General features: G+C 45.1%; 2 protein-coding genes across 2 annotated transcripts; one reads left to right on the top strand and one right to left on the bottom strand.

Annotated features, from left to right (window-relative positions):
• Positions 1-232: 232 nt before the first annotated feature.
• On the bottom strand, positions 233-2,034 carry LOC131282812 (T-complex protein 1 subunit beta). The gene has a single exon (XM_058312354.1). It carries the CDS (start codon positions 1,975-1,977, stop codon positions 373-375), a length of 1,605 nt encoding a protein of 534 aa, XP_058168337.1. The 5' UTR covers positions 1,978-2,034; the 3' UTR covers positions 233-372.
• A 20,306-nt stretch (positions 2,035-22,340) lies between these two features.
• LOC131281364 (transcription factor mef2A) lies at positions 22,341-68,060 on the top strand. The gene is made up of 8 exons (XM_058310691.1): positions 22,341-22,773; positions 33,628-33,798; positions 42,678-43,140; positions 43,215-43,331; positions 43,413-43,555; positions 43,634-43,730; positions 43,860-44,041; positions 67,867-68,060. Exons 1-8 carry the CDS (start codon positions 22,341-22,343, stop codon positions 68,058-68,060), a joined length of 1,800 nt encoding a protein of 599 aa, XP_058166674.1.
• The last annotated feature ends 4,029 nt before the right edge of the window (positions 68,061-72,089 follow it).

The raw sequence follows: 72,089 nt of genomic DNA, 5'->3' as shown, positions 1-72,089 counted from the left end.
TTCTCTCGAATTCAATAACACAAGCGCCAAACGGTTGTTCGTAAGTATTGGTAAGTTTTATTCTTTTCATTCGCGTTGGAAAGAAACGCTTTCCGACATTCGCGATTGCTCCTTCAAAAGGACAAACGTAGTTTATAATGCGCGCGTGTGTGTGTTAGACGCCCTTGCGTTGAAGGCAACTTCGAGGGATGTCCTCCGCGGAACTCGTAGTAATACAATGGTGCAAAAAGGATGATGTGATTAGTATGGGTAAAGTAATTAATGGTACCTTACTTAGGGCGAAAGAAACTAGGTGCACAAAAAGTGAATCAAAAGAAACGATGCAAATGAGAAATGCACAAAAGGCGACAGCGAGCGTAGGTGCTGTGGTACTTAGCAATAGCCACGGTCCGGGACACGACGACGCGGGGCGCTCTTGAGGATGTTGTCCACGCGGAGAATCATCTCGGCCGCTTCGCTAGCGGACAGCAGCACCTGGCGCTTGACGGCGAACGACTCTGTGATGCCCAGTTCCTTCATGCACGCAATCTTACCGTTGTTCATGTCCAGCCCCATGCCGCCTTTGCCCTGCGAATGAGCCGCCCGCAGCTCCGAAACCAGCTGGGCCGAATCGTACCCGGCATTGTCGGCGATAATCGTCGGCAGCTGCATCAGCGCACGGCCGAACGACTCGATGGCCATCGCTTCCTTGCCGGCGGTCTCCGAGGCCAGCTTGAAGACGGCCGTAGCCATCAGCGTTTCCGAGCAACCGCCACCGTAAACGACGCGCGACTCTTTAACCGTGGCCGCCAGCACGCACAGAGCGTCATGTAGCGAACGTTCGGCTTCGTCGATGATCTGCTGCGTGGCGCCACGGATGACGATCGTACACGCCTCACCGAGCGGCACTCCGGAGAAACGCAGCAGAGTATCTTCACCGATCATGGTCTGCTCAATCAGATCGCACTTGCCGAGCTTCACCAGATCCGGGTTTTCGAACGTGGACACAATCTCACCTCCAGTGACCAACGCCAGCCGCTCGATACCATCGAAGTCCGCATGTTCGATGGCCATCACGCCCGCATCGGCAAACAGCTGTTCCGGGTAGTTGTAGATGAGCTGCCGGTTAATGAACACGTTGATGTTGTGCGCCACGATTTTGTCCACCTTCTCCTTCATCTTTTCCTTTTCGGCCACTTCCAGGTCGGCGATTTTCGACATGGAATCCACCTTGATCGACGATCCGAACACCTTGATCTTGTCCGTGTCCATCGGTGTGTTTGCGATGAGGATTCTAGCGTTCTTCACCACCTTCGGCTGGTGGACACCGGGCTTTTTGTCCAGCAGGAAACCTTCGTCGAGGAACGAATCCTCCAGGCAGCCACCGAGTTTCTTGATGCGCTGAATGGCCGTCAGCGAGCCGGAACCCTTGAGACGCAAAACAGCATCCACGGCGAGCTTGGAAAACTGTTCCTTGTGTTGCGACAGAATCTTCGAGCTGAGCGTCGTACGGGCAATGTTGAGCAGATCCTCCCGGAATCGTTCGGCGTTGGCCGAGTTGTCCGTGGCGGCCGCCTCCAGTGCTGCTCGTGCTGCCGCCGTTGCCTGGCGCCATCCGGCAATGATCGTCTGTGGATGCAGCTTCTGTTCGACCAGCTTCTCCGCCTCCCGGATCAGTTCCGCCGCAAGCACTGTGACTGAGGTGGTGCCGTCGCCCACCTCATCGTCCTGCACGCGGGACATGTCGACCAGGATCTTTGCGGCCGGGTTGTCCACTCCGACCGCTTTCAGGATCGTCGCACCATCGTTTGTCACCTCGATCTGTCCGGCATTGCGGCCATTTGCGACGAGGATCTTGTCCATGCCCTTCGGTCCGAGGGTGCTTTTTACCAGCTCGCCGATCGCGATGGCGCCCACGAACGAGGACAGGCGGGCAATTTCTCCCTTTTCCTCTTCGGCTTCGTGCTTCAAGATGCGAACGGGGTTTAGGGACACCATTTTTACGGACGATTAAATTACAGCCGGAATTTGCTAGAAAACACGCTGCCGCCGGTCACTGAGTCACAAGGGATAATTTGACTTTTCGCTACGTTACCAAGACTACTTGAATGAAGCATGGAGGTTGAATACGCTCAAATATTCAAAATTTGACATTTCTGTTACATGAAGTATTGTGATCGTTTTTGGTTATTGCAGTTTAGAGAACTGAAATGTTGAAAAAGAAAATTAAATTGATCTTTAATAATGCTGCTTGAATTACATTTCACTTTATATCGATAGAAATATGCAACAAATTGAATAAACCGACCTAGAAAACAACACCAACAGCAACCTTGCATCTTATTGGCACCTTGACTTCACAAGGCATCTGCTTTGCGTTCAAGTTATACTAGATAGTTGAATGCTTCAGCGTATGTTAGCCTGCACAAGACACACTTTATACCAGTTGATTTAAAACAGCCGTTAAGAGCACCATCTGCTTGTTTTATTTTAATTTTTGTATTTGTTAAGGGGCTTTATATATGGAACTTTATGCCACTTTTGTTCGTGTTGAAGGAAAATTGAATTGAAATTTGACCCAACAAAGTATGTAAGAAAATATGAAAATGGGTATTACTTAAGTTGACGCTTGGATGGATAAGGCAAAGATAGTGGCTGGATCATTGTTTGTACACTAGTATATTTGAGTCTTCTTCACAATGTCTAACAAAAGTCGATAAAATGTTTCCTTTCTAAATCACACGCACACCTCGCACACCATTCTCACACCACGCGGTGCCGAATGAGCATAGGATTGGGGTGGAAAAGATTACAATTTTTCACCTTCTTTATTGCAACGGATAACGTCCCGGTGTCCTGTAGGTCTCGTTACCTGTTGAAAGGTAAGCATCTCCTCCGGAACGACTCCTTGCGGACGATTTTAGCCATGACATATGCGTGGTGCGAATGGCTCGGCGATGAATACGTCCCAATCACGCAATCGGGCGCCACCCATTTAATTGAGATAAGTTGGTCAATTTCGTGTCCTAATTGGTACTAAATCAATGAAACTCGTCGCAAGGATGCCGACTCGGAATCGAGTGGGCGAATGTGTCGGTTCGTCAAAGTGAAAGTAAGCGAGTAAGCCGTCTTCGAGCCTCGGGCCTCGGACGTTTGGCATAGATTAATTGTGCCACCATTGATCGGCGTTCCTATTTGTTCTGCCCGCCCAAGGCGACTTCAGGGGCTCTATTTTAAAAAAGAAAAAGGGGTTAACGGCCTACAATTCATCACTGTCCGAATGGGGCAGTTCGTGGAGAAATGACGGAAAAGAAAAAAAGTCTGTACGGTCATCTCCCAAGGAAGGATCTAGTTTTTTACACTTGCAGAGGATGCATTGTCCCACATCCCTCGACCCCCTTGCCATTTGCATTTGGGCGCGTTTCCTCACACCACATCGTAGAAGGAATTCGTCTTACCATTTCAAACAAATCATAAAGTACCCCTTCTGCTCAATTTATTATTCCAATCATCCGGACATTGGAGGAGAGTTGGGAAAAAATGCTGTAAAATGTGCCGCCACGATGGAGGGAAGCAAGGACCGGCTACAATGCCGGGGTGTAATAAATAGGAAAAAGAAAAGAACGCACATAACCATTAGACGCAACAAAAAATACAAGCTGTTCTAAACAAATGATAACAACTATGCTGTCCGGAGTTGTTCCATGGGGCGAGTCACATTCACGGGTTTCCATTCCTTCCGGCGTCCACGGATGGCACAAAACAAATAGCTCTCGTACTATTATACATAATTATTCGCCATTAGGGACCTCCATCGCCATCGCCATCGTCGAAATCAGCGGTCACGCGTTGTAATCCTTATCTTGCCAGAGGCACAGCAACCAGAAGGATTTCTCCAACGTCCGAACGGACGGGTTGGGGTGGTGGGTTGGTGAAAAATTTAATAAAATTACAACCCATCCCACCCAAAGCCGATTCTGCCCGTCGCCTTTGGTCCACATTCGTCGTCTTCCACGTGGTCGGTCACGTGGTAGTTCATCATCACATCGCCGTTAGCCGTTAGCGATAAGTCACCGCCCGAAAAAGAACGTACCAAGCTGGCCATAAATCAAAGATTTTGGCAATATTGGATTTAATTGACAAGTTGGGAAATATTTGAAAAATGTTTTTTTCTCCTTTTCTCCCACCTTCTTTGGACACCTCTTCGACATCTTCCTTCGCTGGCTTTCGTTTTCTCAACTGGTGCACCGATCGAACGACCATCTTCGCCAGTCGACTCATTCGTGTTCGGAAAGGGGTTGTAAATCATTTCCCAGTGACTGCGCGTAAAGCAGAGAGGATCTCGGGTTGACAAGCGAGACGCCAAGGATTTCCCGGGCAGCTTCCTAAAGCACGGGCCGCTTGTCAACGGCGGGTGGAAGGACAGTAATGGAGAAAAAACCCAATAGAACAAAAGATAGAAAAAAGCTGGTAGAAAAATGAAGCTCCCTCTAAAGGCAACAGCGCGATACGCAGTGAAAAATATCCTTATTCAAATCACGTGTGTAGAATATGCTAAACGACACGAATAAAGCACAAGTCGAAGGACGGATGTGAAAAAAAAACAACTTAAAAAAGAAAAACAACCAGGAATTCTCAATATTGGAAAGAAATGATGTAAAAAACACCCCCGGAGAAACCGATCGATGCGAAATGGAATCCGGTAGTAGCGTTAAAGGAAACGATTTGCTTCCATTGTCACCATTCGATGATCTTCGTTCAGAAAGTTGGTTCAATTGAATCAACGAAAATCCATTTTTCTTATCGATGTTGAGCAGCAAACTCTTTTTTTCTCATTCGATTCTTCTAACGATGTGTAGGTTTTTTTTTGTTTTTTTATGGTTTATTATCTTTATGTAACATGGGACACAAACCAATACCAACATTGATGAATTCACGTAACGCAAAAGTATTGATTTTAGTACTTTCTACTAACTCATAAATTTCATCATAAAATAAAATAGTTTAACATGAAACATTAGTGTTTGAGCAAATTATTCCAATAACTTCAGTCAGTATTGAGGGGAATAAATTTATATTCAGTCAAATTAGATGTTCACATTAAGAGCTTAAATTTTTTTAACGCTTTTCCAACGTTACGCTAAATATCCTGAATTTAAATATTTTAGTTTGGATCAAATTGATCTAGCTTTTGAAAATTATTATCCGATTCTTTAATAATTAAAGAATTGCACATTAAAAAAGGCAGTGTCTGCGTTCAAACAAAAACAATTCTATCTTCACCATTTCATATTGATATAAATTTAGATTTAATTCAAAACCTCTTCATGAATTCTTTTGGAATCTTAATGAAATAATGAACCGGGTATTGTTTTCTTCAGGTAAGATTTGCTTCTATGTTCTGCTTCCAACATTCAGTTTTTGAAACGTTTTCTAACGTTTGAAACGTTTCTAAAAATATCCATATAAAGCCCTCCTATTGCTAGCTGTTGTTGACACAATTACGTACCAAGCCAAGCACGAGCTCGAGTGTTATTGACTCAACATTCCTGCGTCATGTAAATCAGCCCTCGAGCGCCAGCACCAACCACGGCCAACAAGGGCTTTAGTGGGCACCAAACGGTCATTTCCTTTACTGTCCGTAGGATTTCTCCCCGCCCGAGGAAGCGTAGCCAATCCCGTATTTTATGTGACTTACCATCGCGGCCTCGGTTAGTTTTTCCGGACGACGCCGGACCGATGGAAAGGGAAAAAGGAAACCCTCCAAACAGAAAGAAACGCAGAAAGGGTTATTCATTACTAAATTACTGATTATAACGTCGTTATTCTTGATGATTGCACCGAGGTCCGGTTGGAAAATGTTCTTCGCGGCCCATCGAGGGAGGGAAAAAAAAACTCCTCGTTAACGATAGCGTCATTCAGGGGTTGGGCCACTCCCTGATTTGCTCCGATTACGATCGAATGATGATAGGTTGCCCCCTTGCGAACTGCTGGTCGGTGCCTTTGCCAACGCGAACACCATCACCCTCGTCGAGGTCGAGTTCCAATCCGCAACCCGAACTGATCTTCTGCCCACTGGGGGTTGGAAAAATGGAAATTGGTTCCGATTTTTCGCTTGTTTTGCCCACATTAGCTTATTTTGCGTCCAACACTCCCGGAGGACTTTCGTTCGCCGGTTCCAACGACCGACCGTTGGCCGTTTCCGTCCGCGGCGTCGCCCCGGAGCTGACTAATTTAGAGCCCAGCGCTACTCCACGCACCCTGGAAGTGTGTTATTTATTATGCAAATACGGCGTCCACCCCGCTCCCCACTTTCCTCCGTTCTTGGGACGATGTTTGAGTTGGCTTTGGGACGCACCGCTGGAAAAACAATCGCTGATGGCAATCGGAAATTATCGAACGGTAGATCCTTCCGGAACTATCGATCGAAAAGGGGAAGCGAAGAGACCGGGAGTGGGTTGTTTCATTATGACCACAAATTAAAACATTCTCCATATCGCGCGGCGAGGCAATATACATGCGCCATGCATGGTGTGTCCGGCTCTTGTATCACCGACACACCGCTATTTGTCGAAGGAGGACGGACGGACCATCGGAATCGACGCCCGTGGCCACTATTTGTCCGCGCTCATATCGATGAATAATTAAAATTGATCATTCAGTCCATTTTTAATGCACTACGAGCGAGGCGGCTTCGCTGGCCCGGTACTCCAACGGACACGGAACATCGGCTCTATCCGCGGCCATGGTGGTCATGTTTACTGATGGAATAGTTAATTAAAATTAGTTTCCCACCACCGATGCCACCGATGCCCGCGATGGCCAGCGAAATGAGCCTTCCGGTTTGGCCGGGGAGCAATGTTAACGCACCGTCCGATGCGAATGGAGCACATGGAAATGCATTGATATAATTGCGCGAATGCAAATGTTTGCATTTATATTGGTCAGCGCATTGGTGGACGCGCCGGTTCGTCTTTTATAATGGCAAGAAGATCATTAGGATACACGATACTTCCGGTTTTCGCTGTGTCATGTTGTTTTAGCCACAAGCTACATCGAACATTAGTGACTGCCTAAGTAATGAAGTAATTTTAATGTAGATCACAAAATTACAAATAACTTGCTACTATAAACAAAAGGTGATCCAATTTTCTAACTAATCTGATGCAGGGTTATTTTTATAGATTCTTTTCCAACAGTTCACAATTCATGTTCATTCTAGGAATCAATTAAAACACCTTTCCTTCCTGTTAAATTAGGATATTCGTGTTTCACTAACATTGCTATGAGCAACGCTAAAGATCGTGTAGATCTTTTCAGAGAAATACGGCTATTTAACCAAATTCATCAATGTCACACTAAACTCGTTTTATTTTTATCTTAGTTAAGCTTTACAAATCATCAGAAACCTACAAGAAAATGTTTTTCTCATATTATCTGCGAAATCTTTATAGTACTGTATAATTTTTCAACGAAAGGACGTTGTTAAGAATCCAACTGCTTAGTTTATCCAATACATTACGGTTGAATCTCATACTTGAAAAATTATAACAATAAAAGAAGCAATTACCTAATATAAATCTTATCAGAAAAAGGAATAACCCGCATTCAAACTTGTGTATAAACATTAGTGAGAATAAAAAAGTATGGTTTAATAATAATTAATATGAACAAAGTATAATGCACATTAAGAGATAAACGATATTTTTTCACACATTCATTCTTTGTAGAATTGTTGAAAATGTAGAAATTCTTAGCAGAATGGTTTTTGAAACCATTTTGAACATGAAAAAACCGTGCAAATTTATTGTGTTCAGATAAAAATTTATGAAACACTAACATGTGACATGGTGGTAAACCATCCATTGTAGCAAAACTCCCTTCCCTCGTGGGCGATTGTGTATCCATTTCCTGCAATCAATCGTTTGCGGTTCCCGGACGGATTAAAAATGCAAAAGCAAAATCGTCAGCCACATCAGACGCCGGCACTCGCCAACTCCCGATCCCGATGGCATCAAGCGACCGGGGGCCGATAAATTCCCGTAAACAGTTTGATCATTTCCTAATAAAAGTTAATCGATCCCATTCGCCATTTAATTTCCTGCTTCCGTTCCAGTTCTAATGTCCGGACGCTTTCAGCCTTTTTTTTTTACTCCCTGTGTTGGTGAGGGGTGGGAAGTGCATCGATTCTCTTCTGCTCTGTCTGGGAAAGAGCCCTCGGGAGGGAAGAGAACCGTCGTCCATTGCTCGATCGATCCGGAAAATCCCTTCGCCACCGGATTGACCGGAATGTGTCTCGGCTTCTCGAACCTTTCCTGCACGTGACAGTCGCCATTTGCCCGGTCATCTCAATTCACTCGTTGCTGATCTTATTTACAATTCAGTCAAATTGTTAATGTTTATACAACCTGTCCGCACCCAAACTCCGGTGAATTCCCGGGGCCGAGGGAGGGACGCGACCGAAAACCAGTCGATAAAGTTATATCAAATAGCAACATTTAGATATTGCGACAGGTTTTTGGTCGCTGTGTGAACCCCTTCCCTCCGGTATCGGTCCCCCAGCCTCCGAAAGGACATCCTTTTTCTTTTCTTCTCGGGCGTCGGTGCTGCTGCTGGGAGAGTGGGTGCGTTTATATGTCGTTATTTGCCACTGCATTAGCGACTCCCGGACTTGCTCCGGAATACAAATGGCACCTTAGGGATTGCGATCTCTAATATCAATCCGCTGCGAACCGCCCGGACGCTTTCCCCCGCACCGTTTTTGGCGCTTATTGATTCGGGAAACGCGGGCGGTTCGGGTTCGGAATCGGTTACAATCGGAGAGGATTACACACCAAAACATATTGACCGGTAACCGTTGGCACGCCCGTGACCGCCCTATGAAAACCTCAAAAAGCCATTCAATTCGAGCGGGCGGGTTTTTGGCATGTTGGTGAAAAATCACCTCCGCGTCCGTCGTGTTCCTTCCCCGGCGTCGGGTCGGGGAGGACGGAGCAGGTGGAGTTCGTAATCGCTGTCGAATGTCAAATGGTGGCCACGGTGGGATCGAAATAAAAATCGCTAGTAACCCGTTAGGGAAAGGGAAGGGGGGGGGGGGCGAAAATAAAAACAAAACACCATAACTGCAGTAATAAAATAACATCAAAATTTGTTCGATTTTTACCATCGTGGACCGTGTTTACTAACGGGTCTCTTGAACCTGTCAAATCCCATTTGTGGTCCTCGTTGGTGGATTTCTTGGAGCTCGCTCGAGCGTACCGCTTATTTGTCTCCCTGGACGCATAAAGTCCGTCAGCGACCCGGTGCGAAATGGGACGTCCATCCGTGACGTCGGTAGCCGATATCAGAATTCCGGATTAGGAGTATTTTCGCAGGAGCCTCACGAGTGGGGGAAGACAAATTTATTGATATTATCTCAGCTCAGGTGACACACACACACGGTCGAAGGTGGTTTTCGTCCGACTGTGTTTGGCAGATGAAGGAAAATTGTCACGCGATTTGTGCACACGATCCGTCCGTAAGCCACGACGTACTTAAAAATACCCTCGAGGGACCTACCAACCGGAGATGGCATGACGATTGGTGGATTGAATGGGTTTCGCTCTTGTTGCAGAGTTTATTTTAACCTGGAATCATTGTTTTTGCATTGCGGTTAATGTCAACTTGTTTTGTGACCTTTTTGTCCCTTCCGCTTAAGAGTGAATATATGTTTTCGTTACATCTTGTTCAAAGACGAGTGGATTGACAAATTGGAGATTTATTTGAAACCGTCTCAAAAGTTGCCCAATGGATAGTGTCTTAACACATTGATCTTAAGGATAAACACTTCAATTTGGAAAAAATGAAACTCTAGCAAGTACAAATGATTTAATATCTCTTACGTCATTTACCGAGCATCGTATCATTCTTTGGTTTGTGCATGGTTATGCACCATACCGCAAGCGAAAACCCGGTCAGCAGTCACAGTTTGATTCAGCAATTGATTGAAGCACGATGTTGATACGGTTGGGTGACCTCGCGAGCGGATGTTGATAATTAACTGACCGGTTTCATTTGAGCGAATTCCGCCCAGTTGCCCGCGGAATGGATCAAGGGGACGCCGATGCGCGCCTATCTCATCGCAACGTTTGACGCGAAATAGAGATTAATGAATTGGTGGCGTTATTCGATGAAACGAACCCCCGTGAGAGACTCTTTTGTTGCATGGTAAAGATTAAAAAATCTTTAAAATATTAAAGGCGCCAAAAATGTCACGCTTGCTTCTTTTGATGGGCCATATCATATCAATTTTACGTTTTTGCTCAAGTATAAATTACTTTAATTTTGTTGAATGTTATTTTTAGTAGATTCATGTCTCTTAAAATCTTTAAAGAGGCATTTTTTCAGTGTTTAAAGATGCTTTTCCATATTTATTACGGCGAATATTTAATCATCTTTTGTAGATAAAAATAATTAAAAATTATTAAAAACAGCTTCTTAGTTCTTAAAATATTTAGAAATTTAAAAGCACAACCATCTTGATTCACATCAATTACAATTTATGTCTTGTTACAAATTTTATTATGAAATACACTGCGAAACGGTCGGTGAAATTTATTGTGTTGTAATATGCAAAAATGAGGAAATTGTTTGGTGTTTCAACTGTAACTTTTGGAATGTGGTTCAATCCCCTTCAACTATGCGCTAAAATAAATATGTTGCTTCAACATCTCGTTTGTTTATAGTTAACATAAATGTTGTTTGTTACATATTGTTATATATACGTATTATTTATTCTTTTAGTATGTTTGATATAATTGGCGTGTGTGCTGGAAAGAGTCACCCGGTTAGTCGAAAATCACATCACACGACATTCAGCCAAAAGGTCCCGGCCAGACCAGTGGCGCACAAAACGTCCACATCGATACGTGATTATCTAATGGATTTTTTGCGTTGATTTATGTCATAGTCGTATCACGCTAACAGCAAGAGAATTAGTATTTAATTAATATGATGAGGTGCATAATGTGTTGCTATCAGCCCGACCAAGTCGAACATTCGACCAAAGGCAACCAGCTCACCCTATGACCCCCATACGCTCTAATTGCAGGTTTCGTATGCAATACGACCCGATACGAATCCTTTTCCCTCCGGTGTCCCTTGACGCGCGCGGACGGAACGGAAAGATTCCTATCTTTGATTAAATCCATGAATAATTAAATGGACATCGAGCCACACTTTAATGGGGCGTGAAAAGGGGTTGCCCCCGACGTCGTGGTCGTGGTCGCCGGGGCCACAAGACATGTCGTGACCCCGTGACATTGGTGCTGGGAGGCTAGTGCGCAGTTCGCAGGCAAGGGAATTATCGCGAAAGCAACACAATTTCCATACGTACTATGTGTCTCTTCTTTTTTTCCTGTCATTCCCTTTCGACGTTCATTCAAAAAAATACAAGCTACACATCAAATTGGCCCTCAAATGGCGTGAAATATGACCAACTAACGAGCACGAAGAGTTATGACGGGCCGCCCGTGCCCTCGGAAGCACATAAATCCATTCAAAAATGTTGTCCAATCTGATGTTGCAGCCGAGGTACGCACTGGATGAGAAAATCAAAAATCAATCAATTTGCTTCGGCCCCGCTCCGGAGCGGGCCTTTTGTGGAAAGTGCCGACGCCGAAGTGGTGGAACTGAAGGTTTGTCACAATTTCACTGGCCCCCTGAGGGGGTTCGTTGTTCCAAGGATCGTCAGGTTTTGCGTACGGTTATTTATTTATCTAAGAAGCACTTTCTCGTTGCGCTTCAGATGTAGCAACCCGTCCGAGTGCCTGGCGGGAAAATGCCGGGTTTTCTTTGTCTGCCATCGTTCAGGAGGTTCGGGCACCCCGTTTTTCTCCGGTCGGTTCTTTCCCAGTTGCCTTTGGCAACTTTTTCCAGTGTTGGCAGCGTTGAGGTTAAGCAAAAACCCGGCTCGGCGTGAGAACGAGCAGGGTTGGAAAAACTTATTTAAATTATAGTTCCCAAGTTATTTTACTTTCGCTCGCACTCGATCCCGAGATTCGATTCTTTGTTCTTTTCACCGCAGTTTCAGCAAAAAGCCCCGATGATTTTCCTTCTCGATTGAGGACGTCGGCGAGGGAGGGAGGGTTGGTAATGAAATGGTAAACGGGTTACAGCAATCCTTCCTCAACCCTCTTCCATCCCGGTGGTGGTGGGAGAAAGGGATTCGAGATGAATTCTTTGAAATGTAAATGTAGTGCCCACAAGCGCTACTTTGACTTTGACTCGATTTCTTCGTCACCAGTAATGGACTCGGTCTCGATCCGCAGCGGAAGTGCCCCGGCCGTGCAAGATCTCGGTAGTTTGCTTTAGGATGGGACCGAAGAAATCCAAACTGAATCACTCCCAACCCACCCACACTGAAAACCGACCTCCCCGGCAGAAGTGGGCAACGGCTGACGGCGTAATGAAGAATTATAGAATCTCCGGCCCTTGGTTCGTTTGGCTTGCTTTGGGGCCCATGCTAAATGGTACCAATTTTCTTGGAAACTGTGCCGTCCGCTCGGCCGTTCGAAGCTGCGCTCTTGAACGTGAACTTTGACAGTAGTCTGTTCCGAGCAGCTCTTGGGGCTCCACTTTCCTTTCCACCCGCCTTCATTTAAACGTCAAGATGGAAGCTCCATAACCCCCAAAAATCGCCCGGACCCAGGGTCGGACATCCAAAGGGCCCCGTCCTAAATTGGTAGGGAAGCGAGATTAATTCAATCTCTTGAGCAATCCATGCTCTCGATGAGCAATCCAATCACACGCCCGGCGAAGGAAACCAAGGCTGATGAAGATGATGATCGCGATGATGAGTTTTGTCCAAAGGCTCAATTAGAATGGCGCCAAAGGAACATGAAATCGCACTTGTGGGTGGGGGGGGGGGACTTTCGGTGTATTGGTGTTTATTTCATGCCATGTCGAATTTAGTCTGCTTTACAGCAGTGTAGTATGTTTCTTGGATTCATTATGTTTGATTTGGGAAATTTTGTTTAAGGTTGATACTTGAACAGTGTTATTCCTTTTCGTTTGTGTTCTTTATTAGAGATCATACTTTACCAGCTTTGTACGCTGTTGAAAATGTGGTTATTATGGTTTGAATATGATTTTGGTATTTTTAATTTGATCAATGAAAATGGCTACCCAGAAAATAAACAATTGTTAATGTATGACACCTTCCTGAATAATGGTTTAGGATCGATTCATTTGAAGCTAAAGTTTCAAAAAGAAGATCAGATAAATGAAAGAATTAAAAACAGGGGGCAAAATATGGAGAAGAAAAAAATATTCCTGTATTCAACCTTCCTAGAATGTAATACTTTTGATTGCATATGTTGTTTCGTTAAAATAGAGCAGGTAAAAAAACTTGTAATAAACCAATTCTTAAAACGTACTTATCATCTGGTCAATCATTTGGTTTGTGTCATAATGTAAAATTAAAATATTTTCTAGACAATATAACTCATAACTTTAGTAATTTCAGAGCTAGTTTTAAAGGTAATTTGAAGCTGAAAAAGTAACACTGTGAGCGTTTTTCTAAACTCAACTTGAGAAGTTGGATATTTCTTAAGACAATAGAACAATATTATCATATTTGAAGATATTAGAACAATATAATACATTTAATTAAACGAATAGATCCGTATAATTTAGTCTTTCAAGAAAACAGAACCGTTGATCGAATTTATAGAGGGTAATGTTAATAAAGGTTAATGTTTTGGTCCTTCGTCTCAAAACATTTATGACGATTGTTCTCGAAACGCATACCTTTGCAACCCTTTCCCTAAATTAATCAAAATTTCATGAAATAAACACCGATCACCAACCGCCTTTTCGTCACGCCAGTATTACTCAGCCGTTGTTCGATGACTCAAAAGCCGATGAGGCAACTGATTCGATCCGTTACCCTGCAGTGGCATTTTCGTTTTCTTTTTCCCTTGCGCATGCCAATCCTTCGACCCGACCCCGGCCGCGACCCCGGGGCAGCCGAAAGGCGTGAGAAAGTTTTCACACGCCGTTTGAAGGCGTTGGACGCAACATTTGGTTGCATCTGCACCGCATCGATGCTGGCTCATGCTCGCAGTCGGTCGCAGTCGCAGGCGGTAGCGATGAAAATGTGCGCAAAATTTATGATACCCCCTGATTAATGCTCGGGCTGTGTGTTTGTGTCCGCTTGATCGCGTGAACGGCTTCGGTCGTTGTTGTGTTGTGTGTTCAGCCCGACACTAGGATTGTGATGTTGCTCGTCGAATTGGTGTCTCCTCAATCGACGACAGAGAAAAAAAAACAACCTCCGCACAGTACGGGAAGGCTCCACTGATTCACAGGCGACTAATTTTGATTCATTTGCTAAATTGATTAATTGGTTGTTTTAATTGTTTTCACTTCGAATGCGTCGTCAAATAGTGGAGTCCGGTTTCGGGGGAGGGATGCGTAACCGATCCACGACAGACGGGGGTTGTGACCAGCGGCACAGAAGGGTAGTTTCTGATGCTTTGGGAGCATGAGAACCAACTGGTTTTTCTGTTCGACTTTGTGTGCGTGTTTTTTTTTCTCCTAAAGCGTGAAATACAACGCCACCAATTGAGATTTATTTCGAAAGCTTCCGCTCCGATTCGCACAGACCTTGGGGACTCTGATCCGGGGCCGGGATCCAAGCGTTGTCCATCAACCCGTGTATGTGTGTGTGGGTTCCCTCCCCGATGAGCTCATCGATGGGCGAAGCGTCGCCCTTTCGTCACTGTCATCACCGTTCGGCGACTTGATTCCGATTCCGCCGACTGGGCGGAACATTCTCGCACGCTTTTCTCGTACGGCCACGGCAAGAGACACCCCGCGAGATACGAAAAACTGTTTGTAATCTTAGTTGCAGCTAATTGAAATTTAGATTGAAGCCAGTGATCTTTGGCACCGCGCTAATGGATCCACGATTTATTCTCTCCTACGCCAACGTTTGGTGTTGTCCTCTGTCTAGCATATGTTGACAATTGGAAGATCAACATTTTCCGCCCAACTTTCAGCTCGATCAAACCGTCGTGGGTTTTTAAAACATCCACTCCCTGCGCGTGCGGGCGAGTTTGAAGTTGTGGAAAATGGAAAATAAATCAACAACGGATTGATCGATGACCGGTTTTCCACGGCAAGTGGTTCCCAAGGGGTCCTTTATCGCCCACGCACGACCCACGGAGGAGGTTTGTGTTGACCGCCGGTTGCGTGATCGATTTAATCGAGTTGGGTAAAGCTAATTTCTTTTAAAGCCGCAATCGTCCGCCACGATTATACAATTGTTTCTAAAGCAGGGGAACTCTAGAAGGGTCGGCCGTGGACCACGGATCGGGTGCGGGTGGAACCGCCGGGCCTGGGTCGTTCGCCGAAACGAGTCCGAGGCGAAAGATTTCCACCGTGACCCTGTTGCTTTTAGCCACAGTTAATTCACGATCAATTAATAAAGATTGATGATGGGGGCTGGGGGTTGTTTTTTTTCCGCTGGTTTTTATTTTCATTGGTGCGATATTGTTGTGGGAGTGTTGCATTGCCCTGTGGTGGAATGGTTAGAATTATTAGGAGGTTTGGGATGGTTCTGTAAGTTAATATTTATATTGTGGATCTGTTGCCATCAAATTGGCTGTCGACTGAAATTAAAGCATACTATATTTAATAATCCTTAGACCAATACCTTCGTTGTTTGAAATCTTAAGGCTCATGCTTAATCTAAGAAATTATTTAAAACAACAATCAATTTAACAATTTCTACTTCTATGGTTTCAAAAGAAGAGTTTTTAGAAAAGTGGTTTTGCAATCTTTGAACTCTTCTTAAACTTCCTTATGTTCCTTGTATTAAAACATTAAATCTTCCTTGTATTAACCATCAAATGAGGTTTCTATTGCAATTTGTGTTACTTTTTATTGCTACCTGCACCCCGTCTGTGCCATTGACCCTAACGTCATGCAGTTGCATTTGCTGCAGAAATGTCGAACCGTCTGATTCCGGCAGCAAACCGTACGATTCACTCACACAAGCGCCCCAAGGGTGGCCCCGAAGACAGTCACCATGATCCGGCCAGCCCGCATCGGTCCACATGACATGGCAGTAAATTCGAATTAAAAAGAAATTTTCTGTAAATGTTATTTTATAACACCCTGATTAAACTCGCATGCAACCCCCGGAGAGCGAGCCGAGGGAGGGAGATCGGAGTGCTCGGGAGGGGTGGACTGGAACAGATACCGGATTGCATCAGTCGCGAGGGCAAATCAAGATGTTTCAAGACGGTTGTGTTTTTGTGGCCATACCAACTACCGCAATCCCCGCGTTTGAGCGTTAGTTTAGGTCAGTTCGGGCAAGGCACACCAGGGTTCGGGGAGAACATAAATGAGGGCATGAGTGAAACAAAGGCTCGCGATGAGACAAAGCCAAGAAAAACAACCAGAAATATCAACATCATGTGAACAACGTATCATCATCCTATCGGTTTTAATTGATCTCCCTAGATTCCGTACGGTGGTGAGCCCTTGAAACGCAAAGGATCCGAGCACCAGAGGACGACAGATCGCACCACGATATGAGGGTGGAGGGCTTCATTGGTTCTCGTCGTACTCTTTTTATGTTTTTTAGCAGACAACACTTTCCGTCAACGTCGTAGGAAATCTCTCCGAGGTTCCACATCATGTTGGGTGCCTTGGGGTTCTGGTGTGAGGAAGCCGATTCCGTTGCGAAGATACTCCCAAGGGTTCATCGCGCAGACCAGACAAAGTGTAACCATTGTGGTAGCGCTGTAGCGCTTTTAATTAATCAATACCGAAAGCAGGGTGCGATGATTTCTTTTCGAGCAATTAAGCGTAATTATTCAATTGAAACTCTTGCGTTCGAGAAAATGACCAGCGCGTTGGGAAGAGAGAAACAAACACCAACCGAAACGGGGGAGAAGAGCATGAACGTGGTCTTAATGAATGTTTCAAACTTCAATTTCCCAGCAAATCTCGGGACAGGGAAAACATATCTTTGTGGTTTTCTTTTCTCACAGCAGCCTTGAAGTAGCATGTCGAAGTTTAAAATTTTACATGGGTTTTTCAATCAACATCCGTGTTCGTTTTCCTCTCAGCTATCCTGTTTTCAGGACTCACGTAATTGAAGAAAACGTGTGTCATGGTAAAGACATGGAAACTGAAGAGGTTTTAAAGTAAATTGAATAAAGTAATTTGACAAAGTTATTAGAATACAAAAATCGATAAAATAGCTTGAGAAATTATTACTCGTACATGAAATAAAATAAGTTTTGCATGAAAAACCAACACCACAGAATTTGTTTGTGAAAGTCATTGATATTACTATTTATTTTTTAAATTTTGGATAATCTACTTGATGTCTCTCCTGACTAAAGCCCCAATTAGAATGTATCTATCGATTGCATCCAATCAACTGCAGGTTAATACAGAAGTAAGAATGAATTGTTTTACTTGTTCGTGAAACTGTTTGCTGAAAACCTACGACTTTTCATGTTTAAATCATGACATTATTTGAAAAACCATTCAAGTGGTCTGTGGCATTCAAATCCGATACATTACCAACAATTTGAATACAAATTCAAATGGAACATAAATGTTAAACAAGCAAAACATCGGTGCAGCCGTAATCAGGAGCGTGTTGTACTTATTTCCGTATGATTTATGTCAACTTCCTTCTACCCACGAACGCTCCCTTCGTTGGCAAACAAATTATGTCTTAACTTATGCGACCCCTAGCCAAACGCTTCCCATTAGCGACAGAATAGTGGTGCGTCCAGGCGTGAGACTTTACTCCTCCATGCCGGATGTCCATAAAAAAAGAGTCGTAAAAAAGTCGTATGTCACGTGGCGCACCGTGGCGCAGATCCACTCCTGCGGGATTGGCATCGATTGGTTCCGATCCGGTCTCGAGTGAGTGTTCCGCGGTCACCGGTTAATCTATTCGCTGCCGCTCGTCTTTCTTCGCTTCACAAACGCCCGAACGACAGCAACTTATCAATTGATCACCGAAGAAATAGTGGTGCATATGGTGTACCCTAGGTTCCAGCGGGTTTTCCTTCAATTGGAACCGAGGCCCCTGCTTAATAAAACCCGTGGGTGACTACCGCCAGCGTTTCGGTACCATGCGGACATTTTACGACAATATTTGGTCACGTCTAATTAGTGAGTTATGCCTTTTTAAATGAATACTCAATAAAAAGTAAACAAGACATCAACTCATCAACACATCGATCGTGTCGCCGAATCGAAAGGCGCTGGTGGTCTTTACGATCCTTCCTTCGGCCTGTCTTCGGTATGCGGGATCATTAGAAGGAACTCGGTAGCAACACGGGGTTTCCTTCCTTTCCAATACAATTTCCTCTCATTTCGATGGATAATTAGATGGAAATCGAAAACATGTTTACATCCGGATACACTATAATTAGCGTACAAACGGCAGAGGACAGATTTTTCATCAAAAGGATTGGATCGTTCGAGTGACGAAAAAGAAAAGGGGGAAATATCCATACAACAGGCATCAACCAGGGAGTGATTACAAACACCGGCCTTGCGCCCAACCCCTTTCCGGTCTTCGATATCGAGGGATGCATTTTAGCGGGCCTGCAAAGAATAGACCAAAATTAGGCCACCGAAAGATGGGCGGTTGCGATGCCAGCTGTAGGGGTTTTCGGCGTGATGCTACCGGCGCGATAAGATAAAGGATTAAATCGCGCTCGCTTGCGGTTGCGTTGCTCGGGACAGGCCTAAATTACAAGGTTCCAATATGCTACCGCTGGCGCTAGCGGAAAGCAAAGCCGATAATAGCGCGAAATTACTCCGGCCAGATTCGGCTGCGGAAGGGGTGCCTTTTGCTGCGACACACTTGCCAACACACTTGTTAGCCATTTGTCTGCTGGTGGGAGACCCCGTTTCGCATGAGCACCAAGGAACTTCAATCACATTGCTTGCGGTCTTCCCCGCCGCTGAAGCCGTTCCTTTCGCGGTAGTTTTATTTAAAATAAATTTTGCCTTTTTCTTCGATCACATGGTGGACACATGTGGTCCGCGAACGCTCGTGGGTTTGGCCGAAGGAAAAGGCGACAAGCGCACCACAAGCGGGGTCCGGAAGAACCACCACAAGACCGCTTTGTTGTCAGCGTTGAGTGATTGATTGGGCTGAAATTTAATATAGCGCAGAAAAATTTTTGCACAGCATTTGCAAAATCCGGCCGCTTGCGAAATGTGAAAACGGTGGTGGTTGATTGTGTGAAGATTTTTCACACAAGCACATACCACTTCGTGGACGAGGGCGGAGGCCCCTTGAAGGTGGGAGATCCAGGGGGGATCGGGTAGGGGTCCTGAGAGTTTGATCGATAGTCAATGATGAGCTACCGATCACTGTCTCGGAGGCGGTGCATCAAGCGGACGCCGATTGGAAGCCAATTCAATTAGCCTCTTTTTTATGATATTAGATTTCAAAGGAGAAGCATCGATGGTGATACTGTAAACTATGATTTATGGTAGCGCAGGGTTTGTGTTTTTTTTAAAGAAAATAAATTAAAGCATTTCAAAATTAGTATATAGAATATGTTTTTAGTTTTCATTTTACAGCTTTTTGTTTTTCTTTTTTTTAAATCGCCTTCCATTTCAATACTGATGACAATGAGGCTGTTAATGAGAGTGAAAAGTGAGGCGAGAATATAAATTATAAAGTGATAAAAATGATACATAGAATGATCGTGAATTTGCGCCCATCGTGCAATAAGACACTAGAATTATATAAGTAAGCTAGAATTTTATAGATATAGACTAAATCTCCTAGAGCTGACACATTGCTTTATAAACATGATTATAATAAAAACAAATTAAAATAAAATCGAATCTTTCTGGACATTAAAACTATTTGATAAGAAGATAAAATGAAAAAAAAACAAATAAGTGTTTCTAAAATATCACTTTATGTTAGCTACAAACAAACAAACCACACACAAACCTGTAAACCTGTAGCCAAACAGGTTACATAACATGTTACATTCTTCTTCTATCCCTAATTTGGCATTGAGTTTATTTCCAATAAAGCCTTATCAAAGGGTCATTTTTATTTCTATGATTGGCATGGTCAGAAGGGAGAAAGCGAACCCCTTGCATTAGTCTAGGTCACCGGAGGGTATTTACGACCACTCGCCGAATTCAATTGTTAGCGTTTCTCCGGAACAAACCTCATAACCCATCGTATCTGGTACGATCTCCTGCTCGCTATCTATATTGCACTTCACCGAAAAAATCATTGGGCGTATGCGCACAGCGTGATTTGACAACAATCGCGAGGCGCATGAGAATTGATTGGTCAATAAAAAACAAACTAATAATAAGAAACCCAATCTCGTATCACTGGACATCAGCCCGAAGCGCCAAGGCGTTGGAGCCAGTCTGTTATCGGGAAGCTATTGCTTCTTGAACTAATCACACGGGATGGATTTAAACCGCGTGATGAAATCTTGAAAAGCCATCCCAGTCCGGCCAGGGGCGCGGGTTTATTGGCCCTTCTCGAGCCCCGCATAGGAAAAAAAAACCAAAGGTTTTGCGACTCATTGCCACCCACCAATCTTGCCCAATCAAATCAGTTTCGCTTTGGCTTTAGAGATGGCAGTTGATTGCTTTACACTGTCCCGGCTGTTCGATTGCAGTTGATTAAAATTGTTCAAAATATTGCACAAGTCATGCCATAAACGAACGTTAAGCGGCAATCTTCATAACAGCATTTGTGCGCCAAGAGATAAGTAAAAACTAAGCTATTACGCATGTGTTCGAATCTTTACAAGCCGGGAATGCTTGAAATCCATTTAAAACCATGTTATCTAATCCTCATGATGCGATGAAAGAAATGATAGCACATGGGTTTGTTTTCATTGATTCAGCAACTCTATATATATTTAACCGGATAAGATTAACTTACTAAATTTAGAGTAGGAAGCGTATTTTTGATGGCAAACAAAACCTTATTGTTTTATTATGAATAATGTTATTGGCAAGAAAAGGTTTAATAAAAAGATTATAAATTAAACCTCATCTAAAACGCAAAAGAGTTCGTTAAGACGATAATTTATAAATAAATCTGCTTCAAGTAAGGGTAGCATTGGTTCATAGTTTTGTCGGACCTCACGAAATTGGGATTTGAACCCACAACGCACGAGCCGCTACTGAACCCCTATCGAAGAAAAAGGATGTTTTCAAAATCATCTGATTTCGCAGCAACCCCTATTTATGTGTTTGTGGTAGTGAGATTTAAGGGGTGAGAAGGACAATAGACAATAGAGCACCTAATGCTACTGGTGAGAAAGAGAGCATGAATGCATGCATGAACAATTGGACAGCTGATACACTGACTCCACCTTTGACCGGCGGCGGAAAAGAGCACGCGAGAGTTCCGCTGCGGTGGTGTTTGTGAGAAATAAAATGGAGGAAAGGATGCCCTTCGCGAAGAGGGCGTGGCCGTTGGCGGCGGAAATCTGTTGATTCCCGTTTTGCTGAGGCTACAAGGTTGCTTATCAGTGCTCGATTTTGTCAGTGCTTGACAGGGTTCCGAGGCGGACGCGCGTGTGTGTTTTGCTGCCGGGCTTGTGCATTTCCGGCGCTCCGTTCGATCGGATAACACTTCATTACGTGTTTGTTCGCTAGCGGGATTTTCGGAAGCTTTGCGTCGTATGTTTTATTCGTTTGTGGTCTGTGTGTGTGTGTTTGTGCTTGGAGGATTCAAGGAAGGTCCTTGGAGCGAACGGGACGAATGCGAATCTGGTGGTTAGTCAAAAGTGCTCGAATGGTTGAAGCTTTCGTGCAGCTGGGGAGCTGAAAGGCTTTCTACAGTTGGAGTTTGTTGCCGACACGAGGGTTGATAAAGCGAGACAAAAGTGCTCTCATGTATGTGTGTGTGTCTTTGTGAGGCTGGACCTCCTGGGGCCGGGTTCGAGCGGAAGACGACGGATCAGAACAACAACATTACTCATTCCGCACTGGCCGTTGAATCAGCGGCAATGATTGAATCTTTACCGAGCCCACATGAATGAACGCTCCACCAGTAGCGAACTGAACTTTGACGAGGAAGGCGCGCGTGATTCGAAGAACGTGGAACGTCCGTGTCACGTTCCCCCATTGTTTCGTACCAACAACAAACGTTAGTCGTCGGCCAAAACCAATTGTTTGCAAATGGAGTTGTCAAGCCACTTCTAGCAAATAAACTAAATCATTAAAATATTATTTCTTGCTAAAGTGATGGAACAATTAGTTTTGTGCCATTTAAAAACCAGTTCCGCAAGGTCAGTGTTGTGAAGTGTAATAATATTTTAAGACCAACTGTCCAAATGATGGAAGTAAGTGACGTGCCCCAAACGCACCAACCAACGGTGCCAGCCAGTTCGATGCAATCGCAGTTACCGTTGGACTTTAGCGTAACGATGGTGAACATTAAGGTGAACAATATTAACGTGAACGTCAGCACGGCCGGTCTCGGTGCAAACGGTGGCTCCAGTGGCAACAACAACAACAATAATAGTAACAATCACAACAACAATAATAACAACGGCATGTGTGGTGCGTTGATCGGCGGTAAAGGTGGAGAACGGGAAACGACCGGAAGCTCGCTGAACGGTGGGGCCAACATTTCGATGAGACCCGTGAGTCCGAGCTTGCTCCTGACGTCGCCCAACAATCCGGCGGTGAACGGGAACGGCGGGAGCAACGGTTCGACGGCGACAAGTGCTTTCAAGGTGGTGATGCCGAGAGGAAAAGCCGACGGTAAGTGTGCAAAGTGATAAGCTTTTCGTTTCGATGTGTGGCTATGGAAATTGTTTCGAAAATTTATCGAAATTTACAATCGTAGCAATTAGGTTTGGGTTGCTGAAAATGTAAAGTCACTTAAACCAACTAATTTATTATTTTATTGCGAACAAAGCTTTCACAGAAATTTTAATTTGGCAACGCAATGCGATACTTTAAAACTACATTTATTTTATCAATACTTTTAATAACACCCATACCATAACCTTTCAGCATTTCTAAATGTCATAAGGTTTGTTATGAATCGTTTCAACCACAATTGCAAATACTGTTTCTTGCAAATAAAAAGACCTTCGTTATCGATAATGCGCCGGCGCATTTGTTATTCCGCCATTGCAATCAATTACTATTGAAGTCATGAGCAGATTCGCTGATAACAAAATGAGTTTTTGCACATGATTCGACATAGACGGTTGTTTAAAATTGGTTTGAGCAGGAAACTTACGCAGCAATGATGTAGTAACAGAGTTTAATAGGGTAAGGAATCAGTTAAATTAACGTAAAGGAATTATTTAAACATATTATTTTAAAAGAGAAATTACTTTCGAATTCTTATTATAGTTGACTTCAATGTCTTTGCGTACATATAGTACCATGAATTTGAAGGAATTTATTTAACGTTTCGTCGGTACATAAAATACTATACTTTATTAGGAGAATCAACGTGATGACCAAAGAGTACTTAAACCCAGCTCGACCTATCTTACGTGTGGTCAATTATATGAGCACGAACATCCTTATGTTTACGGCGGTACCCGGATGTTTTTGGAAAAGTAATTCATTGAAATTGGTCGATCCGCGGCAATTTTCCGTCCCTCGCACATTGACTCTGTCATCGTAACCATAATTCATACCCAGCGCCACCGCACCGCTCTAGCTCCTCCGATTCGGGGTCCGAGTTTCGATTCCAATCCGATGGTGGACGGAAAGGAAAAGTTTTCCCCCATGGCCTGTTTTTATTTTACAGAAAAAAAAACCAACCAAAAAATATTTTAACAAAAAATCGAAATGACAGCTCAACAAAGCCGAAAAAAGCCTTAATCCATAAATTTTTCAACTGTAATCCGGTGGAGGATTTTTTCGTCGTGTCCACGGATTGTATCATCTCCCCGGGTCGGTTGTGTGTGTGTATGTATTTTTTTGCTTCTTTTGCTAACGTTCATGCTACAGTTAATTAAAAATGACGAAAAAATAATTACGCAGTGGGCTTTTTGGGGAGAATTTTTGGGCCAGCTCGCGTCGTCGCTCGCGTCAGTGTCGCACAAATGTCGTGGTCCATCCCGGTGGCGAAGGTTGTCGGGAGGCAGGGATGGACGTTGGTCCCCTTCCATCAACAGCTCTGATAGAGGGTAAAGAAGTACAAAATGTTGGGGCGAGTGGCACTTTAGGCACACTTGATCCATTGCAGTCCGGATGTGGTTCACAGAGCTGGATGTCCATGCGTCCGGGGATTTTGGGCATTGGAAAATAATAAAACGAACGAAAAAACTGGCCGGGATTTTCCTCGCAGTAATTGTCTCCCACCTCCCTGTGCCTCCCGGCCCAAAAGGACACAGTTTGCGACTGCAGATTGAACCGGCTGGAAGGATGCAGCTCCAAAATTTCATCGTTCGCTGTTGTCAAATATACTGAACGCTTTTTTCGTTTTTCCCGGGCGTGGACACGCTGCAGGATTCAACCCGTCCTCGCTGACACGGACGCGAATATTTGGGGATTGTTTGCTCTTTTTTTGTTAGCTTTCCCCCCGTTGAAACGTGGTTTTCGCGCTTCCATCACACATGCACATGGTGGTATCCATGGGAATTGTGAGGAGATGAGTTTGTCGACGGACGAAACCAAAAAAAACTCACCCCATCCTCCACCACGGGCTGCTTGGATGTGCGCGAGAGTTTTGCAGGAGAGATTTAATAGTACGCGCCTCTGCGTTGGCGAACCGCGTCGCGTCTTTCCACCGCGAGTTCACTTTTCCGGCGCAAGCATTTCCCACACCTGCTCCGGGCGGAATTTCAACTATGATGATTTTTTGCGAACTGGGCAGAGAGACAGACAGACAAATCCCCATCTGTTATGGGATTTTTTCCACGCTTCCGGGAGTGATTGCCAGCGGAAAAGTCTCTGTTTGATTTTTTGCTTGCCTTCCTGCCGCTCGCAGGACGAGCAGGATCTCCCGGTTGCCTAATTTCGGCGTAACAACCAACGTTGGCATGTGATGATGAAATATTGTTTTTGATAAATTAAATTTCAAACTCTCGTGCTTCATTTTTTTTTTGTTGGCTTTAGGCAGCGTTTTTTTACAGGGAAAGAAGGTTGCGATATCGTGTGAAAATCTTCCTAATATTAACGGTGAGATGATCTAAAAGCTTTTTCAGCAGATTATCTTAAAATAGCCTTGAATTTAATCAAAGAAAATGTTAATGCAACTGAAATTTCACATTACAGGAAAAAGCTAAACAAATTGGTTTTAGGTTCATCCCGCTGGTGATTCTCAGAGCCTCATGTCATCTTCATAGCCCCCCCCCCCCCCCCCCCCCCCCCCCCGGATCCCCTGGATTCTGTTTGTGCTTGCTCATTCCTTGTAATTTTAATCATTTTCCATTCGCCGAAAATGCAACGATTTCGAGATTAAAAGTAAATACAAACAGCACAGACTGTGTATGTGAAAAAGAACGTGTTCACTCCGCGCACGATGGTATGGAATCAATTCTTCGGGTGCCATTTTATTTATATGCAAATATGGCGTCTTGCTGGAGGCATTATGGTACGGTACTTTTACCTATGTTCCCACATTACTGCAGGAAAAATCTTTTCCAAATACACGATCATAAGAATTTAACATGAAGCATTCTTGGTCGAGGGATCAATTGGAAGACTCAATTTATATTGGAATCAAATTGATCTCAACATTTAAACACAATTTCTCAAGTGTTAATATTATGTTTGTTTTTAATCTTAAAACTTGATAAACAAACGTTTCTCCTAGGGTGACTCAACTCTTCACTTTTATCGTCGTCCTGTACCTTTTCATAAACAAAACTTTGAAGGAAAGATTGGGAAGTGGAAAAACAAAACAATCTTTATCGCAAACCCTTGTCTTTGACAAGTTTCGCTTGTTTTAACATTATTTTCAATTTCCTCCTGGAAACAGAGATCCACCACGCTTGAACGCCATCGACTCCGGCAAAGGCCACCCGTAAACCGTGCATCGGGGATGTCGATAGGTGTGGTGCAAGTTTCACCGTCCCGATACCATTTGCGTTTATTGCAACAGCATGTTTACATTGCGATATGCTAACAGCATAACTTACCAGACCATGGCGTCGCACAGGGCATTGGCGAACCCGCAGCCCCCCGTCGCCATCGCGAACTCGCGAACGGTGTGCGAATCGACAAAAAGGCGTCGAGTTTGTCGCACCCGATGCGGCCCTTCTAAAAAAGCACCGGCTTTTGCTATCGCAGAAAAGTAAGAAACGAAACGAGCGAGAAAAATTGAAGCTGAGAAGCGAAAAAGGAAAACCATACAACTAGAAACACACGGCGCGACTCTAGAAGGCGTTGTGGACGGAGGTGAAAAGGGTTAGTCGGACGCGGGACAGGAGCGGGACGCGTCAATTGGTTCTGGTTTATTGCAAACGAATAGGCATAGCGCTGACACTCATTTGTCCGGCAAGAAGTCAACGCCGGGTTCTCTCGTTGGTCGTGTCAATTGTCGCAGCAGGTCTGCCCTCCGATTCGCACCTCGCGGATTCCTCCCGCCATCGAGCTGATCGAATCAAGAGTTGTTTACTTTGACGCTAAACACATTCTCTTACCCCATCTCTCCTCGCTTCGAACCCGACCACCGGTTCTAAATCGTACGCAAATGCGACCAGAATCCAAACTCCGGGCTGGTCGGTGGTGGTGGCCGGCGGGCTGTGGGGAGGAATAAATTAAAAGCTGTTACTCAAAACCCTAAACAGCCAATAATTGATGGGTGTCCGACGATCCGGTGATGCGGTGATCCGGCTCGTTACAGCATGCCCGTTTGACACCCCATGTGGACAGGGTGACGCCCGACACGAGAGCGTCTGTCAGCGTGGAACGTCACTGGCTCCCACTTGGTTTCCACTCGCTAGACGACGACTGTCGGAAGGAACGCCCCGGACAAACACGCATACACAAAGTCGGCAAGGATAAGATTGGATGAAACGGGCCGGGAGTTGGACACACTTGACCAACGGGATTGGTGAGTCTTGACCATTATTGTGGTGAAGAACTCGAGGTGAGTGCAGGCACACGAACGCTTCCCATGTCCCATGTCCTTCCCAGACCGTCCATGGAAGTTTGTGTGGCTATTTGAGATAACACGCACTGGTCGGGTTGTGACACAGTTGTTGATGGAGACCAAGTTCTTCCCAGGGTAGGGAACCATCGGACGTCGTTTTCGTCTCCATCGTCTTGGGAGTTTCACATGGGATGGAGACCACTTCCACCCGATCCGAACCCGGGGACGAAAGGCTGCTAAAGGGGATCACACTACGCCCCGGATCGGACACGCAACAGATGGTCAGTGTCAAACAAGTGATAATTAAAATTTAAATGTTCATGCATTCTGATAGCTTCCGATGCTAATTATTATTTATGAACCTGTTGCCTAGGCGCTTCCCCGCGGTGTTGCTTGGATGGGATGGATTGTTTGCGAGACGGATGATCTGTTTTTAATTGCGTGGCAAAAAATACGCCACCGAAAACGAATTAGTAATAATCCGTTCGTTACTATTCATGGGACGGCGAATTTACGTTTTAATTTCAACGCAATTATTCACCGTTCTGGTGCGTGTCCGCCCTCTTCTTCGGCACTTCGGGTGCCCTTTTCCGGCGAATCCTACTAGCGAACCACCATTCCCAGGAACCTCTTTTGGCGGGCGGACCTTCTCCCCCCGAACACTACATCATCCACGGCGTGCCGCAGCAGAGCCGGTTAACAAGCTGCTCATAATTAATAGCTCATTAAATGAAATTCCATAAATCACGGCCATAGAGCGCCTCGAGAAAATTTGTAAACAAACTGTCAGCGATTACGACAGTCATTACAGGCCGCCGGGGCGGGGTGGGGGATCCCGCGACAAGCGTCACTGCAGCCCGGGAATGCCGCCCGATACCGGCTGGTGAGCTGGTGTTGGCGCGTGAAAAATCGTCGGCTTGAGCGAGATTTTCCACGAAGTTGAGAAAATGTTCTGCATATGATTGGCTCATCATCAGCATCGGTACCCGTCCGCGAGCCGAAGGAACGGTTGCTTTCGGTTATGAATGGGTTGAAAGTGTGCGTTCTCGATGTTTTTTTTTTCTCGTTAACTTTCCGTTCTATTTTATGAATGAAACATCATGCGTCTGACAGCTTGAACTTGACTGAATTAGTCGTGTAGAGCAAGTTGACTGTAATAGGGAAAAAAAGACACCCAGCCCTGTTCTCAGACCCGCTAAGACTTTGGCGAGGGAATCTGTTGAAAAATGTGCCGTTGATGGAACTCGACAACAAAAGCGGACACATTGAGAGGCCACATAAAAAAAGAAGTGGAGCAGCATAACGACTGCCACCACATGTGCACCCCAGAACATCTTCCAAGCGAGCGCCAAATGTGTCAGTTTGCTTGCATTTGGGGATTGTTTATTCCCCGGCTTTTTTTGTTTTTCTTTTTGCATGCCTCCAACAAGATGGACCGCGGAAGGGCGTCGCTCGACTGGTGTGGTGTGTGGCAGGAATGTGGCCAAAACCCGGCCGGAACATGCAACAGGCTGGCGAACCGAACAGAAGCCTGTTAATTTTAATGGTGATGTGAAAGCGAAATGAAAAACTACGATTAGATAAGTTTATTTATAACCGTTCCCGAGGGGTGTTTGTTTTATTATTTCACTGTTTTTTTGTTTTTGCTTACGGTGGGTCTTCGTCACTTCGGTCGAACGATGAAATTGTAAATCGTATGACACACATTCCCCAAATGAGCCGAACGAACAAATGTATCGCATCAATTATGTGGATAATTTTTTCGAACAAAACCCTGCGCGATTGCCATTGCTTGAGAATGTTTACCAAAGCCTGACTTCGCTACTGCTGGTGCTGGTGATGAACTGGTGCATGACTGCTTCAAGTGGTTGCCAGATTGATCAACCGGGTTTTGGGTCGAAATCTGTTGTTTAGAATATAAGCGAGTGGACGAGCCTTTTGTTTCGTCGCTAATGGATGTCATGGAAAAGTAAAGGTTTTCTTGTTTCAAAATTAGAATGCTTCAACATTATTTCCCAAACAAAATTCACATACAAAACAAAATACACTTATTTAGGTGATATATTATTAGGTTAAAATTTAATGAGTAAAATGATGCTCACAATACTTTCCCCGTTCGCAGACGGTATTGATAAATGCCCGTACAAATATTTCCGCCAGAAAACATGTGTTGCCTGGCTGGCGTTTGCCAAGGGCCGACCAGTTTCGATGGAGCATGGTTCCCGGCCAGGCGTCAGTGATTGTTTTTTGTGACACCACTTCCAATCGCACTCCAACCCTATGCTCCACCACCCCATCCCGGGGCCTCCGAACGACCGGAGTCACTCGAGGTTATTTTCTGACGCAGACAATTTTTGTCACCAAGCACATTAAATCAACAGAAAAACACTACCATCTTTTCGCATACCGGATGCAGATTTTTCCCCCCCATTCGACTCTCCCGTCGGGGAGGAGATTGTTCTTTTTTTCGCCTTCGATAGTGTTTGCCGCTTTTTGCGATTTAATGAACATTTTTCATTCACATCTTTGACACTTTGGGGGTACAAGCAGCTGTACAGTGGTACCGACGTTCATCGGTTCAATGCGTGTCTGAAGAGAGTTTTTAAGGTTGAAATGTTTTTTTCTCTCAATTTCATAACATCTTTAATATCTTCCGGTCTTTGCTGGCGAGCGGTTAATGTGTATTTCGACAATCTTTTAAACTTTTCTATCCCATCTATCATCGCGCAGAGCAGACCGCTCGAATGGCTCATCCGGTCCTGGTCAAGTGGCCCTCCCCTGATGGGGGGGCTCGAAGCCATCGAGCGGTTCTATGAATAGCGCGCGTATTTTCCATCTGCACATTTTAGGGCTAAGGCGCGAGCCATTACGCCATCGGGAGCGGAGTCCAGTAAATCATGGCTCACTCACTCCGCTTGACAGGATTCGCGTTCCGGGCGTGTCCGTTAATTATGCAAAAATTGAAAAGCCTCACTCGGGCGCACTAACGTATCCGAGGTGGCCGTGGAAGACGAATGGTTCGACCAGCGCGCCACATGGGAGTGCTTTGGTGCAGTTAAACCAGTTCCTTGCGCTGATGGCTAATGGAAGGAAGAAAACAAATGGCGATGAAGTTGGTATGTGGAATTTGGGTATAAAAACATCCGAATAAAGCAGTTACTGAATTTATTTGAATAGAAAACAGGTCAAACCTCGAAAGTCGGGCGCACCGTAAGTCGTTCCATACATACGCCGGTAATTAAATTATCCTTGATTCAATGCTCCCCGCGCGGTGTGGAGAGAAAGGGACACTGGCTGAAGAACATTCGGAGAGTTCCCCAAGGACCGGGTTTTCCACGGTAGAAGTGGCGGATTGCGTACTCGGATATTAAATACTCCCGACGGGCATCCAAACCCAGCTACGTGAGCTAACCTCAAACGATTTGGTATCAGTGGCAGGATGGCCGGCAGGTTGGGTTTGGCGGATAACGGAGTCATTCCGGTTCGTGCCGGGAACATTTTTTCCCTCCTTCCTCCTTGCCGGTGTGGAGCAAGTTCGGGCCCGGTGCAGTATATACATGGACAGTATTAAAAGTAGATAGCAGTTAATTAAGGCCTAAATGAATTAAGTACTCGCGCCGGTAGCACTGATGGAATTTTGAGTGTACCACATATACGTCTATAGACAGTCCGTGGCGAATCTGGGGATGTGCCGGGCGGGCAAAAATCAAGAGAACACGCAAGGAGCGATAATTTGCAAGCGTTCGCCAGCCAGGCGAGGCCCCCTTCGGAACGAGGTGGGATTTTACCGGCAAATCCTGCATAACGAAGCGCTCGGAAACACGGATAGCCTGATACCGAATATGCAGAAGGAATATAAATGAGCTTTGGTTCCTTGGTGGGGATTTCGCTTCGATGGTTTTTTTTTGTAGTTGTTCGTCGCGCCCTACATTTTGAGCCCTACGAAGGATAAGAAGTGGTAGTAGAATATTCATACGCCATCATGGGGAACATCGGTAGAGAGGTACGGTTGGGAAGGCAAGGCTTTTGTTCCAGATTAGTGATGGGATTTAGGAGCTGAGTATCATTTCATTAACAGTTCATTCTAATCGATCGTTGTTAAGCTGATACACGATACAAGGAAGAGATTGAATCGATGTTTTTATCGGTGGGAGGAAAGATTGTTCGTTGGAATTGATTTTCGTCTTGTTGAATAGTTATTTTGCACAATACTGGAGGTGATAGAAATAAAAAAGAAAATGTCTATCCTGAAGTATAGTCAAATATGGATAGATATTTTAAATTGGTTAGGTTGTCAAAATGATTGGTGTAAACAAAGCATGAGGCAATTGGGTAGAAATTCTTTTTGAAAACTGTTATGACGCATAGTTTTTATATCTTCTGGGACAAAATGTAGCTGTACAAAGCTGTGAAATCTATATTGGCACTACCAATAGATGGACTTAGCCTAGAAGGTACTGAAAATTTTGGTTTTGGTATCAAACTACTTCTGAAAATTGATCTGAGAGTTATTTGACTCCATACAAATTGGATAGTTTCATCAATTGCACGTTCCAGATGTCTGCCTAAGTTTTGTTGACCAACTAGTACTCCTATATGAAATATAGTATATAGGATTAGAAAATAACAAACAATTCAATAAATTTAAAAAGCAATATATAAAAAAAATCATGATTTTTACTATGTGTGAGTAAATTTGTTTTCAAAAAAACCGAACTAGTTCTAATCTCCAACGTTATTCTACTGAATCCGCTTGCTTGATGCAAAACAAATCATACTTTTATCGTTGCCATGGAGTCTACGATGAACTTGCGATGAGCGGATTTATTTCATCTGGAAATCTTTCCACACACGTTCACCATCGCGTCCGGCACGGCTTGCTTATCACAGCTGCACCATTTAGTGCTAATAGAATTACCCAGAATTCAGATTACGTACGTGATGATCTTTTTTTTTCCCCCGTTCGGCTTTACCCCACCATTCGCTGGCATTGGGCCACGATAACCTTGGTGGTTATGGCCTGGTGTGGTCCGGCTTGGTCCAGTGCCTTGGATGCGTCATCCCCTACGCAACCGACGACGCAATGGCGTTTCTTCTGTCGGACGGTGATGAGATTTCGTCAACGCCATCCTACATCGCGCGCTCCATCTCTAAGTGTCTTTTATTCGGCGAGTATGTGTGTGTGTGTGTGTTTGCTCTTGGCTCTAGCTGCAAGTTAATTGTAAGAGATTTACCGCGCCGGAAACGGTTCACTATCGTCCGGTCGGTTGGGGCACAAAGATTGCGGTTTCTTTTCCTTTGTTTTGCTTTCGACGCAAGAAATCAAATGCTCGATGAAAATGTTGCATGCACTGTTGCCCCGTTCGGTGCATGCCGACTTCAAAAGCAAGCGTCGCCGGTGCACACAGGGACGAGTGCATCCCATACCAGTTCGCCCCCCAAGGATCCGGGAGAGTGCTAGCGACGTCTGACGCGCAGACGATGTCGGAATCTTTTGTGTGAAACGCGCGTTCTGCGCCTCCGACACCGAAAAGGGATGAAACGATGCACATCCCTGGGAGACATTAAGCATGCGCTTTCGAGGACACGCCGTGGATGCCCGATGGCCGCCGCCATCATTGCCGAGGGAAGCGTGCGTTTGTGAAGTGGGAAAATGGATGTTCGGCAGGCGACCGTGGATGCACTCAGCCTCCACCAGGGCTCCCCCGTTTCGCCCTGGCCATGGTACATCCTGCGGCAACTCCAGGGTCACACAGGGCGTAGCGTTGGCGGCGGTTTCGAGTGGACTGAGTTGTCCCTGGCTTTAATACGGTTAGCTGAACGAAGGAAAATAATTTTCAATTAAGTAAAAGCAACGAGGATCGTTTCGTTCGTCTTTCTCTTCTGTCCTCTCCTACCCACGGCGCACCATCCAACCGAGGTTCACCTCGAAGTGGACTTTACCATGGCACACAGTGTGTCTATTCGGAAAGGTTCCACCAGTGCGGTTGTCTGTGTGCTGATTTCTTTCTTCTTTTGCTCGGACCCTTTTTTTTTGGGAAGCTCTTCTTCTGTTCTGCTGGAGGGGAAGAAAAATCGTACCGTTGCGTTTCGCTAACTTCGCTCCAGAATCGCCAGATTTTGATGATGCCTAAGTGGTAGAATGGAATTATTATTATTTCCCATTTCATTTTCCATTCTGGAGTCTCCACTTTCGCCTTCCACCCGATGGGTTTCTTTTTTTTTACTTTCCAATGCGGTCGACTCCATTCTCAGCTTCATTCCATTTTATGCGGCCCCGCTTAGTGTTGTCTCTCGTCTCGTGGCAACCATTTTCCTCCGCCATCCCCCCCACCCCCCCACCCCCCCCCTCTCCCGGGGTGGTTTAATCAAAGCAAATCCATTTGCCATCTTTTATTCTGCGTTTCGAGGGCGAGATTCTCTGTTCCCGGATGTTTTTTTCCCCCCATTGCAACTTTAACCTACCCGGGTAGAGTTGGTAGTTTCATTCTAAACGTAAAACGATATTTAACCGACACATTTTGGTGCTTCGTTTCTCGTCCCCTCCATAGTTGCGGCGCCTCCCTCGGCGAACGGATTCTCGCCCCTCATCTTCAACAACGATCTGCTGGTGAATCACTACCGCCGGTTGCTGCATCCCGTGGCGTCGGCCGTACCGCGACTTCCGAACGGTGCTAACGGTTACAACGACGTGCCTGACGTCCCACTCAAGGGCCAAAGAGGTAATTATTATCAAGGTGTTTTAAGTTTGTGTAAAACAAATGTGTATGTCAAATTTTGGTATTTTCTTGATTGTTTCCTCTTATTTTACAAGAATTAAGATATTGGGATGCTCTTTATCATTAAGTAATTTATTTTTCTTATGACAATATGAGTTTAATCGAAAGTTCTTATTTCAATAACGTGAACTTGATGGTTGTTCTTGTTTATTTCTAAGTTTTTTTATGAACTCATGATAATCATTCAAATTATTTTATACTTTGCGTGTACCTCGCGAACATAATAAATGTTTCTTGTTTTTGTGTTCACACAATCGTGACGTTACACCCTCCAAAAGTAAGTTGGCCGTATGGTTGGCTACTATCGCCTATCGAATTACCTATCTGTAACTGCGTTCGTCAATGTTGCCCGACACATAACGCGCCGGCTTATCTCCCCAAAGGAACGAGAGGGAGAGGGAGTCCTTCGGCCATAAACCAGAACCACCGGCTTCGGGCGCGTCCAATTTCACCGTGCTTTCCCCACTTTCTGGAGTGTACACCTTTACTCGCTTCTTCTCCTATCCCCGGTCCCCCGGCGTTCCGTTAAGGACCCTCGGCACCGGCAATTGTGCCGACCAATATGGACTTATACGACTGCCTGCAGTGTCAATAAAAGCATCGATTGAGCCAATCGAAAATATTAGTAAAAATCCGTCGATCCACATGGCTCGCGGCGATGATGGCTTCTGTCGGATTGCGCATTTCCGATAAAGCAGTGATAAAATGTATCCGTATGTGAGTTGGGTATTTTTCTTCTGTTTGCTTTTTTTCCATTCCGTTTTGGCGTGCAGGGCCGCGCTCAAGCAGAAGGTTGGAATTACATTGTTGGTGCTGACGCCATACCGTTTCCACAATATGGTCGATAACAGGTACGACGATTCGCGCCGATCGAACATTCGGCGCGTCGTAGGAAACGCAATGCGATTTTTAATGTTGCTTTGGTGAAAATGATATTTTTCCGTGAACCCTTCGCTATCATAAAGTGGAAACCGACCGTCTACTCCCGAGGTGGTCTTCCGTAAGGTGCTTCACATGTTGCCTTTTTTTTACTGCCTCCAAGAATATAAAAGAAATAAATTAAGAAATTTTATCCTATCCTCGATGATAGTTTTTAATGATTATTGAGAAACGTTTAAAACCACGCCACGCGGGTTCCCACGATTCTGCGAAAGACGTGGTCTAGAAGTGGATCGGATGGCCTTTTTCCAAGATATGGCATCGAAGTTTATCGTTATACGGCACGATGAGCGCAGACAATGCGAGACCTATCGATAAATGCAAAACCGGTTTCGCTGCATCCATCTCTGAAGTCCTTCCAACGATCTCCGATGTCCGATGCGTTATCATCTCTGTCGACAGTAGGTTTTCTCGGAAAAAATAGCCGCTCGTAATGTGTTGGACGTCCGTTCGACCCTCTTTAGGCCAACGAAAGTGAGCTTAACTTGCGTTTATCGCTGGAATAGGTGAGCTGATGTGTTGCATTCCTTTTTTCGCTTGTTCAATTTTTTTTTTGCAAACCTGCAGCGAAACAGATTTGTCCCTTATCGCTTCCCGTCTGCTCCAATCCCACCGAGCGCTAGTAGCAGAAGTGGAAAACAAGCACTTCAAACTCGGGCCACGCGGACTCGACGATGGGGGTAGGCCTCCATGTCCGAGCAACGGCATAGAAATGTCGTTGAGACACAAATTCAAATGTCACACACGAACGACCACGTCCTCGTCTATGCCAGAGCCGTCGTTCACATATCTTGCGGCTGGGAGGTATCGAGCGATTGTTTGAACAACTTCTCGATCGTTGGCTAATGAATTATCAAATTGTGCTATAAAGTATGCCTTCCAACTAAGCCCTAGTACAATAAATCATGGCTTATCAATGGAAGTTGGGTACAGCTTTTTTATTACATTTTGCTCTCTGTCTCTCTCTCTCTCTCTCTCGCTCCCTTCTGTAGTTCACCTTTCCAATCACCACAGCTTCTCACCCAACCCCTTCTCGCCACCTACCCATCGATGTCTCGTCCGAGGGTAGGCCTTGGTGACTCTTGGTGCGACCGGGTAGAAGTGCTTCTAGAATCTGTTCAACTGGCGCAGTTATCGTTTTATCAATATTTAGAGAATTTATTGCACCATTTAGTGGCTTCAACAACTGGCCATCGGCGGCAGCAGTCCGTTGCTATGCTCGCGGACGTGGAATACTGGGGCAGCGGTTGTTGGAGCGTTTTCATCTCACTGGTTTTGGGTCGCGGAGTTGTATCTCCGTATTTACGCAATGCGTACAACGTTAGCCCTCCAGAGGCACGGAATGGATCGGGCCGAAACGTAACATTTTCTGATTCAGATTTATGATTTCACACCAGGTGTGTTGTCGAAAGAATAATTTGTATAAAAAGACCGTTTCCATTCACAACACCCTGTGGGTTTCCGGGAGGGACACATTTGTCAACCTTGGAGAAAGAGTAAAATAACAGTTGGGCTAGCATGTTGTATCTTCAACGTAAAAAAAAAGTGTTCTTCACTTTTAAATGCTTAAATACATCAGATGTAATATCAACCAATAGCTGCAGGAATGAAATCGAACCCTTTTCATGTTGTCGCTGTTTGCTGATAAAGGAAATTGAAAAGTCTCGCTCGGTTGTTGGAAATACTTTTCTTCACTCGCAAGCACGCCCTGAACAATCTTTTGTTTTCATCTTATTTATCGGGAAACAAAAATTAAACGCAATTGTTATCGAAAGCGAGCAGCAAAACAACACACTTTAAGGGATTTTTCTTCATTTCCCACAGCGTACCTCATGTCGGTAAGAAAAAAGCGAACTCACCAATATAAAACAAACGCCTTTTCTCATTATTTCATTATTTTGACTTTGATGGAAAACGCCAAACAGTGCGCTTACGAATCGAATCAACGATGATGAAAACTTATTATACCAGTATAACTTATTTTCCCAACCTAACGATAAAAAAACAATCGCCGGTGAGAGGTGTACGGTTTTTTTGGGGGGTGCATATTTTTTTTCTTTACCGTCCCTGATATATTCGTCAAACATGCTGGTCATAAATTAATCATCGTCCATTAGTGGCATACCACGGGCTGGATAGCAGGAACGCCAAGAGCAGCATACAAAAAATCATTTCTATCGGAAAAATTCCCAGTGTAAATATCGGTCGGTTCAGGGATCGATCGGACACTTCCTGTCAAGATAATCGGCCCTTTGGACAAATGTGTTTGAAACTGATACAAATGATTGTCGAGATGAAGTGATGATGCGAAACGGCTCAAAACGGGAGGACAGTTCTTTGTGTAGCCATGTGACTTCTGTCTGGGACTGCTGGATTCCCCGGGTTGTGGGATAAAACTGATTTGTCATCAAATGTCAGTCGCTCGAGCGTCGGGAAGACCACGCGTGAAAGGGATGCGTTAGCGAATTCAGCCGGTCTTAATTAAATTCCTTTCAGTTCCAGCTCGACGGTGGAGTGGAGTTTTGCGGGCCCGGGGTTTGGGGATGATGGGTCGCTTTTTCCCCGAGTCTGGTTGGTGGTTTGATTCGTGCCGTACCAGGGATTGCAGGTTCTGATCGGATCGAAAATCAGACTACATTCTCGACACGCAATCTCTTTCGCCGATTCGGATTCGGCCCGAACGGGGTTGTTGCTGTTGTTGCATGGTGCGCGAACATATTTTCAGCAATCGGGAGTTCCGCCGTTTGTCAGGCGATGGGCTTGGTCCTAGCCTGGACACTGCGGGACGCTCGTTCACGCTTCGTTCGGCGCTAATGTAGGTGGTCCGTTGGGAATGCACCGTGGCGATGGGTAGTTCTCTGCTAGTTAGAATTCACTCAACCAGCAAACCAGCCCCTTTCTTCGGGGCCACCAGTACCAATATGCGTGCAATAGATCACGATACGTAAATAAATATTACCCAAAGTTATTCCGCCCCGATGAGGCCGTAACCCTCCCGGGGGTCGGGCCGAGCGCTCAGCAGTTGGTCCGAGCCGTTAGCCGCAGGTCGGAAAAAAGGGGTTGAACGGCTCCGGAAAGCCGTTTACCCTAATGAGGGGTTAAAATGAACATCCTCAGCTCGGGGTGTTTCGGTGCTCGCAACAAAGGACACGCAGCGTACTGGCACACGAGACCCCGGTGTCTTCGGTGAAGAAGTGCGAAACGGTACAAATCGTACCGGGTTGAACAAGGGCCGACCATATGCTCGCCGGAACGATCCCACACCGGAACTACAATCGGGTCATCCGCGGCACTAGCGACAAGATTTTTGATTAAACGTGCCTTGTAGAATGTGATTTCCTTCGATTCGCATGTTTGTGTCTGCGTGTTGCCTTTCTGTCTTCGTTGTTTCGCTTTTTAATTTGTACCGTACCCATGATTTATGAGCCCACTGTCCTGGGTACTCCGGTCGAGGTTGGAACAAATCAAGACATTTTTGAAATGGTTTTGCATTTCCCTTTCCTCTCTTCCCATTTTCCATGCTTCGCTCCGTGCTCAAATGGGCGCGCCGGCAAATCTATGCTAATTGAGCTTAATTCGATCTTATTTAGATTCATCAATATTGCAAATTGAATTGATTCTGGTGTCCTGGGTCCTGTTGGAGCGTATGCCATCTTCTCTTTCCCTCTTTACCTCCCTGCTGCGGACCCGTGGTGGGTTTTCCGAGTTCATTGGCCGTGTCCGTGCTCGCTCGATGGGTGGCTTGGGATGGTCAGCGTTTGACGACGGAAATGTTTAAATAAATGATTTCTCGTTACCATCGCTTATGTTGGTCGCACGCTAAGTGAAACAATATATTTTGATCAAGAAAGAATGTGTGTTAAACGAGAGGGAGTTTCCGAGGAGATGTGTGTGGAAAAATAGATAAGGAAAAAGATGACAGAAAAAATTACCAGAGAGATAACATAATTTTTGCTATAAGGTCACACTCATATGTTATCATGTTTCTCAATACTTATAGCTCATTTTTATTAGATTAACAAACAATCTATGCTTCTGTTGAAATATTCAGGTACAGACTGTATTTTAGTGACCTATTCATACTAAAGATGTTGATAATTATTGCTCTTGAATTAATTAATTAGTTCACCATCTTTTTCCTAGTGAGATCCTTATTTTCTAAAAAAAAGATAATTTTAAATCTGGAAATCAATTCTAGAAACCTAACCTAGGCACTTTTTGATTTAAATCTATCAAATGCTGGCTTTCGATTCGGATGTGAATGAAAATTTTAAAACAAAATCTTTTATATTCAACGGTGAACCTAAATCAAACTATGAAAACTCTATGGAAACAACCGTCCTTATCCCTCGAGGGGATCACCATCAGTGCCAATCAGTGGCAATTTAAAGTCCACATTATCGCCGGACAGCGAAACCCTCGAGCTATATAATCACAACACCACCGTGCATGTAAAACTTCGATGCCATTTTGTTGCATTGGATTGGGCTGGATTTGTTATTGTTAATCCGTCGGTTGGAGTATTGGATTCGACGAACGAACGCTACATCCCCACGAACCGCCTTCAAGGGAGTTCCCGTGGGGGATTAAGTTATCGCTAGCTGCACCCCAATTAACAGATTGACCCACGTTTCTGCGAGCGAGATTTGAATCTCGACGTTGCGCTTGGTTACTCGCGCGTTGGTTTGATACCAATGGGTGGGGAGCAGTAGTCAAAAAGGTTCGATCATGACTTTGGCCAGCCCAGAGTATCGAAAGTCCGCTATCGCAGCGAGATCGAGGATTACGATTTGCGAAACGTAAATCTGGAACTGATTTGGCGTTTTTATTTTTTCCCTTCGAACTCCGATCGAGAACTGTGTGGGGATGGTAAAGAAAATGGCCACCCAGCTCGGAAGAAGCTTTATCTTCTATATATGTGCCTGAAGGGCTTGGTTTTTGGGACTACTGGGGGATTAAGGCCCGATCGTTCAAGCTGGGGCATTGTTCAACGCAAATACCTTTCACTGCTTCGGGTGTGCGATAATGAACAATCGATCATCGGCGATACGGGCTTAAGGGGGAAATCCCTTATGCCTAGCGAAGGGACACTCGCGGGGGACGCCGGTGTGGGAACTTCACCAACCTGGGAGTGCTGGGTGCATGAAGTGTGCGGTTCCCAAATCTCGTGCCATAAAATCAAGAAATACTTCAACAGCTTAGCACTTACAGCGCACTGCCGCTGTAAATCATTATCGTTCAGATATTGACTTGTACACGATACGCGGGCAGGTACGGTATCAGTAGAGTGACTCGAATGGAGTTCCGTCTACCCTCTCGGGGCACTGCATCACGGACTCCCAACCCATGGCACGTTGTTAAAGCACGCAGCTCGGACCAGACCGACAGTGAGCGTTTGTTGGTTGTGCCAGTAGTACAAGTGCCACATCCGATGAAACAGCATGTTGTGCGTTTTCCCTTGGCCGAACGAAGTGCTTCTGACACCTTTTATTCCGATAGGTAGTTGACGGTGAATCGTTTTGTCAACATTGAATTACTGAACAAATCTCTTATTTTTAAAGAGTGGAAAATAAATCAAGAAAGAAGTGTGTTCTGCAAAAGACACGGAGAAACGTTATCTGGAACGGAAATGCTATAAATATTTGACTCCTATAATCTTGCCTTGGGCTTTAGAGAGCTACAATGTTGTTAATTATAATGGAAGCTAGCATGAAGAATCTGTAAGTTTTATTTGTGTTGATTTATATTCGGGATTTTCCTAGCATAAAGTCAATGAATGCTAAAAAATAATCTCCTAATAGACACATCCTCTATACCCTCTTGACCCAGCCGAAGATACTAGAAAAGACTTCTTGCTTGCTCTCTCATTGTTCTTTTTGTTGCTTAATGTTCCAAGGCAAAGAAATTGAAAAACTGTAAATAATCAAAATAAACCTCCCCCTTGATGATTGTCATTATTTATTTATTGTTATTGTTGCATTCAAACTGTTCATTCTCTCGTGCGGATTGTGTACGTTCCGGGGCTCTTCCCGGCCGAGTGTTCTTCTGTCCCTGTCCGTTTGATGGTCGGGGAAAATTCGCCTCACCCATCGCCGTCTCACTTCGTTCGCAGCTTCCCCTCGGCCGGTGGCTGTGGTTTCGTCCATGCTGGGTAGGGTAAAAGGGAAACCCGGGGAAATTATGGCACATCATCAACTCAATCGGCGTATCGGGGCCCCCTTTTTTCCCCGGGAATCAAACCCCGGGAAGCAGGAAGCAGGACTCGATCCTATCCGTATCACACCCCTGAGGGACAAATTTGGTAAGCCCCTGGATGATGGCGATGATGATGACGATGATGATGATGATTGTACAAAGCACCTCGGGCAAAGGAGTTTTCCCCCTTTTTCGGAACAGTCGGCCCGAGAGGAACCGATTGAAGGCAATAAACCGAAGGCAATCAATGTGGTGATGAAGGTTAGTCCTCTCGGTGGGGGAAGCGTTGGTGGTGAGTGGATGGTGGGGTGGAGGAAAATCATGCCCGACGTCGAAGGGCTGCCGGATGGTTTTAGGCCACAGAATCCGGCCTCGGTGTGCTGTTTGCTTTGTGGGGTTAATGCTGGCGGATTATCATGCTCATTTGTTTCTCGTTTTTTTTTCTCTCGTTACCCTCCGTTTTCCACTGGAAGCCGGGCACAGTGAGGTCGGTGTTTTTCCGGCATTCGGGGTAATTTTTTTTCTCCGTCCTCTGCACTTGCCATTTGACTGCTGAACGCTGCGCGTGGCGATTTTTCCAGCCGCGATGATGGAACACTTTTCGGGCGGATGAAACGGTACAATAACAATCACTGTACGAGTGCTGGGCTTAGGGTGGGTTTTCCCGCGCCTCATGTCCACGGGCAGGGTTGGTAAAGCAAAGGGCGCAGGAGGCGTGAAGAATGATATTTTTATTTGCTTAGCCTGGCAGTGCACCTGTTAATCGTTTCAAGATTTTCCCCACTCGCAAACACCCGGGTTGTGAAAATAAATGCACTGACATTATTTGTTTATAGGACCAACTTTTCGGGAAAAAATTAACCGTGTTATAAGAAAGTATGTGTGAAACATCACATCGATTTTTCTGAAAATATTTTAAGGCCTTAAATTGCAAAGCATTATTTTGAAAATAAAAGGTTACTTAAAGGTTTGAATTATGATTCACAAAAGAAATTATTTATTACATAGAAAAGTACTACTACTTGACGATTATGGTACAGTTAAGTAAATGATTTCGTAATTCGGAGTGAGGATTTACGTTTAACTTACTCCAACATAATAGTGATACCCTTGAAAACCAGTTGACAGCCAAGTAAAATCCACAACATAATACTCACCCACGGCTCGGTTCGGATAATCTGGTGTAAACGGAACATCTGTTTTCGTAAATGGCGTCGCCACCCCTCTATTCCAGCATCGTTCGGCGTAGCAACAGCAACAACAACAACAACCGTGACACAAACCGTGAACCGAGCCCCGAGGCGTGGTGACAAAAGTTTGGGCGTTTGTTTCCGTCCGTAGTAAGCTCGTGTCAATTTTGTGATTCGTTCCAGTGTTCCAGGGACATAAAATAGGGCAAGGAGGTTCGCTTCCACTGAACGAAGCTGAGGTTTTTTTTCTCTGCCGTCTCATCTTAGTAGTCCATGGAAAATCGCGACACAAAAGGGAGCGTGATTATGTAGCGTGAAAAACGATTTCACGCGCCCGTTCTGAAGGCGAAACAGGGGGCGCGGGCACGACGGAGGCAAGTGTAAATCGTAAGGGCGGACAGTTGTAGGGTGTAGCACATAGTGATTAATGCATAAGCGTATGGAAGTTGCCTGAGGAGTTCAGATTTTGGATGACCGTTTTCTTTCCGATGTTTGCAGACGAGATCAAGTTCGGCGTGAGCCGGCTGGTCAAGAACGAATCGGAGGATGAGGACAATAACAACGTTTACCATCACCCCCATCATCACCATCCGCACCTGCAGCAACACGCGCCACACCCGCAGCATCAACAACAACATCAGCAGCAACAACAGCCGCCGCATGGTTTGAGTGGTCCAAGGTTGTCGATAATCGGGAACGGATACGAATCGAGTGCGCTCAGCAGTCGATCCCGGTCACGCAGTAGATCCCGATCGCGCGATCGCTCAACCCGCTCCCGGTCCTCCTCGATCGAGCTGGAGGTGGACTCACCTCCACCGCCTCGAATCAACCAATCGCCCACGACGGACATCCCGCACGTTCCGAAAAACTCGGAAGCCTTCTCCGTGTCGGCGTTGTTGAAGCGAGAAGATGAACCTAAATCAAAATCTCCACTCTCGAACGGGTCGTTCGATGCAGTTAGGTGAGTATCCATACTCCCACTAGCTATTCTAGGGGAAAATCTATTTGTAACAACACTTATCTTCAACGTTGCAGACCAAACTACTCGCAGTTCTACGAGCAGAGTCTTCTCAACAGGCCACTGTTCCATCCGTTTCCTTTCTTCGCGATGCTGCAGCAGCAAGGACATCAGCTGAACCCTGCCCTGGCAAAGTGTGTAGCCAATAGTTTGAACGCATTTTTCTACTATTCCTCACTGGTTCTTCTATCTTTGCCATCCAATCCTGTTTGCAGTTACCATCCTTCCACACCGGAGGATATTCTGCGGTTGCGTCACTTCATGACCCAGAATGCGGCGGCAGCTTCCGGAGGGGCGGCGGGGGCTCATCTGGATTTTAGTCATCCCCATCATCCGCACCATCTTCTGATGCGTCCCGGTAGGAGTTACATTCTCCACTCTTCAATTTTGTTTTAGTTCATTAATTTAATTGCGCACTTTGTGGTTGGTTCTACAGACGTTCATCCACGGAGGGCGCACAATGGAAAGCGGCCATACGCCTGCGAGCTGTGCAACAAATCGTTCGGGCACGAAATAAGCCTTAATCAGCACAGGTATGGGACAGACATTTGGTATAACATGATGTTCATGAAAGCAACATTCAACATAGCTAAGAAAAAAAGAATGACTACTGCCAAATAGTAATGTATCTCCTGTTTTGTACTTTCCCAATCGATCTCTAGAGCGGTACACAACGTGGAGAAAGTGTTCGAGTGCAAACAGTGCGGGAAAGCCTTCAAGCGTTCGAGTACCCTGTCGACGCACCTGCTGATACACAGCGACACCCGGCCGTACCCTTGCGGGTTCTGCGGGAAACGGTTCCACCAGAAGAGCGACATGAAGAAGCACACCTACATCCACACCGGTAAGTACCCTCGAAGGACTTCTCGTTTGATCCTGGACCTCCTGGTTACGCGGAAATAGCCCAAACCATCGCTTTGAGATGATTGATCAATCGGTCCCAATCAGTGCCGGTCTCGACGTGGAGTCTCCCGACGTTCGCTTCTGGGACGATTTCCCAGCTCATGGAAACGCGTTCCGATGGCCTAGGAGAAGACTCAATCATAATCTTGTAATCTAATCAACTGGGATGTCTTCATTCCATTAACCAAGCGTTCCCAGGCCGTGGCCTCTGATTTTCGATGCCGGTCGGCTGGGAGTAGACTGTCGTTGGAATAAATCAAAAATTATTATACTTTTCAATCTACCAATTATCAGCGTTCGGTCGGGGGCATGTGTTGGCCAACAGGGATGATCATAGTAGACTCACCCGTTCTTCGGTTTGGTCGCGCTTTAACTCGGCTTGGAATCTCTCCGGGAATGATGCTCCGGACACGTGCACAGAGTCGGGGTAGACCAAAAAACAGTGGGAGAAAACTGGCACACGAAAATTTCCTGCTGCACGCGACAAGTTGAAGGGCTGGAAAATCTTCCGCACCGACACGCACCGAGGAAATCATAACAAGTAAATTACCCGCCCATTGTAGGTCACGTGTCATAACTTTTATGGGTCATGCGAGCCGGTTCCGCGACACAAACATCCTTCCATTCTGGTGGTTTTTCTCGGGCGGAAGGAAAACTTCGTGCCTTCCGCGTCCCCGTGGTGCAAACGTTGACATCCGGGACATTATCTCGGAGGACAACAACGGCAGCTGGAACAAGTGCAGCGACGCACTTGGCGGACGCGTGTTTACCAACCGACACCGTATCATAACCGTAATGATAATTGGATTACAGCTGAATGTAGCGAGGGAAAAGTCTCGTCCCGTTCCGTCGGTGGGTGCACAGACTGTGGGAAACAACCTGCCAACAACCGTGGGTTTTTATGTCTTTTTGCATGTTTTCGCAGCGGGCAAGTGGCCGCCGAGGCGGGCGAACGCAAACAATTGCAACTGGCGACATTCTCCGCGCGGTCCAAGGGCTAATCAAGATGTGGTCCCGGGCCCCGATGCAATGGCCCCCTCTTTGCTCGCACCGAACCAGAGTGCGTTGTGTTTTCACAAGAAAGCCACCATGGGTTGTCACATGGCCCAACCCGGCGAGTGTTGCTTCGGCGAGTGTTGTGGTCCGGTTGACTGTTTATTTAATCACAGATGTCCATAATTTTGGTTTAATTTCAGAGCCCACGGGCAAACATTGGTAGCGTGATACCGGATTGATGTTGCTGTGGCATTGTTTACTTTGGCCAGTTTGTTGCTCCATCGCTGCCAGGGTGTAAATATTTTAGCAACGTTGGTTCTATGTCGCTGCTTGTAGGTTTATGGTTGTTATACACGTCTTATTTAAACCGCAATGATTGCAATATTCTCTATCCAACATATGCAAATATGGTTAAATTTATAGCTTTTTATAGTTTCTTCCAATGACCTAACCCAAATATAGCAATGTTTAACGTATAACATACAATATACGCGTTCAACATCCTTAGTTATCTGGGCTCTTTTCCGTGCAACGTAGACAATAGTTGATGGGGTATTTAAATACGGTTTTCATTAAAAAATCTTTTCTCATACCAACGATTAACAGCTGCGGAATGAAATTAAATCTCATAAAAAGAAGGAACAAACGAATACGAAAGATCGGTAACTAGTTCATAATTCCATGGTTATGCAAATGGAAAAAAAGAGGAAGCCATAATAAAATATAAAACCGCATTCTGGGGTTTCTACTTTTCACTTTTCTCCGCAACAATAAAAAGCCGATTTTACTCCATTTAATTTTATTGCACTTAAACTCGACTTTTTGAGCGATGAAAAGTTCTTCTTTTATTCGCCATTGTGGCGTAGGAGGCCCTGGAGTAGCATAAAGTAAAAGTTGACGGAAAAATGCGGCCAACTTTGGTGGGGAGTGATTTTTAAACTTCCCTTTACCATTACAGTGTAATTTCTGTCATAATGACTTTCTACTTTGTTTTGCAAGACTGACTCGTTGAATTTTAAAGGTTGCTTTGCATACCAATGGTTTTGAAGGTTGGGTATTAAAAAAGCAACCTCCATGAACCGACCAAAAACATGTGTTGCAGTTTCCATTGATGATGTTTGTCATCGATAGAAAAAGAAGTACAAGTTGACCAAAGCAAAAACAACAACCTCGAGCAACATTCGAACTAAACGGCGTGTAAAAGTATGCTCCCGTTCTCAGGATCCCTAAGGAAGAAGGGGGTGAAAGAACTTATTCAAACGAAAAGGAGTTGCCGATCGGTTCCTACCGTCCAGACGGGATAGAATTTCTTTTTCCACAGCTATCCGTCGCATGCCCGGTGGCCAGGATAGGAAAAAGGTCCGTCGAGCCAGCCCACCTCAGGGAAAGGTTGACATGTGTTTGCTACGTGCCAAACGTTGCGCTGTGTTTTGCCCGAGGTCACTGGTTTCGGGTTGGTAAATATGTATTTTGCATATTTACGTCCGACGCCCAGTGTCAGTTTTGTGTTTCGGTGTTCTTTTTATACTTTTTCGCCTTTGACTCTTTGAATCCTTGACTTTTATCAATATTTATACGGTAAAGTTGTCTGCGGTGGATTATTTTCAAATATTTATACCACCCCAAAACTGATCTGTCCGATAATCGGTTCTTCTTCCGATGACGGTGTTTTCCTTGGCAACCTCGGCGTCACTCGATCGGAACACGTGTCTGAGCGTCCGAGTCGGGCATTAGCAGCGACAAACATCAATCGAGACAGCTACCCGAGGGCTCCTGGTTTGACGGAGACCTTTTCGCTCCATATGTTCACCGGCAGAACACGGTCGCTTAATCTTGCGTCACCAAGTGAAGTGCACGTTCTCATTTTCACTTAATCACTGTTTTTGTCTCTGCCCGTTTCCGTTCGGAAGTGAGTCTATCATTGGAAAATAATAATTATAGGTTTGGCCCTTTGCAGCACCCTTGAACGTAACGGAGGCGTTCAGTGTTTGAAATTGGCCATATTGGACCGACGTAAAACCGGATGGGAGCAACAAAAAATCCCAGGGCGTCGAAAGCATCGGACACCAGTCATTCATTCGCAATTGTCCGTGGACAAAATCAATACACACACACACACACACACAACTTCGCTAATGCCATCGAGAAGCCTCGAGTGGGTCGGGCGCGGTTGCGAATGGTTCCCGGATGCGCCCGGATGGGTCGTTTTCGGTAATAAAATAAGTAGATTAAACAAAATTACCGACTGACAAATGGTTATCATCTGGCACAATCTGGGCCACTGCTCGCGAGGGTTCCCTTTTTCGGCCCGGGGAAATTCTCTACAGTAGACTGGGGCGCGCGTATGTAGTCCCTCACTTTTTTTTCTGTATCCTCCGGGTTTTTGGCCACGGACGGTCGGGTGACGGGACGGAACGGAGGAAAAATGTGTTAATGGGCCTCGGGGATTGCGACTTGCTGGAAGGATTTTTGGCGGATTGTTGCACGGTGAAATAGTTCTGCTCGGCTATTACGGCACAATGTTGGGTGGTCCGCTGGGTATTGCGTGCTTGTGTGGTGGACAGTGATCCGTGGGGGGTTGTTTGTCCGGACGAGGGTCATTCTATGCTTTTGACTCCGATTAGTGAATGTGTCAGGAACGTTCTTGAATGTTACTTGCTGTATCAAAAAGATACCTTTTTTGTTTTATTTTATTTTAAAGGTCAAGTATTACAAGTGCAAAGCAATTATAGCACTAGTTTTCGTCCTGCTTTAAACTTGTGTTTGTGAAAGTTAAATGATATTCTATGTCAAAAATGTTTGTTTATATAAATTTGTTACATGGTGCTCTGAAAACCCACTTGTGTAATTTTCACCAAATTGAAAAAGAATGTAAAAACTGCTCTCCTTATCTTAATTGGTAGTGCATTTCCTTTACCCATTGAAAAATAGAAATAGAAAGAGAGGAATACACGCTTTTCGTGCAAACAGATAAACTCGATTTAAATCTACTCCAAAGCCGACGAATGAAAATGTCATAACATTTCAACTGCGCATCTACGGTTGGGACGGTTCCGTTTCCTTCTCATCTCATGTAGATCCCTTTTCTCGACTTCCACATACATACAGACACACATGCACACACGCCCCCACACACTGATGGCGTGATTTCGAAGCGTAATGTTCCGGCACACTCCTTATGCGCTTAAGCCACCATCTTATTACGCTCGAAGACAGACGCTCATCAGTTATTCAGACGGGTTTTCTTCGACTTTCTCGCCCATTTCACAGTGCCGTTTTCGTTGCGAGCGTTGCGGTTAGCCAGTTTTCCAAAAAGGATGCCACATTCATAAAACACACACACATACACAAAGGAAGAGAATAGCACAAAAACCCATCGAATCGGAGCGGTTGATCCGAGCGGTGGTTGAAAATTCCTTTACCGCTCTTTTCGGTTAGCGAAGGGGTTTTCCCCAAGATGGCAACTTTGTTCGTGAGCGGAAGTGAAAATCTGCGTTGTCCCTTCTTGCGCGAACGAGGAGGGGATGGAAAACGCGCTGCTCGCCGAAAGTCGACAATTAAAACAGATTCCAGCACCGACGCCACAGACAGCGTTTGATTTATCTTTATTAATTGAAGCGACTTTTCCTAACACCGGAATCCCGCCCGGTTCGCGGCGCGTCCGGAAAGTTTTTGACGTCCCGAACGGGTTAGGGGTGGTGGAAAACCGGTCTGTTCGGTGGGAAAAGTGGCAAGACAAATGGTGAGATAATTTAATATCGTCAAACATCCGGGTTGAGAGTTGATGTGAAGGGTGGGTGTGTTGGATTTATATTAAAATTCTTTCTCCTTTGCTGATGGGTCTGAGGGTTAGTCGATGAAACTAGGTCTGATCTTTAATCAACAAGGGTACGGAAATCGGGGAAAGAGATTTCCTTTTGTTTCAAACCCATTCGCACTCTATTCGATATAAGATTGATTATTTAAGATTAAATATCTTTGACTCTCAGCATTAATTGCTTTTGTCTTGCTTCAAAACTGCGCCCAACACACGAGCCGAGTTCTGCTTTGCGACGAAGCAAACGGGCAATTATCTGTGAGGATAATTCAATTTTCCCTATCATATTCCCGCCGGACCAGTGATAATCGCATCGAAGGGTCGTTCTATTTTTCTCACACTCTCGCACCACGCGAGCCCTCGGCAGTAAAGAACTTAATGATCCAACCCAGTGGCGCTCGTCGATGTCATCGGTATCGTATTTCCGGGCAAGGGCAGTGGCCAAAAGTGGCAAATCAATAATGGTCGCTCCTCGGGAGCCGGAGGTTGTTCGCTTTATTTGAATTGATTTTTCCTCCCCAGAAGCAATGGTTTTCCCGGTCCGGAGATACCGGAGATTTCTCTCGAGTGCTGCCAAAGCTGGGGACTTATAGGATTTGGCCCTCTTTCTAATGATCATGTTTCGATGTATTTTTTTGTTTTGTTATTTTCCTGCCCCCCGTCGTTGTTATCCTGCCAATTCTTTCTAGATGCGAAGGCGGTGGTTGATTGCCAGGCGAATATCAATCGATGAGGATTTATGATTTGTTCACTGCTTCCAGCGCCGTGGAGCTTCTGATTTATGCCGGAGGTCTGCCAGTTCTGGTTTTTCTCCATTTCTATCGCCTTTCGCTCGGCCACACATGCGAGTTTTCGTTTTCTCGCTCGTGCGTCTTTGGAAGACGACATCCGTGGCCCACCATTTGCTTCGTTGGGGCTAGAGGGCAACGTTGACGAGCGTCGGAAATTGCTGTTGAATTATTGATAGTAAATCGAAAATAGATTACATCGGGAAAACTCTCGGCGACAGCCATTATTGGCGCAATACGCAGGACGTTTGAACGGACGCCTTCAGCCGAGGACAGATTGGACCGATCGGTCGTGTGCTAAATGATTCGTGAATGATGGAAGACGATTGCGATTGGAGCACGCCGCACGATGGCTCTCGCTAGCCGATGGGGAAGTAAATCCTAATAAAGATTATTTATTTATGAGTGAAGTGGTTTTCTGCAGGAGCTTATGTTTGTCGGATTTGTCGCGTAGACGCGCTCGCTTCGTGAAGATGATTTGATCATGTTTGTTTACCGACGTTAGGAACGGTATCCGTGTGGGGCATTTATGATTGGTTCTAGATTGAGAGAAGGCAAGGTCGAATCACATTTTCCCTTAACAATACCTTCTTTTCATAGTTTTGAACAATAAAATTGTATTTACTTCAAAATCATATATTTTTCTAAATATTAAAGACCAAATGTGCTTCTTCTCGAAACATTTTGCGCACTTAATCTAGCAGATGATAAGTAGGTTTAATTTTTCCAACACTCAATTGAGCAATCACAGCACATGGTACCCCACAAGACCTTTTGATTTATTCCATACTTTTCTGGCACTTGACACCTGCAGTAGTCCAGGAAAAAAAAAAACCCCGGAGGAGCTATCCTGCAAACGAGCCCTACCGCAAAGAGTTCTAATTGATATCCCGCTGCGAGGCGTCCTCGGAAGTTCCGGTCTTCAAAGGGACTCATAATCATTTAACACTCCTTTGCGTGGCGTTAGAGTGGAACAACTTTTGAATTGAAACATTGCCACCAGTCGGGTCGTTTGCGCAACTACCGTAAAATAAGTGCCCGTATCCTGATGGCGAAGAACTCCCGCTGTGCTGGCTATTAAAAGGGGGAATACATGGGTTCGATGTTCGCGACAGAACCCTCATGATACCCCGAGACCATTCTCGCCCTCGGCTAGAACTTGATGCCTCGGATAGTATCCCGCAGTTTTAGGGAAGGCGTCGTCGGGCCGAACGCAAGTAAACAAATAGAAATATTATTATTGCACACAGCGGCACCCAAGGGTCCTCGGGACGAGTGTGCGTACCTGCGTGCGGCGCTCTGTCTGCGAGGCACTGTTATTACTATAATTGAATCAAGAGCACCGAAAGCACCCTCGAATTTGGGCCTGAATTTTAAGGCCAGTACGGTCGAAGTAGAAGTAAACCTTTTCCCTCGTACATTATGCGGCACGTTTTAAGGACACGCTTCTTTCGTCGCGCAAACTGCCGGTCTATGGAGTTGGACGAGTCCTTTTTTGAAATGTAAACACACGCGGATGGACACGAAACGGGAGGTCCCTCGGTTGACTCTCAAAGACTGTCGGAGCGGGTCTACCACGCTTCAGTCGTGGGAGTGATGCATGTTAACATCGAGGCCATGGGTGGCGTATTCTGGAATGTACTGTTTTTGTTTTGACATATGGCGAAAAACAGGTACCATACAATCATGACTGTATTCAGGGAGATCTAGTAGGCATGGAAGCTCTGTAAACAGAGTTTGTCAACCTCAGCCTACTTAACCTAACCGCGAACCTCAATGGCAGTTTGATTTGCCATCACGTTACATTCAAAAATGGCTGACAGGCGGCTTGACAAATGTCACCCACAATACGGGTGCTTCCCAAAGTGATCCCCAAGTCGTGCTTCTCAAGATTGAAATGATAAATTTTCCTACGTGTTCAAAAAAAAAAAAACGAAAATCATGAGCATGAGTGACGGCCGCTCCTACTCGGCGTATCATTTTTCCCACCTCACACACGCACATCAATCCCCGAGCGGGGCGCAATCCCCGATGGAATCGCAGAAGTTTGACGCGTGTCGCGCGTGAAGAAATCGCGCCTCGCGTCGGTGACACTCGATACTCCTGAGTAAGTTTTCGCCGAGAAAAATCCTTCCACACGGCGGGAACCGCCCGGAATGAGAGGTCATTTAGAGTCGGCCGTATCCGTCGACTTCCGTGACTGGTAGGTAAATATTTGACATTCGCATTATGTGGGATTTGGGTCCTCTACACTCTCGATCCTCTTCTGCCCAGCGTTGGTAACTTGTCACACGTGAAATATTTACGTCCTTCTAGAGGTGATGTGAATTTAGGAGTTTTGAAAAATTCTCCGGAAGCTCCATCTACATCCTTCCCACGGGAGGTTCGTTAGGTTGACGAATGTTTTGACTTACTTCTGACACGTTTTGACACCCGTCCCCCTCGGATCGGATGTCGCACGATCGGTGGATATTGAGCTTGGTTTAATAGTAAAAAACACTATAAAATACGGAATCAATACCAAATCCAGTAAATCGCGAACAGCGTCTTCTAGCCGGAGCTTTCACTTTCCAAATCTCGCACACCTTCCAGCCGAAGGGAATGGGACCGTAAAATTAACGATCGTCCATAATTAGTACGCCTCGCCCTGCTTTGCATTCACAAAGGGTAATAAAATCCCTGTTCCGCGCGGGAGCTGCCGGGAAGGACGTTTGATTTCACGACTTTCGCCAGCTTAGGAATTTCCGGGTACGGAAAGTGCTTCGAGGCGCTCGTAAAATATCAACTGCAATCAATTAAAATGGAACTAATACTACAACACCCTCACCTGGGGTTTTTAGGGAGTCGTGTCGGCGGTTGGCAACTCGAATGTAAATCTATTCCCAATTACAGCGTGTTTCGCGTGTTTTACGTCTTATCGTTGAATTTAATTATGTACTGATTGTACGACTTTCGTGATCCCATTCTTTCGTTCGATATGGATTCTATCAGGGATGGAAAGAACTTAAGTGGATCTTCTTTCTCAATTCAGGGTAGTTTAAAAGGTATTTTTTTAAATATCATACTTGTTTCTTTCCGAGAGGTTAACGAATTCTCTATAATTTAAGTGTAGATATTGCGAAAAATATTCCCCATGAGTTGGCGAATAAAATAAAACAAATTCGAAAGGGAAATTAAACATGCATTGTTTTAATGTGTGCAAATAACCTTTCGGGTACACTTTTTCCCTAAGGAAAAACATTTCACGGGAGGTTGTAAAATTTTATTCGACAACCTTACTGACCCTCCGGCAGGATGTTTCGCTTAAAAAAGATACACTTGGGGCCCAAATCAATCCTGCAGGTTGCAGCGACTACCCTCGACTAAATTTGGACATACTGAAGAACCAATTTTTCCCCCTCTCGTGGAGAGCGTTTGGCAAACAGACCTTCCGTGCAGGGCGGGAGGATTGTAGGAAACTGGGAATCCCGTCGTTCGATTCGTTACCGTGCCGAATTGTTCCTCCCAAAACAGCACCGAAGCTAACGATGGTGGAGTTTCTTTTCCGGGATTTAAAATACACTTTCGGTTCGAGCCATTTGCCGGAGAAAATGCGGTTCCGGCCAGCTACCCAGAAGTGTAAACACTCGAAAGTAATGTTATGGTTGTGCTGGCGTGGGACGCCACTAGACGAGAAGGAACCATTTTCGGTTGGTCTGTTGCCGGTTGCGGCAGTGTTTGCGATGCCGAGCGTTTGGCAAAATGGTTCTGGTTGAAGTGCATCGTCCCGATTGTTCATTCGTCTTGAGTGTTGATGAGGTCGGTTGTTTGATTTTCCAACAAGAATTCCCGGATGGGCGGGTGGGTAAAATCGTGAAACACAACAAAAGCCAAGGAATATGTAAAGCTGCTTTCGGGATACAAATCACTAAAAATAAATCTATAAAATATTAACAATTTTATCTTCTCTATTCTACCGCGTCCTCGGCAAGCAACCGTTCCACTCGCGCTCGTACCGGTGGAAAACTGGCATCAGCTGGCCGCTCCAGACCGGCGAGATAAAAATTCTATGATTTTATAACAAAGTTGCCAGCGACCGAAAGCTAGAGGCACATCACGTGCGCCCTCCCAAGTGGGCCACCGGTGTGGGTGGATTTGGAAAAATCACTTCTCGCTCGCTTCACAAACTTTTTCCTACAGATTGCACGGCGGGCGAGGTTCGCTTCCGTGTGTTAGCGTAAAGGGATGCACATACGGCGGATGTGTTAAATTGAACCTGGTGCCGACCGGGCGGATAGATGCCGTCCCAGGCGACCCGGATGGGGTTGGGAAAGGAGTTTCCATTTCTTGAATAAATCTAGAGCATTCACGACCTGAATATTTTATCAGTTGATTCATGGGCGCGCTGGAAAACTCCTCCCAAAACTCGTTGGCGCGCCGACATCGTCTCCGTCGGTAGGGATTCCAGGGCTTCGTCGTAACACGGCACGATTCCATCATTTCTTCGTACACAACCATCCCTGGGCGCAAACAACCAGCGACACAATCAGCCATTTTGCAAGAGGCGGGAACAGGGGGAACGGCGGGTGGCCAAGAGTCACCCCAAGGGTGGATTTTCCGTTTGTGCCAGGATTTGATAAATATCATCAACATCAGCGCAACTGTATGCCGCAGTGAATTGAAATGATTTCGGGTATCCCTATCCATCGCCCCGTTCGCCTTCCGAAAGCAAGCGATACATTTTGTGGCTGTGTGAGTGATTTCTTCTTTTGCACTCCATTCCAGTTACGCCGCAGTTTTCCCTCGGCACGGGAAATGTATCGGGATTGGATTTTGTTTCACTGTTGGAAAAGATTTTTCTCCAGGCAGCCTCCCACCCATCGCGTCCTTGCTCCACCTTTTGTTTTCCCATCACAGTATGGGCACACCAAAACAAACACACACACACACACAGACACACCGGAGGGTGGATGCGGTGGAATGTCTTGATTCCGGGCTTGCTGAAAGATTGCAGTGGAAATCGAATGCGAAAAGCAGAAGGCAGAAGTGAGTAATTGAAAGATCAGAACAGCTACGATATTGACTCATCACATAGGGCTCCCCGTCTACGAAGTCTTCTTTTTTTTCTCTCCCAGGAAAAATGAACTCATCATCCACCGTCCCAAAGCAGGGATTGAGGGCAAAGACCCTCCGAAGCCTACGCTCCCCGCCCCGCTCCATGGCGAGGATAACGATGATGATGTTTTGGCCGGTGGTGATTGCCAAGAGAAATCATCTTTCTTTTCTCGAGCTTGGACGTCGGGGGCCAGGGTTCGGTTTGGGTTCGAGCACTGTGTGAGATAATGATAAATTACGTGCTGGGTGGTGTTTGGGGATTTTTGTTTCCCTCCACCATTTGGCCGCTCACATTCGTCAGCTTTGGGGAAATGGCAGAATGGACGATGATGAAATTTGATTTTCGATAACATTTCTTCGATCTTCGGTTGGAGTGAATCTTGAAGGAGCAGTCATAAGTTGTTTGAAAAACTTAAGCCAAATATTGGTATTTTGTTGTTGAAGAAAAATAGCTTTTAGTTTAAGTCAACCAAGTAAATAATTTAAAAAAATGTCTGAATGCCATCAAATTAATGGTATATTTAAATGACTTTACCAAAAAAACATAAACCCCTTCATACTCTGGTATCTTTTCTTCAAACTTAAATTCCACCATGCTCAAGAGTTTAGTAATGAGCAACTCTAGGACTTGGAAAAACAAAAAAACGAAAGTAATGATGGGAGTCAAACTGACAAAGCAAGATATCCCAGATTCTCAGCATTCCAATCTTCCGTATGGTGTGCTCTTAAATGAGAAAATAAAGTTATATACGACCAAGCCGGTCACTGAACAGCGTGCTGAATATTAATGGCCAATGCTTCTCATCCTCATCCGTTTGATGGTGGATGCTTCCTCGGCGAAAAGAAAATGGTATCGCAAGCGGAAAGCATGGAAAAACCCCACTTGCAAAGGAAGGTTTCGTTTCTCCGAAAGAGTTCGAAGCGGTAAGTTCATTGTCCTGATTTGCTCACATATCTTCGAAAGTTAGTTTGCGGACAACGAATTCCTGGTGCGAGAAAGTTTATGAAGCCATAACATAATTTCAAATTCGGTTTAAAAGTAGCCTAACAGAGTAATTGGGAAAATAATGGCAAAGAACCTCGAGCAAAAGGGAGAACAATGCCATGTGAGGGAGAGAAAATTTACGATCTCAGCATAAAAACTTTCGATGAGTTGTTCTGGGAACAAGTTATTAATTTTGAAGTTTTTCAGATCTTAAGTTGGGTTAAATTAAATTCTTATTTACACTCCTTTTATTCCGAACGTAATACTTTATTTTATAATATTCCTTAAGTGCAATAAACACCTTCTCCAAAGTTGCGCTTCAAAAAGACAGCAAACAGTTTAAAGTGTGTGTTTATGTGGCTTCCAACTCCGGAGACAGGCCACTAAGATTTAATTAATTAGTCATCCCTTTTTTCCCGGGGCGATACACCATCCCTCCTTCCGGTAAGCCTTCCGGGTGTGTAATATACTCCCGTGAGCGCCACAAAACGGGGTTTGACACGCTGCGGATGAACCCATAAATTTCTCATTATACTAATGTAATCCAGCGCTTACCCCGGGAAGTGTCCCCGGCTCGGAAGGATGCGCCCGACGGCACAAGGAGCATCACTCGGCCGATTTTATCACTCTTAAAAACAGATTTTCACCTTCATCAAGCAAGCAAGAAGACGCGTTTAACGGCGTCGGGCGACCGTCGGTGTTGTCTTTGGCTCGTACGACACGGCGAGCGAGTGTAAAAGGATATCCTTGTTTCGGAAAACACCAACCGTTCCTTGTCTGTGAAGGGATTTTTGCCTTAAAAAAATACCTCACAAAGTGACTTTTCCAACGTTGGCTGGAAAACAAGTGCTTTGCCATTTTTTTTTGCTAGAACCGGTAACAGTAAATTGTATCCCTCGATTTTCCACCTCACTTTCGTGTTCAACTCGTTGCCACTTTTGGCCGGGCTAGTCAGGCACTTGGTAGACACAATTTTATTTAATGCCACCCACACCCGACACCAAGGTTTCCACCAGTTTAAACTAGAGTAAGAAAAGTGCCTGTTCGACCGTGTTCGAGCGACGGCTAAATTGTGCAACATAAAACATCATTAATAATTCATGGTGTAAAAATTTCCAAACCCTGCAGACCGACCAATTGCGCATAGTTTTGAGAGGAAGAAGGAAATTCGATGGAAAATCTGCCGTGTGTCCATTGAAGGTCCACTACAACGAAAGAATTGTTGTTAAATAACTGAAACTCCAACAGGAAAATCGCCAATACCACACAACAGCACAACTCCTGCGAAGGAAGCACAACAAGGAGGCTGATGAAAATCGATCCTGTGGGAGCAATCGAGAAGATTTTCCTCCCGTTCTCCCGGGCCCGTTTTTTACCAGACTACCCCGTGCTGCGTGTGAGGCGGACGGAAAAATCCATAAAACTCATGATTCGATTGAGGACCGATTCGAGATTCGACAGCGGCTCGTTACCATTTCCCTACATCATCCGACGATGTTTCGGCAAGGCGATTACGAAAGTGTGGCCGTTTAGCAGTCTACCGAACCGGGCGTTTCTCTAGAAAAGCCCTGGAAAAGCCGGTCGGCACGGTAGGCAAATAGACAGAAAACTTTTGGCCTACTTCGGGCCCCAAAGCGAAGGAGGCATCTCATCTCATCGCCTACTGGATCAGAGCATTGGCTATGATGATGCACACAGGATGATGGTCTTAGCTCGACTACATGCGTCCCGGTTCTTGTGCCGAGGCTAGCCCCAATCAACCTCCCTCCCCCCCCCCCCCACCATTGCTCCCCAGCTCCGGGATCGTTCCGCAAAGGATCGAAACCGGATTTGGAACGGACCGGGGTTTAATCTGCCTAATACCGAACGGAGCCGAGATCTGCTTCCCGGGAGCCTGGCGAACCGGGGCAAAGCTTGAAACAAATCTTTCTAATGTAATATTCGGCGGTCGGAATCTTTTGCATTTCCCTCGGCCCAGCTGTGGTCTCGCCACGCCTGCACGACACAGCTCCGGCGTGGAAGTGTGTTGGATAAGTTGCCGAAAGCGAGCGTCGGAGCGAAGGCGCTCATAAAACGTGTTTGGGTGCTAGTTTTCGTAATTGGACCGGAAAACCTGGCACTTTGCGAGGCGCTCTAAAGTGGGTTGGAAGCGTGATGGGTTGGATTGCGTTCCCGAGCAGCTGTCGGTTATCGGTAAGCCCTTCAATATTCATGTCATTTCTATGTTAAGGCGCAAATTTATCCATAGCTTACTGTTTGCTTGTCATAAAATGTTTTAAAGAAAATACCTTTTGAGCACCTGAACACAATAACATGTTAACGTCGGCAATTTTTAATCGTAGGATGCTATATTTTAATTAATTGATTTAAAATAGTGGGCTGTAACATAAAGTTTAGCTCGTAAGAAACAGCACCGACAAGGCAGAGGGAAGTGTTGGTGTTCGATTTGCTGTGATTGGATATTTAATTGCACGAAACGACTGCGCGTGTGCGAGAAATTATTAAACGACAATCCGGTACTTTCCATTAGAGAAGAATCGAGTGTTTCCTTCATAAAGAAAATGGCGGAGCTTAGATAATTGGCATCCAATAGGCAGGGAAATTGATATGATTTTCTTGAGTTTTGTTTTATCATTCGTTGTTTAAAGTATCTTATGACTTAAATACATTACTTGTACAAATTGAAATAAATATCTTCTTAGTACAATTGCTTAACCTATACCAAACCACAACACATGCCTAGGTCGACCAGGGACAGCTTGCCCTAGTACGGGAAATCATTTTCATCATTCCGGTTCAGCTGGCACGGTACGGATTTTTCCTTATTTTTTTCCCCCGAGCCCGTGCCGAACCAGATTGCACCATCTCTATTTATCTAAATTTGTCGGATTTCCTTTTCCTCTGATTTAGGCTCAGAGCTGGGAAAAAAAGGTACAAACAAGCAGAAACTCGAACTGGAAAAACCAGCGCCTATGTTGCCTGATTATATATATTTCCTGCGGCGTGCGTCGGATACGTGTTCGTTGATGACTCTTTTTTTTGCCCTCGATCGTCACGTGCCAAATCGTGTTCGAAAAAAAAAACTAGTACACGGAAAAGCAGACCCAACATAAACAAAAAAAACCCGAGTGGACGAAGGGATGTGAGAGACGTGACGTGGGGCAACAAAATGGCTCCATCGGCCCATGTGATCCGCAGCGATATCAAAACCATTCGCCGAGAATTTTCCTTTCGCTGTGTGCTTTCCGGCCCGCCGTCCCGGGGCGCGTTATATACTAACGCGGACGCGACCAGACGGAACGCGCAGATTTCCGATGGAGGCGCCCAACGATTGCCAGATTCTTTTATATTTTTTCCGGCGTTGTTTTCCCCGGTCCTACCGTACTCTCCGGTCCGTGACTATGTACACCGGGTTTCGGAATGGCCGGAAGTGGCGCACGGCGAGAATGAAAAGCAAACAACTTTGGTGCCGTGAAGCGAACAAAACAAGAGAAATAAAAAAACCCACCCTCAATCGGAAAACGTAAAGAAACCCCGGAAAATCACCCAAACATAGATACAAACTCATATGAAGAGATTCACCCTGAAGGCCATAACCCCTCGCATCGAGGAGTTGGAATCCTCGGAACGGAAGAGATGGAGTGCGAGGATAAGGGAGAGAAAGAGCGAAAGAGAAAGTCGGCGGGAGTTTGGAAAAGCGTGGAAAAGAGAGCGGAAAAATCCCGACCCACACGGAATAGAATCGTTATAATGATTCCGGCCGTGTTCGATGATGCTGCTGCTTGCTGATGATGATGCTGACGGTGCGAGATGGTGGTAGTAAGCAAAGGTCGTGGTGTTGGTGATGATGATAAAAATGATGATGATGGTGATATCACGCGAACGGGAAAATACACTCACACAAACGCATGCACCCACGTCGTTCGATCCAACGCTGCGTTATCATTTTCCCGACGAGCTCGAGGAGGGTTTGGGTCCTCCTTGCCCTCCCGACCCCCTTCCTTCCCGACCCATTTGCCATCACGAACACACGTGCTCGGATGTGCACATAAAATGTGCTCTGATTCTCGACCGAGAGTTCAGCTTCGGTTCAGCTTTGGTTCGCCATTTGTGACGCGATTTTCCCGCCCTTTTTCCCGCCCAACCTTCCTACGCCTTCCCTCCCCCATCATCACCCGCTTCTGGTGTGTGATATCGTTACGCTGCCATTTTTATTTCGTATCCTTTTCTCTTTCTCTCCCCCCCATCGGTTCGGTTGGATCGATGATACATTCCCAGGGCGCTTGGCAGTCCCCGGTTTTAGGATCAGATTGCCACCTTCGTCACATTGTGCCGAGAGTGGTTGAAAAGATTCTGTTTTCCCCGATTGTGTGTGTGTGTGTGAGGATGCCTTTTTTACCGCTTCTAACCAATTTTAATCCCCCAGCACACCGTCCTTTCCGACCTCGCGAAAATCCCAGAATGCGCCGTGAACTATATTTCATTGCTGATCTTTCTCGCAGCAGGTCCTTGAGCTTGGGGAGGCGCGTGTATGCGAGACACATGGATTGCTTTCCCAGCTTTGGCCGCCGGTTCTTGTTTGGTATCCACCAAATCCAGTTTGCTGTTCGGGGCGAGACGAGATTCAATTTGAGTTTCTTTGCGATGATAAGGAGCAAACGTGAAGAAACAAAGTGGATAGGAAAAAGGGGGGGCGCACACTAATACACTTATACACGCTTTCCGCCCTTTCACCGCCCGTCTCAAACACTTCACGATCATTAAAGTCAGCCATGTGTATGAGATTGAATCGGATGAATCCGACAAATGAGACTGATGATAATGGTTCCGGTGCCACATAAAACTACTCGAACCGTGGCAAGCTTTCCCCATTTGTGCTTCATCTCTATCTCTCTCTCTCTTTTTCCCACATTTTCCCCCGTTGGTTGTATTAGTGCGAGATTTTCCGTCCGCCCACTCGGAGCGTCCTGTTGTCGGAACGGGGCCCCGGGCCGAAGTTTGGGTTTTTGGGTGCGAGATTGAGCTTTTCGCAGTTTCGTTTCTGCCCTTCACTCTCTCACTTTCTCCTACCCGCCTGGCCTCGGTGGCAAAGTCGGAGTCGGTATATGTGTGATAAAATATACAGGATTTTTTCCACTGATTTTATATTTATAGCCAAACGTGTAGCATTTACGAGCGTGAAGCGTCCACCGGCGTGCGGGCTTCCGGAACGGGTCAGTGGCGGAATCCGGGAGATAACGACCGAGAGTTGATTCATGAATTTGGCCCCGACTGGGAACGACGGAAAAAAAGGGTGGGAAAACACGTAACCAAGCGGCAATGACACTGAATCCGGGAATGGGGGGTTTTGGGAGGTATGGCCAGCCGTTTATCTTGTATGTCCTTTTTTCTGCTTTCCGGTGAGCTCTTTTTCCGGACGGTGATGGTTCGGTGTGCTCGGGTTTTGGCGGTGCGTCCTTGCGCCACTAATCCTAGCAATGAGTACGGATTGCTCTGGTTTTTTTTCCCCCGCCGCCTTCTTCCCGAACACGGTGGAAATGAAATAAAACAGACGGTGAAATTGGTTGGGACGGTGTTCGCTCTGGCACACATTTGCTATCGGTGTGTTCCCGCTCCAACGATGAACCTTGCTCTCAACCTTGCATGCCGGTTAGGAGCTTTCCACTAAATGGAAAAATCAATAAACTCCCCGCAACCCCGTTGACCCCTTCCAAAAGGGGTGGGGAAGAGTGGACGGGTTTCGGTGGGAACAGCGTGTGCCAACGGTACTAAAACGTGAGACAAAATCAGAACCATTTCGCCGGGCACAATCACAGGGCACATCAGCTTCGCCGGATGCTCTGATTTAGGTCGTCTCAGATGATTTCCGATGAAAATGGATTTCCAAGATGGATCGCGTGCGTTTGGGACCATCCGAGGTTCGCTGGGATGTTTACTTAGTTTTTGTTTTTGTTACGTTCTCTCGGCCTTATATGGGTTTTTTCCTTTTTACGACCCGCATAACCTTCCAGCAGCAAATAAAGGTTCGGACCTTTTTGGCGTGTTAAAGCTCGCACTTGAGTGAACCTGCTTTTTGGTACATATGTGAGACTGCGTGCATTGGACGTTGTATTTCCCTGCGTGCTCAATTATCGTCGGGTGAAGTTTGGTGAAATTTCAAGGCGTAATGATTTTTGCATTAATCTTTTGCACATTTGTCTGTATACACATTTTTCTATATACAATATTTTTACGGCACGAATCTTTGTGGGAGGCATTTGTGATACATTTGTGATTCCTTCCTTTCGGATGCTTACATTTATGTTGATGAGTGTCGCATTGAGCGTAAAAATCCTTACTGTTGGATACTTTAAGGCCGCATGAACATGAGCTCCATAAATTTTTCAATCCTTTCCCCCGGCGGGGCACACAATCGCCATAAAAATACTTCACTCCAAAATCTTACCGAAATCCAACAACCTCTAAAAATGTCCCATTCGACCGTCGGGGCGGAATTCGCCTCGGCTTCCTTCCGCGCGGCCAGCGCTTAATCATTCAAACCGCTATAAACCTTTTAAAGCGAAACAAAAGAATCATAAAAACGACTTCCGTTTCGGGCGCTGGCCGGAAGATTTTGCATAAGAAAGAGCCATCGTAAAATGATTTTATCTCACCATGAGCTTCCGATTTGCTTGGGTTGGGGAGGCAGGGGGAGAGGGTCTTCGAGTGGGGGCGAGCAAGACGATTTCCTATGTGACTCCCGTGTTTTAAAGGAGAGAAAGGTAACGATGGAGAAACGGAGAGCGATGAAAATTCTGCCATCAAGATGCAGGATGGAAAAGCGACGACTATTACGTGACGATGGAATGCGGAAATTAAGATTTTCATTGCCGCAGTCGACATTACTGTCACGTGGATACGTTATACAAGGAAAAAATACGGAACGGTCGATATTGTTCTGCAATCTCTTCTTTCTATTGCTGGTTTTAAAGTGAACATCGAGCATAAGGAAAATTTGATGACTATATTGGATGTTACTGTGTAAGATATTTTCATCATTTTATTATAACTATTACAACCATCAAGACAACAGAGGGATGATTTTCAATTCAACAGAATCGAACAAAGGAAAATTTAACCGATGTGAATCAACTTTTTGACAACCTTTCAATCATACAATGTAAAATTAAACTATATCATTTTTTTAAGCAAAATATTTCATCCTTAGCATTTTTTAATGATTTTTAAACATTTTGAAATTATGAAAATCTTTCCATAAATCTCGTTAATGTTGTAAAACTGTTGTGGAAAAAAATGAACCAAATAGCAAGGTCCCACAAACCAGGGCACAGAATGTCACAAAGAGAAACATATTGCAAGCAATTTTCCCAGAAAAGCTGGGAATACGAAAATCTGGCTACGGTTTGTCATCGCCATAAACATGGCAGCTGAACGACGCAGGAAGGCGAACGATTTGGCGCAACTAATCGTCTGCGATTGTGGAAACTCTGTAAAGGATAAAGAAGGAGCCAGTGCCGGTGTACGTGTGGGTGTGCAAGAAATGAGATAAAGATAAGCGAAAGAAGAAAGGGAGTGACAACGTGGGCGAGAGAAAAGGACACCACATATAGGAAAATACAAGCCGATGGCGGGCGGCGCACGCATAACGGAAAAGGAAATCAAATTATCCGCAGCAAAACCTTCCACATCCACTAAATTTTTCATTGGTTGGCTGTGATTTTCCTGTGACGCCCACATATAAAACGTCCGTTTCTATGGCTACGGGTGCGGCGCATCCGCTGACGTTAGTGGAAGCTTGGCGTGTGTGTGTGTGTGTTGGTGTTAGTGCTTCGATAGTGTGTGGAAGGACGTGCGAGTCATGCTATTTTCGTGCAGTGCACTACCGATGTTGATTGTGTTCGTAGCTGAAACATACAGTCACGACGATGTTGATGATGATGATGTTGAGCATGATGATGTTTTATGAAAGCAGCTTCCGCCTTGTGTTTTGTTCCTTACCATTCTTGGATTTTGTTCCATTGCTTACTCTAGTGGAAGGCTACAAATAGAGCAATTGCAAGAGATATAAATGAATGAACTGATATAAAATTTTTGTTACACTATATTTAGTTAAACTTTACTTTGATAAAATTTTGGATAAAATCAATGTCGATTTAAGGACTTTCTGAAAAAGACATTTGTCTTGTTTTCTACATCGGACTATTAATATACTTCCTTCTACACCCTAACCTTTCCTTCCCCTTTGGTGGCATTTCAATAGGAAATCAATGAACATTCCTAATCCTCGCTAATCCTTCCGCTACGTTCAACAAGCGACTACCGCAAGTCATGCTACACCGGGACCTTCTCCCCCTTCGCACACGTCCCTGCTCAGTTGATGGGGGACAAGACATTCCCTGCTCTTTCTCGCTATCTTTCCCCTTATCCTAGTCCATAGAATCCTTCTGCCGTGCGTTGTCCTGTCGTTCGATGTGAAACAAAACCGATTCGCACACATGAGCTGATCAATTATTGATGACTGCTAAGTATTTCATTATAAATCACATAAATCATTGTGACGTTGATTATTTGCTGGGAACGAAAGGGCGCGGATTCTAATGTTTGCTGCGGTTGCTTTGCAAGGTATGTCCTGGGTTGGATGGGAGACGTTTTCCGTATGATAGATAATTGCTTCTTGCAAGAATGGGAAATATTTGAGGATGGAATACTGTTAAGAAAATTATCAAGTTGGTAGCTTCTTCCATATTTGTAAGACACATTAATTCGAATAAGTCTTTTCATTTTACTATTTTATTGTTTTTTTTGTTAAATTTTCACATCACTCGCTTTAAGCAATTGGACTCACACTTTGTATTCAGTAAAAAGAAAAATCACGCAATATGGCCACGGCATCGAATGTCCAACATTCTGCCACACCGTAGCCCAAGGCGCAGGTACAAATTATCTGCCCACTTTTCCATCTCCGCGTTTGATGTTGTAATATGACGACTAATCCGGAGGATTGCAACAAAAATCCGAACCCGATTTCGCCGGTTTGTCTGAATGTGTGCCTGTGTGTGTGTGTGTGTGCGCGAGCTGATGATAATTGAATCACGTCCCGGGGCCTGCGAGGTTGATTTTGATTGACACACCCTGTGTTATTCTTAGAGAATGGCAAGCCATCAACCGCAGCGATCAGGCAACACTAACAAAAGCGGAACTACGCAAGATAAACACTTCCACTGCTGGACGGGAAAGGAAACCTTGCCATCGAGAGCATGGGAGTGGGAGAAGTGGGGGAAAAAATACACAACTCTCCTGGCAGCACAAAACAAACCCTTCGTACTAGCCTTACACCAGCTAAATCCCGACGTCGAAAGGGATGAGGTGGGGCGAGGAAAGCTTTTAATCGCTCGAAACAAGTGTAATCTCATTTTCACACTTCCCTGTACCAACACATACACACGCACACACAAACCACTGAATTCCACACGCCCGACTGGTGCTCATATGCGAGCAGCACCAAAAGCAGCGCCAAGATTGAAAAGGGAGTTTAATGTTACAAATGGTTCGCGGTTTTGTTACAAATTAACCAGACAGGATTTCCGCCAGACATCCATTACCGACCGAGGGCGATGAATTGGTTTTGAAACGCGAAACCAGATCCAACCGAAACCGACCAGAATCCGAGACCTGCGGACTCGGATGTGGTTCCGCGGGGCGCGAAAGCGCACCCTCCCATCCCCCGCTCCACCCGGCGTCTCTGAGGGAAAAGATTTTTGGCATGTCGTTTGTTTGGGAGAGAACGGACGGGAAGGGTGGCTAAGGTTCACAAACTTCCCCGCAAACGGCACTTCTTTATCACCTTCGACATACGGCGTTCGAACAGGAGGAAGGATGGATCCGTTACTCGCGCAATTCCACCAGCTTCATTTGGAAGGAGTAAAGGATGTTGGTACATAATTGTTATTTTGTCCCGGAGCACAATGAAACACGTATGTTTTGTTGGGTGTAAAGTTTGTGTGGAGTGATGAACCGTTAAGAAAACCGGATGTTTTCCGGATGCGAATTATTACTTGTTATCAGACGTTTAAGATGTTGGACATTTTAATATGTATCAAGGAGAATTTTTCTGAATGGCGAGATAAATAAAATCACAAGTAAAAACACGTTCTTTAGAAAAATGTTTTAACAAGAAACAAATGGAACATTTTACAGAAAATGAAAATAATAACGACAGAATAACATGATTTTATAACTATGAATTGAACAAAGAAGACAAGCATGAACCTATAGAAATGATACCAGTACAAGATTTTATTGGAAAATATGAAAAAAAAATCTATATTTTGAGAAAACAATGTAATTAAAAATTATCTTCCAAATTTAAAGGAGCAAGTAAAGGAGGAGCACTCCAGGTACCATTTGCCTCCCAACCTCCCACAATGCGGTGGCGGTGATCGCAAAAATCACGATCCAACCTAACCGTTGCTCCATTTTATGGGACTTAAAACCGTCGCATTCGGCCCTTACCCCTAAGAAGTTTTTTTTATGGTTAACGGCGTCGGCAGAAGAGATTTAAGATTTCTGCCACCGCACTTTACATCCGAAGGAAAATTCTTACGCCCCCCCCTCTGCCTACCCATGAGAGGGGCATACCGTTGCCCCGAGAAATCGTTGGCCACCCATTAATGACGGATGAACGCATAAATGGGCAGCCGAAATAGTCCTCGGCAAGCTCGTAAAGCAAATGTGTCTGCGGTGCGGTCCGCGCGGTCGGCGGGTTCTTGGGGGGAAATCTTGCAAAACAGACAACCCATAAACGTGCACTTTTTTACGACTTTATGATGGAACCGTTCGCGGGCGATGGTCAGGCGGCACCACCGTCTTGGCCGCAATCTGGTGCCGCCAGTGAATCCCGGGATGCTCTGGGAAGTGGGTTTGTGTTGAATGATCTTTTGTGCTCAGTTGTCGCGTTTTTTTCTTGCTTAAGTGCTGCCATGTTCGACGCCTTCTTAAAGTGTTCGGCAAGCGATGGTCCTAGTCCCAGCAGCAAAACCGTAATTCGCAGAATACCACCAGGCTTGATATTTATATGGAACGATGAAAATTGCTTTCGAATTAAACGTAGGACATTTACAATTTGGTGTTCCAAGAAAGGATCGACAATATTTGAAAAAAATATTCCCCTTCCTGGTTTTCTTTATTTTTTCTGTCCATCTTCCCTCCCATCGAATAACCAACGGACCAACGTTCCCGCAAGCGATGGCCATTATAGCAACGCCACGGAACGCAATCAGGACCAACCGGGTGGCGCAGTAAAGGCCAAAGTAAGCGATTCGAAGTAAATTGCCCAAAATCTAATATCGCTTTGGTTGAAACTTCCAAAACTCTCTTTCGCCGACGTTTGTGTGCTGCGTGCCGTTTTATTTGTTATTTTTTTGTGGCTTTACATATCCACAATTGCGCAATAATATTACCATGGTTATGCCTTACCGAGTCCTCCTGCTCCAATGCTGGCGAACTCCACGTTACTTCGTTCAAGGGAGGCCGGCTCTGTAATCTTCACTTTTATTTTCCATCGAGATTTGGCTTTTTTCATGCGATTTTCCCCCCCATTTTCCCCCGACAGACGGCGTAATATGTGCGACCGGTTAGCAAAAAGGTTAAGAGAAAACACACTCGCAGAAAATGTATATGTTTGTGTGGCCGCCGTTGTCGTTAATGGATACATAAGAGAACTCGAATTGAGGTTATAAAACTTTAAACATTCATTGGTCTAGGTTTTTTTTCATTCGGGAAAGTTGGTTGGAAATATAACATTATCCTTCCGGTGAGGAGTTGGGAAAGGGGAACTGGTGAGGAAACCAAAATGTTGGGGAGAGAAGGAAGGCTAACGAGTATCATTGGATTTTAAGCGATTTAGCTTTTAGCTGAGGTTTGCCTTGGGTTGTTGTTTTCCGCTTGTTATGTTATGTTGTTTAATAATCGTCTCTTATGCATTTCTCGCTCGTTCAAGGATGGTCTATGGTCTTCTCCATTTTTATTTTAATTTCTCTTTCAAAACATCTAACACAAGTTTCTTTCCTACTTTCTCTCCTTCACAGGTGAAAAACCACACAAATGCCAGGTGTGCGGGAAAGCCTTCAGCCAGAGCTCGAACCTCATCACCCACTCGCGGAAGCACACCGGCTACAAGCCGTTCCAGTGCGAGCTGTGCCACAAGGCGTTCCAGCGCAAGGTGGACCTGCGCCGGCACAAGGAAACCCAGCACACGGAAATCCGCACCATGGTCAACTAACCCACGGCCCGGCCGGAGTTCACCGTCACGTCCGACAGCCCTCACGGTCCGGGTCCGCTGGACGGCCGGGTGACCCACCAGTCGCACTCCGGATCGCCCGGATCACCGGCGTCGACGGCGTCGTCCTCGCTCGCAACGGCCGACGGTGCGGAGTTCATCGTGATTGACTGAAAACGGACGAGTTTCACGATTGTTGAAGAGATTTCCACCAACGGGTCGAATCTTACAATCATTACAACAAGAGAAAAAGGGAAACTAACACTGTGTATCCGCGGTGACAAAACGTTGTTCGTGCAAATGTGTTAAATGTGTAAATTTGTAGATGTGCTCCTAAAGCAAGTCGTGTTAATTGGGGATTCCTCTCTACATCTCTCGAGCGGAAGGGATTCATGTTTTTTTTGTACAATTGTCAACGGATTCAACACGTTCGGTTTAATTTCCCAATTTCACGTTTATGTTCCTTCGTCGGTAGAAAAGAGGCCAAACAAGTGTGGGGATACGGTGTAATAAGGGCCCCTTAACTGGGCTCCAACGTTATACTCAATCCCGGCATAGATAGGAAGTAATTGTGAAAGTAATTTGCATGCGGAAAGGGCAAAAAGTATCATTAAGTAGTTTTAATTTTCATAAGTGTTGGAATAGTATTCGGAAGCTCGGGTGGAGAAACCACCGTGCGAGGGGAAGAAACCGGGGTAAATTCAGGAACAATTTCCTCTCGATACTTTCCCTCACATCCTTTCCAAATTGTACATAAGTAAAGTATTTTTTTTTCTCAGTGGAAAGCGTTGTGTGGTCCTACGCGTTTATACAAATGCTCCCCGAAGGCGCACGTAAAACGCAAAACGAACAAGATCTGGAATTAAAGCCTAGCGAAAACAAAACTAATTAAACTAGTGGCCAACCAGTGTAAGTGTAAGTAAGTGTCGTTGCAGGCGGCAGGAAGCTCGTATCGTAACGTAATGTAAATCAAATTTCTGTTTGTTTTGTCAACCATTGGTCGTAAAGCGTGCGTTGTGCATGTATGTGCAAAAGAAGAAGCAAAAAGCTGTAGAGAAATGGAAATGTGGAAAGAAAACTAAAAACACAACAATAAACATCAATGTGCAATTTTCATAAACACAAGAGTTACGGGTGGTTTTCCTTTGGACTGGCTTGCCCTTACCACTAAAAGGGGCATTATTATTTATGAAACCGAAATTTATAGCAGACGGCAAGTATTTATGATATTTTGTTTAATATATACACACACACACGCGCACCCATTACTCGCTACACCATGTCCACTGCACCATAAAATCCTTTCATCCTTGCAAAACTGTGCTCCCTTAGAGTTGGTCATCCTTTTTGGTCCATTCATTCCCTTCGGACAGGGAAAAGCATCTCGAACTAACGTTCAGTTCCATAAATTGGTGGCATTTATTGGGACAAGGGAACTCCTTTCGATGGCCTTATTGGGACAATAAATACCCTCTAGTGGAATGAAACGGGGAGTTGGTGCATTGTGTCTCGTAGTTGGTCACCCTTGCGGTGCTTTTCCGGGTCGCATTGTCTACCTTCGGGCACAAAGAACCTTGTAAGGGTCGATAGTGCTGAGGCCTTGGACCTCGCTCCGTTCGGTGACTCCGATGGGAAAGTGTAATATGTAAAGTAATTAAATGATGACCATAATAAGGCGACCAAAGCCATTCGGAAAACTTCCCACCTTTCGGTTGCGGTCACAAAGCATCAGACACTGGAGCACACACACACACACACGCCTCATCCTGGTTCGCTTGAGAGGGAGTTTTCCCGGCGCCGTGGTTGAGCAGATTGCAAGCAATTGCCAATCAGACAACAACGAGCCCGAGATCCGCTGCTCGTGTGGCTCAAGATGACAGACGATGGTCAAATGGTTGACCGCAGGACTTGCGGATAATTCACACGGGAAATTTATGACAAGAGGATGCGTCGAGACGGGATTGGGTATTAATGAACTACTAATGATTTGTCGGGCGTGCGTTTGGTTTATGGGTTTGGATTTAGCCGTCCTTCTCCCGAAGTGGAGAACAATTTGCTTGATATTAAATTTTGAAAGGATTAAAAGCGTACGCCGATGAAAGATTTATTGTCAATGCCAGGGAGAAAGTGGAAGAGGCAATATTAAAGCCGAATTCATATTCGTTCTAGTTAAATTGTCTTTCGGTTTTATGGGTTTAATGATTAGATAAGTTTAAAATATTATGTTGCCTTACTTTTACTCAAGCATAAAATAATAGAATAGTAAAAGAAACATAACTTTGTTAGATCGTTTACTCAGGAACTCAGATTATCTTTAAGAAAAATAGAACTAACAGGTATCCGAAACTCTCTAATATTTAGTTAGAGCATGCTACAACTTTTGTAATTGAGTGAATTAGAAACGCGTAAAGACTGATTCATATTTCAATGGTATTTGAAACTGGTGGAAGTTTTACTGCTATCAAAGTGTTTGATGCTTGTATCACTCCCCACGATACAGGATCATTGTTTTTATCAATATTTATCAAGATTTTTAAATGATTATTTCCATTGATCTCTGCCAAAAGTCAGTTCTCCTGTCTCCTGCAGCACGTTAGTCAATTAGTCACAAGCAAATTGAAAGTTAACGTCACATTAAGGTTGCCGCCTGTCGTATGAATTATAAATGATTGTGTCACCCTTTCTCAACCTCATTCGATGTTGATGCCCCTTGCCAGCGCGCTGCTGGACGGGAAGTGTGACAATTTTCATTACGCTTCGATTCCGGTTATCGAAAATCAACATCAACGGCGCTACAAACCCGACGAACCCGATTCCCCATTGTTGTGGCACGGTACGGTGTAATCCACACGCTACTTTGATGTGCTTTTCCGGTTTACCTTCGGTGTTGGGCTTGGGGATAGGACAACGCCAACATTGTCCCAGCGTTACCGGTTGGTGGAATAATTTGTATTCGTACCGTTTCGCTGTGTAAACTGATACTTCCGACCAACATCATTATCCTGATCATTTTCATCATTCTCCCGCTCATCATGCGGCGCCATCATTCATCATGCCGGAAATACACCGTGATAGTCCCGGTTGTGATGCTTTCCATTCCGGTGGAAAGTGTCGGAAAACTTTTCCCTTAAGCAAAAACGGCACGGAGTGGTAGAGCGCGGGGCCTTTGTGGTGGGAGGTTTTAAGTATCCGGATCGGTACCGTGCTGGGGCTCCACAACCGTGATGGATAAGTTAAAAATGTTATTATTTTAATGGATTGGATGATGATTTAATTTGATTAAATTTGTGCAAAGTTAATTGATTTTGATGGGAGCTCGGTGAACTGTGGTGTGAATTCATGTTTGATTTATGGGATGTCATCGATTGGAAGCAGGCCCGATTGATAGGCAAGGATCGGGGAAGTGTGATAATCGAAACGTAGATTATTTTAATTTTTATTCTTCTGCGTTGATGGTTAAAATCTGTTATATTTCTGAATAGAAAAAGATGCTAAATAAAATAATATGGAAAGTTTCATTGAATACTGTTCAAATAGTAGGAAGACATACGTAGACAATATACTGACCGAGTTGGGGATCCTGAAAAAACGAACCAGGAAACGTCATATGCTGAGTCAAAGTCGATTTTTATAGGATCTGGACCAAGTACCGCAATTTTTTTAGGATTTAGCATGGCGAGTTCTGACTTGAGCGGTAATATTTGGCATTAAATGACGAAAAATCGACCAAACTCACCAATAATTGAATTATAAGGTTTTAAAGGTTGATTGAAAGATTTTTTTATGAATAAGCTAAGTACGAAACGTTTGAAATATTCAGTGAGCACAACAGGGAACATAAATTCACTACGTTTGATCATGCGTGATCGCGAAAAAAAGCGATAAATCGATAAACTTCTACTGAACATAAATTCATTACAATGTAAACATTAAGTGTTTTATAGTATAATAAACAAATATGTATTATTAGGTACCGTTTATGTATTACCGTTTTTACAGGCGATTCAAGTAGCTGAACCTTTACTGGTTGCT

This window comes from Anopheles ziemanni, chromosome 2 (assembly GCF_943734765.1).
Source record: "Anopheles ziemanni chromosome 2, idAnoZiCoDA_A2_x.2, whole genome shotgun sequence".
Lineage (NCBI taxonomy): Eukaryota > Metazoa > Arthropoda > Insecta > Diptera > Culicidae > Anopheles > Anopheles ziemanni.
Note: the sequence above shows the minus strand (reverse complement) of the source record. Positions and strands in the feature narration are given on the sequence as shown.

Bases quoted from the DNA above. Each gene is read 5' to 3' on its own strand.
- LOC131282812 (XM_058312354.1), bottom strand. From the start codon at position 1,977: ATGGTGTCCCTAAACCCCGTTCGCATCTTGAAGCACGAAGCCGAAGAG.
- LOC131281364 (XM_058310691.1), top strand. From the start codon at position 22,341: ATGATGGAAGTAAGTGACGTGCCCCAAACGCACCAACCAACGGTGCCA. The intron at 43,332-43,412 runs GTGTGTAGCCAA...TCCTGTTTGCAG, and splicing joins CTGAACCCTGCCCTGGCAAA to TTACCATCCTTCCACACCGG. The intron at 43,556-43,633 runs GTAGGAGTTACA...TTGGTTCTACAG, and splicing joins CCATCTTCTGATGCGTCCCG to ACGTTCATCCACGGAGGGCG.